This window comes from Paralichthys olivaceus, chromosome 8 (genome assembly GCF_024713975.1).
Source record: "Paralichthys olivaceus isolate ysfri-2021 chromosome 8, ASM2471397v2, whole genome shotgun sequence".
NCBI classification, from domain to species: domain Eukaryota; kingdom Metazoa; phylum Chordata; class Actinopteri; order Pleuronectiformes; family Paralichthyidae; genus Paralichthys; species Paralichthys olivaceus.
The window spans coordinates 22,373,571-22,427,487 of NC_091100.1; the positions used below are offsets into that span (position 1 = coordinate 22,373,571).

The following is a 53,917-nucleotide window of genomic DNA, read 5'->3' on the forward strand; positions in this document are numbered from 1 at the left end:
CTGACACAGAAGTCCCATCAGCCCTCAGCAGGAGTATTATCCTACACCTCATACATCATGCTGTACGTGCAGCGATGTGTGCTAAGTCTGTGTGTTAGTACGCGCACTGCACAAGCGCCATATGGTGAATGTAATAAACAATGGGAAACACTATAAAGTGCAGAGGATTGAGGCCGAGCGTACATCAGAACAGATGAGATCAGAGAGAGAGAGAGAGAGAGAGAGGGAGGCAGGAAATTAATAGAGGATTAATGGAGATGTCACATACATGGACAGAAAATAGTGTCAAGCTCAAAAAGAGACAGTGTGTGTGCAGAACTATCATTATTTTCCAAACTTGACTTGACTTTTCAGCAAATGAAAGATTTTTCAATGGGAAATGCACACATACATACACACACACACACACACACACATTTGTTTCTCCATAACTTCAGAGGACAACACATTGACTTATATTGATTTCCTGGAGATTTAACCCTAACACCTAAAATTTAATGATTGACATTATGGGGAGTTGCTTTTGGTTCCCATAAGGAAGACAAGTCCCCATACTGTGACTGTGAGAACAGATTTAGGTCACCACAACATGGCTAAGCTAGAAAACACGCACACACACACATTAAGTGACATATGAAAACCAAGATTTTACAAAGACAGACTTAAGATCAATATTTCTCAGCAATGTGCCTAAATATCTGTGTCTGTGTGAATTCACATCGGTGTCCCAGTTGTGTCTACATAGAGAGAAGAGACGGCAACAATCCGGCAGATGAAAAAAGTGAATGATGGATACAGATGCAGGAGGAGGGATGAAAGAGACAGAGTCAGATGTGAGAAGGAGGAGCAACAACAGTGGGAGATATGCCTCAGATTATCAACCAGTGTCACATATTCTAGGGACAGATAAAGAGGACGAGTGGACCAGAGTGTGACAGGAGGGAGAGAGAGAGAGAGAGAGAGAGAGTGACAGAGAGAGAGAGAGGACCTGTATGCAAGCTGGGCTGCAAAGATGACTGATGCGAAAAGCGTATCGTCCGTGGAGGTGCAAGATGGGAAGTTAATGAAGAAGGTCAGTAGATGTGTACACCAAAAGTGAACTGAAATGTGTTCAATCCTGCCATGGTTCCAGTTACACACTCAACATGACGTTGTGTAGTAACACAAGGTTTGTCATCTGAGGCCTGAGTGGTATGGACATACTTTCAAAACAAATTGTTGTGTAAATTTGTATTCATTTTAACACTGTGTCAATTTTAGAGGATTCGTATAGATATTCATGTTTTCATTCAACATTTACCATCAGTTAAAATCTTTTTCTGTGACTGTCAACTTGCTCTGTGTCCAACATGCAGGATCCTGTCAGAGTTCTTACATTATGATAGTTAGATGAAATGTTAAATTCTGCTTGTGACAATTTTGAACAGCTAGTTGCTATTTGAACAGAAGACGTCTTTATCTTACCTGTGTGGCAGCAGCTTCTTTAACTTAACTGTCTTTCCAATACCTTGCTTTCAAAGACTTGCGTTGCATTCAATATTGGAGTAAAATACATTTCAGTTCATCGTGAAACCTGCTGCATCAATAATTATCTGTCACCAAGTTGCTGTTCTTTCATTATTTTGTCCATCCATCATTTTGTGTGAAATTATTTTTCTTCACCTGCAATTCAACTTCTGCTGTATCGTCATCCTGCCTGTTCCAGGGCTCCATCAAGAAGAAGATCGAGTCGTTCAGGCGATGGAGTTCAGCCAGTATAAAGAGGCCTCCAAAGCAAAAGGCCAAGACCTTGAGTCTGTCCTCTCCGGTGGAAAATCCTGACGACCTCTGGCTGCAAGAGGGAGACAGGAGGAAGCTGCGACCCATCGTGGACTCTGTCTTTGGGCAGGTAGGATACTGAGCAGGGCATCACTGCCCAGGTTTGTTTGTGTAAGTGCACTTTTTAAAATGACATGTATGCCATTGTTGGTATGTGCTTGGCTGACACACACACACTCAGTAAATTGAAGATGGCATAAACCTTTTGAACACTGTCTGACAAATATACTTTCAGCAATCTCATCCACACTCAAGTGCTTTTGAAGGAATGCAGGAATGAGAGAGTCTCACTGTGACACTGAGTTTATCAGAACACGAGACTGCAGTGAACAAAAATTTCACTCTTGCTTGATTTAATGTGGAGTTGTTGACAACTACTAGCGATATGGAGTTTTGTTGAGTGCTCTGCTTTGTCTGTATTTCAAATCAATGAGTCCTGCTCTCAAACTTAAAGCCCACACTCATACATAGTTCCCAACATTGTGGGAAAGGAAAGGGGGAATCGCTTGAACTCTATTATTATTATTAGTTAATTAATGTGATAAAAATTATGTAAGATCTATTAAAAACACTTTAACTTGTGGTTTGTTTCTCCATATTTGGCAAAATTATTAGAACAGCCTTTATATTACACACCTCTCTCTGTTCATTGCATGGCTCAGTCTTGCGTAGATACATTATATTGTGTTGCTTGCTTTCCAGTACATTTGACGGGTCATCAAATGGGTTCTCTATTCTTTCATAGGGCCAACATTTCTAGCAGCACCCCTGTCTGGACCTTTGTCATCATGGTTACTGTAATAAATATGCAGATGGTGTTGTGAATTAAAGAAATAACATTGATTATCGGTTTTATGTGTGTAATGAATAAGTAATGTTGAGTGAGAAAAAGGAGTGTCTGTTAAGAAGAAATCTTCACAGGGCACCTTTAAACATGACAAAAATATTTTTTTCCTATGTCATCTTAAGAAATACGCTTACGTGAGACAACTAAATATGAGAATATGAAACCTTTGACTATAATAACATTAAAAAGAACAAAATAAAATATGAAGTAAACAGGGGTAACCAAGCAAGCAAGCATCGTGACAATATTCCTGTTCCCATGTTTCCAATCATGTGATAATTCAAGTCAAGATCACATGAAAAACAAAGAGATGAACTCCTCATTCAATTTGAATTTACTGACAAACACCAACCTTTCTCTGAGGTACCTGAGACACCCCAGACCAGAGCACATGTAGACTACAAGTTACAGTGTGGTCCAAAAGCCTGAGACCGCCTACCGCCTGAGACTGAAAGAGCAGAATGGGTGAAACATGCATACAGAATAATCACTCTGTGAGTAGATCATCAGAGCTGCAGCCTCTCAAACTGATCTATGACCTTCTATATGACATGTAAGCTTTTACCCAGCACAGTCTGTCTTTGTCTGTATAGGAACATGTTGTGTGTGCTCAAAGTGCAAATCAGAGCAAACAGAGTGGTAGGATGCTGTTTTTTTCTCCTTCAAAGAATATAAGTTTGGATGAAAAGTTATTATTATCTCTAGTATAAGTGGATTTGAATCAGTATTGTGTGGCCGACTGAATGCCCACTTTTAGAACGGCCCTGGTTCTGGGAGTAAATTTATTTTCTCTATTGATGAAAATCCTTATAAAAAGAGTTTTAAGCCAGGAACTAGGCTTACATGCTGCGAGAATCGTGACCATTAAACATTAGATTTGTAGCAAAACAATATTGGACAGAAAAAAAGTCTGTGTAGAGAATTATTTTAAGGGGGAAGGAACTATGCATTCCAAAAACCCTCACGAATGATCCCTTTCTAATGACTGCCAGCGCTTCTTCTTGAATTTACACTTGTTGTATTGAATTTCACCTCTTTGGATTCTTTTCCTCATCTCTGAAAAGTGAAGCATGTTAGAAAGTGAAATAATGTTTGCTCTGTGGCAAACGTAATGTAACACTTAGTTATCTGATCGTAGCCCACAAGGTTTTCGCTGTCATAGAAAATATTTCATTAATAAAAGCAAGCTCCACCAATCACAGCTGTCGCAGGATAGTGGCTAGTGTAGTACTCCTCCTTGACATCACCAATAAAACATGTTTTTCTTAAAACATGGTTGATAGCATACAGATATTGTGGCTTCCACAGGAGAATATAAAACATTTTCACAATCTTGTAGTCTGTGTTATGTCTACCTTGGATGGTTAAAAGATTATGTTTGATGATCAAAATCTCTATTCAAAAAATGGGATTTTTTCTGTTGAGCTGTATAGCCAGGCACTGTGTGGAAGTGTATGGGTGAGTAAGTATCAACTAGTGTGAAAGTTTTTAATGAGTCTCTTGTATGGTATCTGTCAGAACTTGATCTGTAGTCCCATTTAGCTCCTCCAGAACCTTAACCTTTATGTTGCCCAGAAATTTCCAGTCTCACTGTTTCTCAACTTGTTTTAATTATATAAAAGTTTCCCAACAGCAACTGTCCCTGACTCATCCCAAAGGTGCCTGTATTACTGTGTGGCCTCAAGCTGTTCCCTGTCAGGTTTCACACACACACATATTGCCATAGAAGAAACATAGTTCCCAGCATTGCAGGAAAGGAAGGGGGAATTGCATAACTCTATTATTATTAGTTAGTTAATGTAATTAAAATTATGTAAAATCTATTAAAAACACTTTAACTTGTGGTTTGTTTCTCCATATTTGGCAAAATTATTAGAACAGCCTTTATATTACACACCTCTCTCTGTTCATTGCATGGCTCAGTCTTGCGTAGATACATTATATTGTGTTGCTTGCTTTCCAGTAAGTGTGCTATGTAGAACTGATAGATTTGACATATCATCACTGAAGACCTCGGGATATCAAAAATGAAAAACAAGGCAACAGAAAGCTGAGAGGGAGAAAGGCGGAAACTTAGTCACACATTTTTTCCCAAAGAAAGAGATAATATGTTCACACAAACATTCCTTTGGTGCCCATTAACACATTATGCTAAGGCCGGGCTACACTGGCCACAGAAGCCTCAGTGTTCTTCTAGAGATTCAAGGGCTTGTCTGTGTGTGGTTAGAGACAGTGAAATTATCTTTCACCACAGTTTGTATGTTTACCTGTTGAATATATGTCACAAACATAAATGTTTACTTTCGGAACCATACTGTTGAGCTGTATAGCCAGGCACTGTGTGGAAGTGTATGGGTGAGGAAGTATCAAGTAGTGTGAAAGTTTTTAATGAGTCTGTTGTATGGTCTCTTTCAGAACTTGATCTGTAGTCCCAGTTGGTATGTAGCAGCTCCCCAGAACCTGAACCTTTCTGTTGCACAGAAATTTCCAGTCTCACTGTTTCTCAATTTAATTTAGTCATATAAAAGTTTCCCGACAGCAAATGTCCCTGATTCATCCCAAAGGTGTTTGTATTCCTATGTGGCCTCAGGCTGTTCCCTGTCAGGTTTTGTTATGATTGATAATATCTAGATCATATCATTCATATATTCTAGTAATATAATTACCTTATTATAACAGAGCTAAGGTTAGATGAAAATGAAAAAATCTTACATTGATCTTTTATTGTCTCTTATCAAACTTACAACATTCTCATTCTGAAACTCAGGTGGAAACATACAAAAGTCAGCACAGGGACGCCACTTTCAACCAATGCATGGGTCATTGTTCTTTAATACCCACAGATGTTCTGTAATGCACATTACTGAGCCAAGGCATAGAGGGACCTGTACCCTCACGTGTGTGTATGTTCCTATACTTATATTTGTGAGGACCATTTTAAGCATAGACTCTCAGAGTGAAGACATTTTGGCCTGTCCTCACCTTTTAAATGGGCTGTTTGATGGTTAAGACTTGGTTTTAGGGTGAGGGTTAGAATTAGGTTTAGTCATTTAGTTTGAATGGTCAGGATGAGGGTAAGGGGCTATGGAATGTTTTATGTCAATGAGTGCCCACCTAAGATATGAGTACAAACATGTGTGTGTATGTGTGTGTTTATGAGAGAAAGGGATAGAGAGGTGCACAAATCACACTCAATTGCACATACAAGTTATTTATAGGGAAGTTGATATGCTGCTGTTTCGACCCGACCTGATCATCAGCAACAGTGTTCTATGCAAAGACTACTCCATTAAATTTTGTGGGGGGAGTGCAGCAGTAGGTGGGAGGTTGTTTTTTTTAAATTTCTTTAACATTGCAGTTTGGTGCAGCTCCAAATAAAAATGTGGATCCAGTGAATGTTAAATGTGGTTTCATAAGGGGACAGTGTGGCCTTGGTGAAGGTATGAACTCTACTGAGTGCCTCTCTCGTTATAAACTGCAATATGTGCCATACACAAATAAAAAGCAGGACAAGGATAGCAAATAGTATATAAGGGAGCAAGGTTACAATAACAATCAATTCATGACATGACATGTTTTATAATCTCAAAGTTTGTCCACAGTTACACTTGATTCATACAGTTTCCACTGAAAGAAAAAGAGGCCCCCCTCTGTTATCTTTTTTACATCCTCCAGTGGTTATTGCCCAGATGAGTCATCCATGCACTGAGCAGCAGATGGAGAGAATGATGAGAAACTGGAGGAGGGAGGGCAGGGATGAGGGCAGCGTAGCAGTGGATGGCTGGATATCATCAAGAAATAGAGAAGAGATTGATTGCGGTGTAAGAGGAGATTAGAGCTCAAACGAGTAAGAGGACAAAACTCATCATTTGTCCTGCAGAAGAAACTTGAGGGACAAATTAAAATGCTGTCAAATCTTAACTGTGAAAAGCATACATTTTGTTTCGAAATTTAAAAAACAGCAGCACACTGTTAATGAATGAGTCAGTGTCAGTGAGAGATTTATTCTGTTTTAAAGTCAAGACTCATGCAGCACAGTGACCTGCAGGCTAATCCATGATTTATACGCCTGTAATTACTCTGATCTATGTGTTACTTTTAAATACAAAACATGGCTTAGTAGTAAGTTTATTCACAGCTACAAACCTGTTGCTATTAAGTGGGTAAATTAAACATTGTGAACAAAATAAATTTTTATTGCAAACATGAGTCACATAGGTTGTTCTTTTTTGTCATTTTAGATCCTATCATGTTGTAGCTGTAAAATCTGTGTGACCAGTCAGCACATACATGCTGCTTCGTATTTGTCCATTACAGTTATAATTATATAAAAGATTTAAACCATTGATACTGCAGCTAACAACTATTTTCAATTTAAATAAAGCTAGCTGAGTAATGCTGTCTTGATAATGAAGTCACGCTCTCTTTGTGTCTGTCAAAGTCTGAGCTTATCTATTCTTTCCTTTTGTAGCTGATGTGTTGCATGTGCATGTGAGCCCCTCCCTGTGAGACTTTTGGCCTCCAGCACGTTATTAGTGCTGAATAAACTGGCAATGATACATTTCTTCTAGCCATCACACATGTCCAAATAAAGGCATGCTGCATGTGCTCATATTGCAAGCACAGCCCCTAAAAAACTGAGACTATCTCCAAAACCAGGGGCTGGGTCCTCTGAGGTTCATGTTTCTCCATGCCAAACTAGATCCTACTTGTACCAATGTGGTTGTAGCAGTGTATAATACATATGCTGGAGCATTCTTTGTGATAAATAAGATTAAGAATTGGTGACATGGAAATGCTGTATCATGTTGGACACAAGGGCCTGCAGTGGTGGGTGTGTAAAGAAAATGAATATGTTTAAACAAATGTATATGATAGTTCCATACATCTCTGCAAAGGTTGATGAATCTTTTGTTGTGCTAATAGTGTGGTAAACAGTTGTGGTTGTGCAGAAATTTTATTGCACTGCGTTTTTTTAACAGTGACAAAAGTGTCTGTTGGTCTCATTCATCAGTGTAACACAGACAGATTGATATTTAAAAAAAAATCCCAACATATTTCATAAGCAATTATTGTGAAATCTTTCGCAAACAGTAAGATGTCGTAATCAAAATTTATGGGGAACTGTGTATAGACTTGTTTATCAGCGTTAGTCAGAACACTATTAATTTGAAAACAACCAATCCGAACTGAATATTATTAATAAGTCTAACTATCTAGTATATGTAAAATATTTCATTTCAATTCTTTGAGCCTGGGATGGCACTGGCATCACAGCAAACAGTATAAATGTCACAAAACACAATTGTTTGAATACCTTAGCTCATGCATGTACAAAAGAGATTCAAAACATGACATGACCTCACTTGTCTGTGGTGCTTCCTCCTCTTCCTCAGGAGGCTGGAAGACAAACTCTTTGCTGTTTATGGTGTAGAACCCAACATACTTGCACATTTTACTTCTCCGATACTCTGGTATCATGCTCGGGGCAGCTTTGCGCGTGGACATGTGTATATTTTTTAACATAAATTCTATCTTTGCACATGTTCACTTTTGACATGCAATGTTTTTGTAATTTTGAGTAATCTTTCATGGCTAGTAGCTCTTGTATGCCCACAAAACAAAGTGACTCTATAAAGAGGAGCCAAAACCAAGAGTACCACAATCTGACAGCTGATCTTTCCTGCTAAATGAAATCAGGAATGCCCACTACACCCTACAAGGGGAATTTCCAACTTGTGTCCAGTCCATTGTACTGAGAATATTGGCTGACTAACCACAGCCCCTGTAACACTCAAAGGCAGGAAATAATATATTATTGTGAACTAAACCCTGTCAGCAGCAGGATGTTTTGGCAATCCCAGTGACATTTTAGGCAAAGAGATGCTTGTGTATTCCTTTGCACTTTTCTATCTTTTCATTAATTTGGAAAGTCGGGCCAGGGCCCCCCCGGAGCAGCGGGAAAAGAACCTATATGTGTGGGAGTAGATAAACCACAGGGCTCCGGTCAACAAAGTCCCAAGCACAAAGGCTGCAAAGAAACGGCACATTCATATTTTGAATCTTTCAAATACAAATTCTATGGGGTCATATACTTTTTATTTTTCAATTAACAGACAAATTGTGTACCATTGAGAAATGTGATACTGGGATATCAAATATGATTACAGAATATGAAATAAAAGTTGACTTTATTTTGATATAAAAGCTTCTCTGATGAGACTTTTTGGGGATTTTCTCTTTCACTTTTTAATTGTTCCTTTATATACTTTGGCCTGTTATTCATATAATGAATTATTTTATTATGTCATATTTATGGATCAAATATTAAACAGTAGAGATCTATAACATTCACATACATGGACATGCATAAAAGTACAATATAAAAGAGAATAAGACAACTTACTATCAATAGGAGGTTCATGTGAGCTCTGAGGTTCTTTGGATGTAGGAACAACTGTAAAATGATTCATTGCAATTGGTCAAGCTGACAGTGAACGCCCACTGCTGGATCACAAGGCAAACTACTTCAGATGGCCATGCATTCTAGGCTGTATACTTCAAATTTGAAAATGTCACCATAGTTTGAATATGACCCCAAACATCCACACACCCACACATTGGAGTGAATGTTTGAATTTCGAAGTGACAGCCCTGTGACACAGCCTATAGATGGATAACCAGTCTATCTAAGGATCGTTTATAATACGTTTTTTGGTTTTGTTGTCGTAATTTAATCTCTGTCATTATCTTTCATTCAAGCTTAGATCAGTCAATTTAAAATTAAACTACATTTCCATGTTACATTTTATCTAAACATATGCATAAGAGTGAGAACAGTCCCCCATATTGTACCTTTACTTTTTACTTTAAAAACATGTTTATATATTCAAAAAACATTTTGAGCAATGATCTCTTTTTATTGCAGTCATGAGAAACTTACATTGCATTGAGCGGAATTATTATTGTTAATCGTCAGTGTTTGGAGACAATGCACATGGAGCAACATAATAAAAACAGGAGCAGATTTAGTGGACAGATTAAAAAGTGGGTTAGTTGATGGACCATTACCACTGGGGCAGTCTGAGCACCAACAGTTGTGTCCTATACCCATGCATGGACATAGAGAACACACAGTTCCAACCTTTCTGTGACTTTCTATCCCTTCATCCTACTTATGACAGAGAATCTCTAATCCACAGGACCTCCTGGACCTCAGAGGAAACTCAAATCTAACTTTTAGGTCACATGAACAAAACAAAATCTGGACAGGTGCAAAAGGCATTATCCTCCTTTTGGGAATGGGTAAGTGGACGAGAATGAGAGCAGGAAATGTGGGACAGTCCAGACGGCCATATGTGGTCACGTGTTCAACGATTTCACATTAAACTGACTGTGTCAGTTCGTATTCCTTATCTTAACTCTTGACCAATACAGTTAGACTGGGACTCGAATCATAGTTCAGCTCTGATCCAGGTTTCATGAAATAATAGCACATATGTTTTCTGAAATGATGCTAAATAGAAATAAATAAAATCCGCCTCTCAAATACAAACTGCATCTGATTTAGTTCTTTACTGATGTTGAATTAAGATCAGCCTCTGTTTTTAAAAGCAAATGTGCCTCTTTAGCTACTGAATGCATTCCTACTACCAGCTGGAGTCTGTGAGTTTATAGAGTGTATTCACTGAACATAGCTACTTGGAGTTTCTGCAAACAAGATTGATAGGGGACAAATAAAGGATCAGAAAAAGTGCAGGCTATGAAAGGCAAAAGCAATGATTTGACAGATACTTTGACAGAAAATATTGATTGATTATTACCTCCCATAGCTTATTATAAAGAACAGCTGCTTATAACACAATACGGATCAATATCAGAGTTGACTTGGAGCTGATCAGCTGATATTTTCGTATGTATCAATGTGATATCTCCAGAACCTTACATACAGGATGATAATGATTTTTGTCAGATTAAGATCAAATAAATGTTTGTGCTTGTATAAATTCTAATGTAGGAAATAGGAAAGGAATAGGAAAAAGCTGACATTGAGAATGGAGCGTATGGTTGTTTTTTATTTATTTTCAGTCATTGTAAGTGAGGGTGGCCTGGTGGTGCGGTGGCTTCCATTGGTGCCAGCTCCTCCCGTGACCTTCAAGCTGATAAGCGGTACAGATAATAGACGGATGGCACCATCAGTGACCTTGGATGAAAGTGTTTTGACAAATATGTGTGGATCTGGCAGATGATTTCAGCTGCCCCCCAGGCTGTGTTCCAGTCACAGCTCATCTCAGCTGGGTTCGGCTTGATTAACCTCGACTTGACTTCCCCATAATGGATCTTACAGATATTTCTTGTTCTATAAGTTCCAGAGATCAGCTCACATTTAAGGTCAGAAGGCATTGTTCCACACTGCATCGCTCAATGAAGGGCTGAGTATGTTATATTTCTGTGTGACGTCAGATAGGCTTCATATACTACTCATAAGAGTTTTATTACAGATTTAATGCACTGGGATTATGGTACCAACATTACCCACAGTCTGATGACACTGATACTCTGCAGATCACTGGTGTGTAGTCACAGTATAAGATTGTAGATGCAGAACATGCTCCCAGTTTTTAGAAAGGAATGTCTGCATACTTTAATTTCTAGGTCATCCTATTTACCTCATAAGAACTGATTTAAAGCTTCTGCAATAAATGTGTGTTTGTATGTCAGCGTGTGCATGTGAGCATGAGAGTACACATGTATACACCCCCGCCTCATCCCAAATATTTGACATGACCTGACAGAGTTAGTGTAGTGTGGCACGCAAAAATCCAGATTTTTGGACCGAGTCCATCGGGTTGTTTACTGGCACTGGATTTTCAGTTGGCCTGTCCTCCATCTTTGTCTTTCAGGCATCTGGTGTGCTTGTTGTTGTCGAGGGACGGAGCATGAATTCTCGCCCCAATGTTTTAAGGTTTTATAGCCGCAAAGCTTTGAGCTTTTTTTTCTCTTTTTTTTTTTTTTTTGCTTTTTTGCTTCGTGTGCATTTGCTTTTTTATGAAAGTGCAGGTGTTGACTTTTTTATGAGTAACTATGTATTTGTGCAGGATGTCTCCAGTCAATACCACCTGAAGCCATCTGTAGTATCATGTGTATGTGCATGATATATATCATTGATAGAGAGAAAAAAAAGAAAATCCAGGGCAGAGGCTTCCATTCGCTAATCTGTAGGTGTCCAGCTGGAATAGTGGGATAAGGCACATACCATTATATAACTGAGACACTGTGAATTCAAATCCTTTGTCACAAGTCATCTAATCACTCTCTATCCTCTCTACTTAACAGATTCTCCATGGAACTTCTTTTATTTTTTAATTTTCAAGTCCGTATAGTGGTCAATCTGCAGAGTCAGGTGGAGAGTCGTGTCTTAAAATCAGGTTTTTCCCCTTTAACATCATCACACTAGATGTTACTCATCTTTTATCTTTTCTGCTTCACTTGATGTCTAAAAACAAACAAATTTTTAAAATGCACCATGAAACTAAAATAATGGGCCAGTGTCTGTAACACTTAAGCATTAGGATGACATCTGTTGGTTGATCTTGGCTATTACAGCTAAGCACAGGTAGTGATTTTTACCAGCAACAATCTGAATTTTGCTGGCCTCTGCTGGTGATGTAGTCACAGAGTAAAGTGCAGGGGAGCTCAGTATTCATTCCTGTGAATGTACCACATGAATGAAATATTGTATAAAGGTTTGTGTGCTCTCATTCCCCACATGTGGCATGTTGGTGAGTAACAGCCCAGCCCTTTATGAAACCAGAAGACAGGAATCAGAATAAGAGCAGCAATATGGAAAGATCTGCAATACATATGTGGTTGTATAACTGGAAAAACTGAGAAATACTAATATGCATGAAACAGTAAAAGCAGAGAACCTTGTTGAAACAGATAAAGTGAATGTTGACATGCACAGATATGAAGAAATGAAAAACACTGACTGTGGTGGATTAGGGCTGCAGGCGCTCAGAGCACCGGCCTTACACATACTGCGCTAATCTCTGGCACACACACACATGCTGTTCCACATGATACAACAGGCAGCACACACAGACAGTATACAGCATAGGTGTGATGTGTTTAGAAGTGTATTAATAGTGCAGGCAGCTGTGGAAATTAGAGCTAAAGCACAACAGCGGATAGCTCTGTCAATCATAAAGTATGTGATCAAAGAATTATCCAATCAATATCTAAAGACTACTACTGGAATCTTGTTTTTTGTACCACAAAAAAAGTAGCTCAACAAAAAAGAAAACATTTTCCTTGATTAGTTCTATACTTTCTATAATACAAATATTAGTAGGAAATAATAGAAAGTAAATATACTATATGAGTGAAATATTAAATAGTCTTAATATATACAGTGTAAAAGGGTATATACAACATAAACTGGATGGCACATGGACATAAGTGCACAACGAAAGACTGAATGACTTATTGAAATTGGACAAATAGAGTGAGTTTATGAAATTACACTTGAGTGAATTTGTTGTACATTTGCTTGTCAGACTTGTGGTCCACTGAGAGCAGTGCAATGCAAAAGACAGAAGTTTATCAGACAAAGAGACAAGTTTTTAAATCTCTTAAAATTCAGTCTATTGATGAAGTGGATCAAAGTGGGAGGCTGAGTTTCACTGGCCTGAGATCTTGTCTGGATATCATTGGTTTTAAAGTTAAGAAGACAAGTAATACTGAAGCAGCTTTTTTTGGAGTTATTTATAAACTAGAGTGGTACTCAGTAGAGTGAATACTACTGCCAGGGTAACAGTCTCCTTATGAAACCACATTTAAATTACGTTCTTTGTTGGATCTGCATGGAATGGTAGATATCAGTTCCCTGAACATTTCAGATTTGACAAAATGTTAAAAAAAAAAAAGACATGTCAAAAGTTTACAATGTTACAGAAAAAATAATAATATAATTTCTGTATCTGCAACTTTGTCCAGATTCCAAAATAAAATGGGTTCTTACTTGCAGGAGAAATCCTCCCATCAAGATTTGTGTAAATCTCTTTAGCAGTTTTGCTTAATCCTGCTGACAAACATAAAAACAAACAACACAACAGATGCATTGGAAACATAGCCTCATTGGCAGAAGTAACGGATATAATGCAGCTCCCTTAATGTGGCAAGTGAGGACCAGCCTTCAGTTTATTCAATGTAGACACTGTGGTGGACAGAAATGCTAATGTGGACCCATCACAAACAACATTTTCTGCTAACATAGAGGGACATGTCTATATATAGATGCTCTCGTCATTCAGTTACATTCTGTGCTGAATTTGACCAGATACCTTACATTATATTATTACACACAAATAACACAGTTTTTGAAGGATGAGTCAAAAAATAAAGTAAGATTATTTCTTCAAGGAGATGAGATCAATATTATAATTACAGGATATATGACTGAATCGTTGAATAACTAAAGAAAATTAATTTGATATGCGATTTTTCTTAAATTGAAATAAATAAATAAACATCAAAGTTAGATGCTCGTGAGATTCATATGAAATGTAAATGCTTTACAAAAAATATAAAATGAAAGAGATCTTGTATTTCTGGAATAACATACCTTGCACCCTACAATACTGTAGAGATATAATAATATATGAATAAACAGATTGTTAAATGCAATAAATATATTTAAATACAAATATTACAGAGTTTGGTTTATAGGGATACTGAAAATACTTTCTTTGAAATTGATTCGAATTTATGCTGTTAGTATTTCTGAAACCATGTCCTGTTGCTGGCATTAAACACACATATATATATATATAATATAATACTGTATTTAAAGTTGAGTACCCTCCTTTCTTATATACTTTAATGTGATCTAATTGAAATGTCCTTTGTCTACTTCTCCTGCTTCAAGCACACTCCCATGGCCTGTCAACATAACTCTCTCTAATCTGAAATGCCAGGGATTAAACAGGCAGCCAACTCTCCATCCATAAATCTACCATCCCCTACTCCTCTCTCTCTCTCTCTCTCACACGCACACACACACATATTTTCTGTTTATGTTACCCCCCTCTCACCACGAGTGATCTCTTGAAACTGGACCAACTTAATCTAATCCATCCCACCTACCATCTCCTCTCCGCCTCTCTGCTTAAGGTCTCCAAATGACTGGCCTGGCAGAACTGCGTGTGTTTGTGTTTGGACTTGTGCTTCCAGCTATGTGAGGACCAGCTTGACTATTTGAACTTACAGATTGAGGACAGTTTGGCAAAGGGAGGACATTTTGGCCAGTTGTCACTTTCCGACATGACTTCAAATGGACTGTTTCCACTGGAGACACAACTGTTTGTGTGTGTGTGTGTGTGCGTGCGTGTGTGTAGTATGTGTTTTGCATGAGTGAGAGAGAGAGGCAGAGGGAGAGAAAAGGGGAGAGAAAAAATGGTTGAGTCATGCAATCAGATTCTGGCAGCAGCAGGTTGTTTCAGTGCAGATATGAACCGACTCTCCCACCCCACCCCGCCCCGCCAATCCCCTGCACCCTGCCGCTGTTTTCCCTAATATCCCACTACAAGTCTCAAAGCTCATCATGACAGCCTCCGGCGATCCATAGGAGTTCAGGATTGGATGCAAAATCATATGCGCATACCTTGCCTCTCACTGGACCAATAGGATCTTGGATTGTAGCACATGCACTGAGAGGAGACGGTTTCCGTAGTAGTGGTGTCAAGTGGAGTCGTTTGCCTCTGCCTCACTGGGTGTGAAAGGCTGATGAGGTGCAAAGGTAGAGTGAAGATTGGACTTTCATGTGAGATTTGAACGTGAAGGGAAGTGTGGGGACAAACAAGGAGCAAAGGGAGGGGGGGAGACAGTGAGAGAGACGGGGCAGGGTGATGGGAAACATCAACAAATCGTCTAAAAAGAACAGTAAAATGAAAAAGGTAAGACATTATTCAACTGATTTTAGCTGCAGAAATAGTTCAAGTTTGTTTGAATTGATTAAGATATTGAAGTTGTGTCCTATTGATGTCATTACCTCAGCTCTGAACATTTGATATGAAAGTTAGTCATGTGGACACAGCAGCCTGTCGAATGGATTGTGTTTCTAATGTAGATTATACAGTTAATAACTCTATACTTTAATCTGGCTGCAGAGCTTGAGGTGTGAATTATACATTTAACTGCAGTCAGTGGACTAAGTAGTAACTTTATGTGGTTCCCCTCCTCTAAGGGGGTGTCACCCATGGAAAGAAGTGGCTCCCCATTGGCTGCCGCCATGCTGGGGGACCTGGGTGGTGCCGATGAGGTGGACACAGAGGACGAGGATGAAGGAGGGAGCGAGCGGGAGTTTAATGAGCCCCTGTGCGCTCTGGTTAAGAACTGCAACGTGCTGCACAACATAGTGGGGCCTGCTTGTATCTTCCTCAGACAGGGCTTCGCACAGAGCCAGCTTGTATGTATGACAAACACACACACCCACACACACACACACACACACACCCCACAGAGTCTTCCTGGCAAAAATCTCCCATAGATCTGTTTTTATTCATCCATTTTAATCACGCCCTGATTGTCCTAAGGAAGGTCAAGTTCAGGTCATCCATCAGTTCAATAGGAGGTGATCATTCTTCCCTTCCCATCTCCACCAATCAGTGTTTCTCTGTGAATACATCCACCTCTGCCCTCCACCCCTGTCATTCCAGCACATCACCATATTTAACATCCATAACGGCAGTACACGATCATAGTTGTAAAATCATTTTTGAAAGAAAGAAGGAAAGAAAGAAAACAAAGAAGAAGAGAGAAAGAAAGAAGGATCACCTTCTCATAACATTTCTCCATGAGTCCTGAGCTGTACTGAAAATAGTTGGTGATATAAAAGATTTCTCTCTAATGACTGAGTGACTGACCTCACAGTTTGTATAGATTGTAATAAAGATCATAAATCCAACCTAACAGCAGTGCTGGAGATATCACGTGTGCCTCTTATTCCACATTAATGAGTCATGCAGAGAAGTCAGAGAGCGATAACAGAGTGATTTCCTGACTGAGCTGCTCACAGGGCTAATTGAAGATAGCCATTAAGATGGTGGTGTAGTCACTGATCACAGGTCGTTTACTGAGCTAGTTTAAGAAGTCCTTGAGCTGAGTCCAGAGGAGAAATGAACATGAATTTATGACATATCTACAATTGACCATTGTTAAATGAATAAAAAAAAACATTTAATGAAGCAGTCTATTGGTCTTGGTCAGTGTGTTTTTTTTTTGCTGATGCTATTTTTAGGGAAATTGTTTCTTGCAGAGAGAATTCATGTCTGTGTGATAAATATGACGACCAGAGGTAGGTTAGCTTAACTTTCAGAATTTCAGAATTCTGTCGAGAAAGTCTGATGGATATTTTTTCCAAATACAATTTTCACATGGTCCTAATCCTTTTCCATAGTGTAAGCAAACAAGATATAATTATAAATGAGATTTAGAAGTACTGGTAAAATTGGCTTTTTCTATAAACCATTCTTAATATCTGTCGCAGGGATGGATTACCCACAAAGTCAGAGCAACGATTTACAGCAGTCAGGGTATTATCTCAGGTGGGATGTTCCATTTGCCCACAAGAGGAGAGGGAAGAGTAGATTTCAAGCAAACACGTTGTCAGAACACGGTCATGTGTTTTGGGGGCGTAGCTTTGATGGGAGGGCTGATGGGAGGGGGCAGGATCTATCGTTTGTAATTTGTGTATTGTAAGTGTAACCTGCTCTTGCTAGCTTTCCCAGTATTACCAAGCCTAGCTTTAAGAAGCTTGCTAGAGACACTATGCATTCATGGATTGTTTTCACTTTACTGGCAATTATAAATGTTAGCATATGTGACATCCAGCAAAATAATGGTCCATGTGTGTTTGTTGCATGTTCAGCCTGTGCAGGTGTGCTAATGTTAGTTTCAACAAGTGCACGTCAGACTGTTTGTGGTTGCAGATGTAGATGAAAAAAAGTCAGCAGTAGATAGGGAAATGAAATAGTGATGAGCCTCAGTGAATTATAATACAATTTGCCACTGTAATCTCCCTGCCACTGTTCTCTCCCTCACATCCTTTAATCCAGGCCTGTATTATTCCTGATGCTGATGTCACAGCATTGCAGAACATGCCGTGAACATACTTATCCTGGTTTCACCTTTTGTTGATGCCAACACATTGTGAAGCCAATTCAACTTCAACCAGGGGTTTTGGCTGAAAGTGTTTTCTCTTTTAACTCCCTCTGTACAATTTGATTTTATGAATATACTGATGTTGGTATCTCAAATTTGCCACCATATAAATCATCGTCAGCTTTGTTTCCGTGCATGTGTGTGTGTGTGTGTGCCTTATTTCTGTGTTTGAAAAGCAGAGAAAAAGGCTAAAAGGAGCCTCTCTGTATTGTCATCACCCATCTGCAAGATTTTGCGTTACACACATCGTATGCTCAGCAGACTCTCAAAGCTTCTCCAGAATGAGATTGGACACGAGACTGTGTAACAGGTCTAGAATGATATTAGGGTCAGTCAGATCAAAAACCATATAATCCTGTAATAGAATCTCTGCTTGGGCAGATGAACACGGAACAACAAATGCTTCACAGAAAAGGAGTGAAGGAAACACTTTAAACTGATCTAAAAATGTTTCCATCATGATTTGTGATTGTGGCTGAGTGTATGAAATATTTATTGTGAGATCAAACTGTTTGTGTGTAACCTGCCTGACAGGTTGTGCGTTTCTCTCCATGTATGTTGTGTCTCTCCTCACCATCGCAGGACAGAGATCTGCGACCAGAGGAAATGGAAGGTACAGAAAAATCTAAATCTTAATCCAAATCCTCATTTCATCATCTCTCCACTGTTTTCTTCCTGAACTGCTTTTCTCCCAACCCTTGTGTTTGCCTGTGACAAATTGTTTAGCTGCATATGGCAGAAAATAATCTTTATTTATCCTCTCTCTGAATGTCAGTGTAAACCAAGTTATTTTCTTTCTCACTTGAATTTACTAAAATCAAAGTGAAGGATTATTTTTTCAGAGCACAAAACTGAATAAATGGCCACTATCATTTGTCATTTTCACTCCTCTAAAAGTAGGTTTGAACTCTTTTCCAAAAGCTATTCTTAAAGAGAGAGTTCACCCGAAAATGAAAATTCACTCATTATCTGCTCCCCACTATGCAGATGGATGGGTGGGTGAAACAAATGCACATGCTGTCTGGACCAAGGTCTATTGTTTACCAATGATTCATAGATTTGGGGTTGCCCTATTGGATTAGTAGATTAACAAATGTACTTTAAAAGTCATCCAACAATGTAGCATTACTGGAAGTTTAAAGTAAATTTCATTAAATCACAATCATCCACACCCACAGATGTTACCTTCCCTCTCTAGTTTCTGTTTTTCAACTACCTGACATGATCATGCAAAGGACTGGCAATTTTTCGAGATAGACAGAATAAAGCGTAAGAATATATTAAAATTGTCTCTTTAATCCATGAAGTTAGTAATAGCTGAGTAGGTAGCAGGTGAAGAGCTGTTGAAAAACAGATTGACACTGCATCAGTCACAGACATGCTTCAGAGACATGTGCAGAAACATCGTGCTTTGTGTTGTCTTTTTTGAATGCATCTTCCACCTGTTTGCATAAAATGTTACATAGACGGGCAAAGTTTTAAGGTCAGGAAATTACCAAACTGTCGGAGCATTGCTTAGGCTCATTGTGGCAGACCTCTATTCCCCCTCCACACTCACACTCATGGATCCAGAGCACTAAATTGAACACATAGATAAGACCCATTTTCATCAGGACTGCATGTCTCATGTTCATACAAAAACTTAATTTGAAGGATGCTATATTCACATAAAAAGTCTACACTAGGGGTTAGTTGTATAAGATGTGTACAGTTTACATTTAGACCATCAAACTGCCCTTGTTTTCTCACTTATTCACTCTTATTTACACATCCACAGAGCTGCGTGAGGCCTTCAGGGAGTTTGACAAAGACAAGGATGGCTTCATCAGCTGTAAGGACCTTGGGGAGTGCATGAGGACTATGGGATACATGCCGACAGAGATGGAACTGATCGAACTCAGCCAGCAGATCTGTAAGTCCTTCATGAACACGCACATGCGCATAAACAGAGATATCGATTGTTTACAAGTTTTAATTGAGTTGTTCATACAGGGCCCACAATATCTGGATGCCCCAGTACATGCTGTAATATTTACATTATTAGCAATAGTAATACTATTAATAGGATAACTACTATTGATTTTACTTATGTGTATATATATGGCTATGTAGAGATTTTAAGAATGCTGTTACACCCTGCATTTTGTATAAAAACATATATTCAAAAATGGGAGCTGTACACCATGCCTTGCTGATGGGCACCTTGTTGGTAGTCTCAGACGGATGAGAAAGTAACTCACTGATAAATGACTGAATATATAAATGAATATATAAACGACTGAATACATAATGTATATATAATTCAGTAAAAAGCAACTGGTAAAACACATTTTTATTAGATAAATCTATTCAACAGAATCCTAAAGAATTGATTAAATAAACCTTTAGAGAATCTATCACTTTAACAACTTTTTATTACAGTGAAATGTTACCAGGTACCATTGGTCTCATCAGAATATGGTATAAAAAATTTCAAATGTTGCTCAACATGAAATCGTTGATTAAGAATCTGAAGTAATTTAATAAATAATGTCACCAAGTTTCATCTAAAAATGTGGCTGTCAACAGGCAGTAACTAGGAGGTTAACCTTGTTTGTGCAGTACAGCCTGGTGGTACTTACCTGGTGCTGAGGCTCACACTATTCCCATAATGCAGAGTTCGTAGAGCTCTGTGTATCATCAAGGCCACACTATAACCCCCATTGACTCACTGTATGTTACAAATAAGTGTCATGCATCATTTTAGTTCCGAAGATGTCTTTATGTCATTGCCCTGCAGGTGGTGGCAGAGTGGACTTTGAGGACTTTGTGGAACTGATGGGTCCAAAGATGCTGGCAGAGACTGCAGACATGATTGGAGTCAAGGAGCTGAGGGATGCCTTCAAAGAGGTCTGCATTATTACTCTGTTATACAATGCATCACACTTGGATATCCTCCACTTTCCCCTTCAATGCATTTCTTTTTTTTTTGCATTTCATTCCCTCAGTTTGACTCCGATGGCGATGGACAGATCAGCCTTGGGGAGCTCAGAGAAGCCATGAAGAAGCTGATGGGGGAGCAGCTCAACCACAGAGAGATTGACGAGATCCTGCGAGATGTGGACCTCAATGGGGACGGACAGGTGGACTTCGAAGGTGAGTTATCGAGACTTTGGGAAAGAAAGCAACAGGAAGAAAAAGATAGAGGGATATAAAGCAAAGGAATGAGGGAAAATGTCTGCAAAGACAGGAACCAGAAATTGATTTAAGGTCAAATTTAAATACAGAGGTGGTAGATAACAGAGATATTAAAAGGATGCTCAGGCAAGGCAAAGGAAGAAGAGTGAAAGAACAAATACAGGTTAAGGTGAAATCTTCCTTCCATTTTCCTTCTCCAAAGACAGCAAGATATGTTTTTCTCCCACAGAGTTTGTGCGGATGATGTCTCGCTGACTCTTCACCTCTGCTGCACTGAAGTCAACATGGACCAGTCTGCACACTTTATGTTCTTGTAATTCTTGATGTACAAACTACTTGATGTCTGTATTTTTTTCAGTTACCTCCATCATCTCTCAAATATAAGAGAATCCCTTCAATGTGTTAACTGTTGTATGATAGTGATGTGTATTTTAATATGTAATAAGAGATTATAGAGTGGTGAGTCAGCAAGGAGATGGTTTAACCAAAGCTGTGGGGTTCATTTAAATTTGAATATACTGTATTTCAACTGAGAATCCCATGCAGCAACACTATGACTATATATAATATATTATTTAAAGGACATTACATAAGGAACTTACTGCATCAGTCTCATGTACCCCAACTTGCTGCTGTAGTTGGACCCATACCCTATCCCTAGTTTGAGCTTTAGTTGCCATGTCTGAGATTTCTGTCTCCACTGTTGTAGACAGATGGAATTTAGTTTGTTGTATTTATAACATAGAAAAATATCTAACCTTAAAAACCCAGTCAAATAAAACAAATAATATGTATAACTAGATTATCTATTTATTTATTTTTGTAATTTGGGTGAGTTGACCCTTTGAATATGCAATCGATGACACTTGGATCTGAAATAACATGTAAGAATGTGGAGTTATCATCAGAATTTGAATAATACCACGTTTAAAGTCTTCAATTCAAACTTGAATCTAACTGTTTGACTGTGACTACATACATATATATCCAATAACCACATACACTCAGAACATATCATTGACTTTCAGCATTATATTCAACTGTGATATCTGGTATAATTAAACTGATGGAGACACAAGATTACGCTAACAGAATAATTTCTGGTGTCTGCTACACATTTGTACACATCAGGTTCATGTCCTGCTTCCTTATTCAGGTGGGAATAAATTGACAGAGGCTGTCTTGAAATACACGTTACTTTATGCAAACACATGTACATTTAATATTTAATTTATACAGTGTTCTATAGGTCAGATCTCTAAAATGCACTGTAAATAAAAAAGGCAAATAACTGTGGCAATAAATTACTTTTTATTGACTAGATACCTTGTCTTTATTTCTTTTTTTTACATTAACTGGATTCCATTTTGTTTATGAAGCAGATTCTATAAAAGTGTTCACATTAATTTGTCTTACATTTCTTTCAACTGGGTCAGATCTCCTCTGTCTTTGCACTTTGTGAGGTTTGCCATCAGTTGCTTTTTCAAAGCACACACAGTCTCACCGTAGTCAACACTAATAGGAGCCATGGATGGTGTTCTGTTCCAAACCTGAGGAATGTACCAGCTGCAAGAGTCTGGATCCAACTCCATTACATCGGAGATCTTAGCGATGTTGGCAGTCTTCAAACAAGATTCTTCCCGGATTATTTCATTGAGCTGTTTTCCCAACTCTTTTGCTCTCTTCTTCCCACACTCTCGAGAAAAGTGCTCCAGGTGTAAAGAATAAACAGAAATTTGCTTGTCAATCTCGGCAACTTTCTGTTTCTTGGGGAGATTTTTGAAGGTTTGTATCAAGAGATGACAGTTGGGGGTGCAACAGATTGCCTACTTCTTTTTCCAACCATTTGAGGAAGTAGTAGAGCTGCACCTCTGAGGTGACAACACCATGGAGTAAGCTCAGCACTGCAGGTGTCATCTCAAATTTTAGCTGCTTCTTTTTGAGCTTTTTGTCTTGCTTTTAAAAACCTGAGGTAGATTTCAATGTTGCTGAATGATTGCTCAGTTTCTGCATTCTCCAGCTCTCTGTTTTCCTGCAAAGGCAGTTGTTTGTCTTTTAATTTAAAGGTGTGATGTTTTTGGTGACTTTGTTCACATTCTCCCACGCACTTTGGCATCCATCACCATCTTCATCTACCAGGATCCCACAGCAGCAAGCTGTGTCAGCCTGATGTGCGACTGTCACTTTGTTTTGGCAGTTTTTAAACATCTTACAGATTGATCAGCCTTTTTCTTTTTGCTTACTTTTGTTTTCTTTAAAAAATGGTGCCTTTGTCTTTCCCAGCACACTGCTAATCAAATGACATCTGAATTCAGATCTTTTTCCTCCAGACACTTGAAATAGTGAGTTTCTGATTCATCAAAGAAGATGTAAACAGCAGTAGATGTCTGACAGGGGAATGAAAATTGCTTTTCAAAGGCCCTGATGTCTCCGCTGAGGTTTGCGACAGTCAGCAGCTCAGTGAATTTGTCAATGCTCCTGTTCCCACATGGGAGATATCAGCTGATTTCAACAAGCCCACCTGAAATCTTCCTGGGGACATCACCATGCTACGATATTAAAATCTGTTGTGGTACTGCTCAGCGTTACTGAGGAGTTTGTTCAACATCTTAGACTGGGACAGGACTGTCCTCCCCAGTCTGACGAATAACACCAGAGGGATATCAGTGTGCACAAGTCTTTCCTCGCAGTTTACCTTTTGGACTGCATCCTTGGAAGAAAATACGTTTGGTAAATACGTTTTTTGTAATTTTTTTGTGAGGGGCCTATATAGCTGTTTTCAGCCAAGCATGAACTCCAGAGATTATCAGCACCTTCTCTGGAGGAGGTACATGTGTGAACACAAATGTCCGAGTGATACCTCTGGATTATCTTCACCTGTTCACCTAGTACAAAGTCAGTAGAAATTCAGGAGAAGTCGATGTGAGAACACAGCAGGGGATCCCCACTGGATTCAAGTGGGGGGTTAGGGTTATGGGGGGTGGATGACGCTTGTCACACGCGACAGACACAAAAAAGAATCGCAGGTTATGTCTGAAAATGGCTCAGGTTTCAACTTTTCCAAGTACTAATCTCTCTACCTCTCTACTGGATTCACTTATACATACTTTCTTACAAGTCTCTGAACATGTACATTGATATTAAAAGTAACAGTTATGTTTCTTCAACATTTAGTTTGCCTGTTATAAAGTGAGAGACAAGCATACTGCACCTTTGAGACCTTGTAGCAGTCCTTGGTGTTTATTACTAACCGTTCTTTCCCTGGACTTGTAACAGTGACAAGAAATGGAGTTGGAATTGTCTCAGTGTTGTTTCCTTTGGTCCATTAAAAGGACAGAGCTGTGACCTCTGAATGTCCTTTTGTTAAGTGTTGAGGGGGCGGCATGCCTGCAAGACAGCAATCATTTGAAATAGATGTGAAAACACTGCAGTGAACAGAATATGAAATGTCTTGGCATGTCTCATATTACAGATTAAAACAGATGCAGTGATTCATTCACTTAAATCGCCCTTCTCCTCCTCTGTGGCCACACTGAAGAAATACATTTGTCCAAATTGAAGGGTGTTTATTTCAATTTTATGAAAAATCTTTGATGACCGAGCAACCTTCACACAGGAGCTCCAATTCAGCTGGAAGCTCTCAGGCCTCTCCAGTCCTTTTGGACAACCCCAGCTCAGGACCAGTTTGGATTTACTGACAGGAACTCAATCTCACCAGGGGGGGGCATCACTGGCAAACGTAAGACATCAGAAAAAATCCTTCATGCCACTCGAGTATTCAGTTTAGACCCAATAATCAAACATAGTCAAGGTAAGAAACACATGTCTTTATTGTGTGAATTCTTGTGTCTCTGGCTCTACTGCTCTCCCCATGAAGACAGCAATTTTCCAAACATCGGTGTGGGTAATTCCACATTTGAATTCAGTTCATTTCTTTGAATTATATTTGTATATGCATGTATCAATGATTCACTTTAAAACAGTTTTGTTTGTTTAGTGAATCTGTGTCCAGTAAAACTACAGTCTTAAGCAATTGCTGGTTCAAGTCTGTAAATGTTAGAGAACAAAGCATAAATAGTGATATAATAATAGTGGTATTACAATATTTTAACACTTTATATTTTAGTAATTATGAAGAGACAGGATTTCTAAAATAGTTCTAATGTCTTCAATACTATAACGCAAAAATGTTGTGTGTAAATTTTCATGCCGACCTTGAAATGCAAATAAATCTTTTATTCGTTTTCTAATGAGATCAGGAACTCTGATAAAAGAAATAAAGATGAGTCATATTAAGTCAAAACTGAAGCGAAGAGGGCTGTCCTTCGAAGACAAGTCCGTCTCGTAGGCAGGATAGTCACAGTCCCATCTGAAAGAATCATAATAGCAACTGATCTTTCATTAAGGCTTCAACTAGCCACAGCATACATGTCAAGCTTAGACTCACTGCTGTTGTTTGCTATATTAGTTTAAATTTAAATTTAAAGAAGCAATATTCTACTTTTTTCTAACCTTAGATTCATCAAAACATCATAACAACATAATGTATGGATTTAAGTTGGTTTTACCTGCTCTAATGTAAGGCGCAACCATTTGCACGTCTAAAGACCAGAGGTATTTCGATCGACTGCTCGGACCTTGTGCTCAAATATTCACACAGGGTGTCTTCAGTCTAAATTGATTAATTTAGCAGTTTTTAATAACAACAATTATCCCAGTAATTGATATATGCATTTTGTCACATAATAACAACATTTAGACCATTGGTTCAGCACTTAATACAAGTTGATCGATATCTATTAGCAGGTCCTCTGCAAAAGAATCTTTCATTTATAATATAAAAATGTAAAATGTAGAGACAATTCTTAATCGGGTTAATGGTAAGCAAACTTGCTTTACTCTGGAAGGCCTTGAAGATGGTCTTAGATCTCTTGGGACACTTCAAGGGCCAATTAGATTTCAGCAGGGATGAGTGCCTCACTGGCACTCTTGTATAAGAATGAATGGGTCAATATCTCAATGCAGAGGAGATTTATTTGCATGGGAATCACACTGAGGAAAAAAGTCAACCCCAGTCAACTCAGGATTCAATCTGAGAACCTTCTGAGGTAAGACAGCTGATCACTGTACCACCTAGCTGCCCAACCTTAAAAACAACTGCCATACAAACCCTCTAAAGATTGTATATTGTATAATATATATATATACAATAGCTTCATGTGCAATTTCCAGAGTTCTTCAACATACTGTTGAACTCTGAGAGTGACTTATTTCACAAATTGTACAAAGTCGGTTATTTAATGAGCAATCAGTTGATTGTATGTTTGAAAATGTAAAATGTTTATTTAGAATATGTTTTACAAAAGGAATTGAATTGTAAGCACAGCACAGTCTTTTTCCACATGTACATTTCAATAGTGAAAGCACCAATTAAATGGATATTAATGATGCAGTGGAAATAGAGTAGTCTATGTTTATGGCTGAATCAGTGTATGCCAATTGTGCAGTATGTGCTAGCAACAACAACTGTCAGTAAAGTAACAATTTAAGACTACAGCACATGGGTTATGCATTCATTAGTCATAGAGTCAAGTGATTACAATAAGTGCAGTATGTCAGTCAAATCAACTTGAGTTATTCTGAAAGTGTATTTTTCCATACATGGTTATCTGTTAACTATATATCAATCATCATGGATTGAATTATTTAAGTAAATATCAAATCATCACAGACAAATTACTTATAATTACAAGTTACACTGCATTACCATTAAACAGTTTCCACAGTGTCTACAAATATCTGTGGAAACCTCAGTCACCCTTTAACCAAACAACTGGCGTCAACCTGTGTCTGCTCCACTTTTATCAGCTGGGTCTTCTGCTAAATCCAATTTAATGTTGCATTACTCACTGCGCAACAGTCCATTTGAAGATTTAGCTGTGAGCAACAGCTAAATTGCTGTGTAAAATGGTCATATGATATCGATTTCTAAGCAAACACTGACTACATTTACATGGGCACCAATATTCTGACATTAACTTGATTAAGACAGCAGTCTTAATCAAACAATGCCATTAATAGCATTTTCTGATTGCATAATAAGATAATACAAATGGGCATAGCATTAATCTAATTAAGAGTGTATTCCAACCTTGGTCACATCATGTAGACATACAGGAATTCTCAGAAATTGACATTCGACAGTTACCAGCTGTTTGAAGACGACAGGGTGGCTGAGACTACGAAGAAGGAGAGAAAAAAGTAGTATGCTATGCATTTTAAGAGAAATGGATATTATGAAGTGTTTGCATATTTTCAAAAAGGTTGTGGGAAAGTCCGATGTATGGCGTAACGGACATAATGTCAATGTCAAAGTTAAAGTCAAAATCACAATAAGCTCTGTAACACCTAAACATGAATATAAATGAAATATTATTAACTCAACTCATCTAAACATTATAATCAAATAGTTGTCGTATTCTGAATGAGGTCAATAGTTGGAATATTGGTGTCCATGTAACCTAGTCACTGTGTCTAATATTGCCATTATTTAAAATGTAATGAAAGCAGTCTCTAATGTTTATTCTCTCTACACTACACTGATAGTGATTATCAAGATTACATTTATTACAGTCTGGCATGTAGCCAACATTAACCAATGCATTGCCCATACAGGAAAAACACTACATTTCACAGATCCAGTTTTGTTCCAAAGCACAGTTCTCGTCATTCCATTCGCCTTTCCCTGACGCACGGTGCCAGAACTCCACACAGTCCTGGTCCCCACCTTTAAAGCTGTTGGGCTGGCCTGCACCCCAGAACCTGTAGGACAAGGAGAGACAGCCACAAAAAGAATGAATGCTTCCCTGGCACTGGCTACAAGAAATCAATATAACCTAGATTTAGTTTTATATATTAAGAGATGTGTGTCGACTTTCTTACGCTAAGGTCATTGGTGTCCCGTCCACCCATTTCCAGTCGTCCTCTACTCCTTCATCAGTCAATCCAATCCAGACTTCTTTGTCACTTCCAAACAAGCCATTGATGAAGGTCTATGTGGGAAGCATTGTGCATCAAAAAGTTATTGAGGTTGTTATGTTCTCCACAAATGAAGAAATGAAAAAAACCCTGACTGTTTTACTAACATGTCAGTCATACAGTTATACAGAGCAGCCAAGAACCAGATATGCCCTCAACTGAGACATAAAACAAATGTTATCTTATTCCATTGCTATCAGCTGATCAAATACAATGTATGAAGGCAGTAAGTAAACAATTTATTTTCTATCAAATACAAAGCTGAGCTAATATTGTACTCTTATTTGGTCAATAGTTCAGTGTCAAATAAAATTTATAAGTATTACAGAATTTATCAAATGTACTGAGAACCACAAGTGAAGTATTCACATTTAGTGAACTGATATCCATAAGTGTGTGAAATGTGGTGCAACTCTGCTGAATTTAAGGGGACTGTAGGCTGAGATACAGTATGTGCTCTGGTTATTTGTGGATTCATCCTATGAGCAAACCCTTTCACATACTCGTATGGTCCATTGATCCTATATGAATTATTATAATTAGTGGAGCTGTAACGATGTAAAATACCCTCACATGAATATGGGGACATTTTAGCATATGGCAGTGCAGATGATCCACATCATGGATAAAGATAACAACTAGATTGCTTAGAAAATACAATATGCCTATATTACTATCAATGGAATATGACTATCCCTCCATCATTACACTTGTCATTACTGTTCCCTTCATTTCTGTGAGATATTTTCTTTTGTGGAAAAGAAAGATGTTTTTTTTTTCCTGTTGAAAGGGTAGTTTTTGGTAGTTCCTCCTAACTTGTTGAGAGTTAAAGGTCCAGTGTTTAAGGTAAAAGGGATTTTAATCCTGTTGAGGTTTTCACTAGTGTGTTTCATCTTAACTGTATGAATTGTTGTTTCCTTTACTCTAGATGGATCCTTTATATTTAAATACTTTATATTATCATCAGGTATACATGTTTTTACAGTCATCCAAACTAGAGAAACAAGAAAGCTTTTGAGTTTGTATGACAACTGAAGGCTACCACAGGTGAGGATGAGGTGAGGGGTATTCAGCCGCAATATGCAACTTCACCACTAGCTATCACTGAATTCTATACACTGAACCTTTAAGGGCAGATGATGTTGCATCTTGTTAAATCCTATGAGACAAACTGATTTGTGAATATGGACTATACAAATTAAATTTGATTGGTTGATTGATTAATGATACTCATGTACAAACGCACCATTTCACTTTTGCTTTTGATGATTGCCAGGTCTGCTCCTTTGCTTTGACAGTAGTCTCTGCTTTTCTTCCAGCTTTTCTTGCTAGAAGAAGTGTAATAGCAGCTGTTCTCGAACTTCTGCCAGCCAGTGAGACACTTCTTATCTGTTCATGTGAAGCATTGATTCAACAATTATCAAGCAGTGAGACAAAAGTGTACATACGCTGAGATGAACGACATTGTTAAAGTGATTGTTGGTGGTTCGATTTCTTTTTCATCAGATGTTCTGGAGCTTTCATATGTTTCCAATGTAACATGAAGGCCTTGTGCATTATTCCAGGTAAGAAATGATCTTGTTAAATGACACATCACAGTCCTTTCCACGTACCTTGCATCGTCTTGTTCAGTTTGTCAGCTAGGACCTGAAGATCATCTCTCTCGGCCGTCAGGTTGCTGATTTTCACCATCAGCAGTTCTCTCTCTGCAGTCACATTATCACAGCTGCTTTCAAGCTCTTTTTTTTCCTGAGCCAACAACACATAATTAGCCCGCAATATGTCTGTTGCTTTTTTAAGAGAGTTGAAATTTTTCTGTATAGTGTCTATTTCTGCGGTTAGGTTTTGGTGATTGTTTTCTAGCTTGTCCTTTTCACTGGTAGATGTGTTGTATCTGTCCTGTAAATATTCTATGTCTTTAATCAAGTCATTGTAACTCATCTGCAGTTTCTCTTTAGCTCTGGTAACATTATTGAATTTGTTGTGAAAATTGTCCCTCTCCCTGGTCAATGAGTCATGACCGCTCTGTAACTCATCTTTACGTTTGACAACTGTGTCATATTGTTTCTGTAACAAGTCTTTGGCTGCAAGCAAGACATTGTTATTGGTATGCATTCGGCTTTTATTGGCCCTCAGCTGTTCGATGTATTTGTTCAAATTATTGTTTGTGGCCTGTAGCTGGCTTTGGCTGAGCTTTAGTTTGTTCAGTTCTTCACTAAGCATATTGTTATTTGTTTGTATTTGCTCTTTCCTTTGAGATAATACATTGTTATCTTGCTCTAACTGGTTTCGTTTGACTTCAAGATCCCTTTTGTCTTTCTGCACTGACTCTAGGCTGTCCTGCAGGTTCTCTTTCTCTTTGTCCATGGCTTTTACATTGTCTTGATGTTCTTGTTTTACTTTTTGACCTGCCAGAGAGGAGAGATTGTATGTTGTTAATCAATAAATTCACCAACACATTTTGGCAACTTTTTAAAACATAAGAAATAGGTGGACTCACTGTGGATACTCTGACCTATGATACCCGCCAACAGGAGAACACAGAGGAGCCCGAGGCAAACCGTGGCAACCCTGTAAGGCTGGTTCCTCCACACAAACGCTGAGTGAGAGAAGCAACCAGAACAGAAACTTGAATTTCATGAAGTGATCTAGGGAACTTGTGGTTTTGCTTAATCTGGATTAAATCTGACTGGGATTGCAAAATACTGTGCAGAAGATGAATTTCCTGCAAAATTTGTCAACAAAAACTGTTGTAAGTAAAATTCTATTTTAGAAATAGACATTATTATTATTGTTAATTGAACTATAAACAACATATTACATCCGTCAAGACAATAACAAATATACCTTGAGTTGGGTGATTTAATCATTTCTCATGGCAAATAGTGTTATATTATTTAGATTTTTTTATGCCCAATGATTTGGAAGTTGCAAGTAGAATAATTTATGAGTAAATAAGTAAAGAGGAGTGGTGAATTGTAAAAGTTTAATATCTGAAACATCAAGTCACTTAATTCCATAAATATAACTATTCTATAAATGCTGCTCCTATTTCAACAAAATATATAACATAAAATAAAAGTTATATATTAATGTTACATAACGATCCCTCAACGTGTGTGTTATATATACAGTATATATATATATATATATATATATATACATATATATAGCACACACACAGGATGAAGTGTCCTGATTTTTCTGATACCTAACTATGCAAATTCCATTTTTCACATTACAATGTGCTGCTTACCAGTGACCCCTGAGGGAAATACTTCTTAAGATGTAAAAAGCTCTGTATTAACTTTTTATTATGATCCCAAATGAATGCTGATGTTGCAAATTTAGCACAGGTTTGAAAATATTTTCAAATTGCAAAAAAATGACTGCAAAATATTGGTGAGGTTTATTCTCTTATGGTAGACATCATCATCTTGATAATAAAAAAGCTCTTATTTCATTACCTGAATTGTGCTGGCTGCTGTCATCCCTAAATAACTGCTTATAGCCAATTTTACTTTCTTCAATGTCCATGTTTCTCATAGTAGAAGCATGGTACTCGACAGTCATCTTTGCAATGGAGTCTTACCAGAAAAAAGAAACAAAATCATTAGTTTCTGAAATAGCTCAGTCTTTGGTATAATTCCTATAAAAGCAATGTCCCTTCATTAAATTGTCCCCTATTATTTATTTAAGTTTACATTTCCATGTCTTGATTCTAGAAAAAGTGCAAAAGTGGATAATATTAAATTCCATGAATGTAAGAGAAGCAAATAAACCTTACCTGTGTTTGGAGAGATGGTAACACAGTCAACGAATTGTAAAGTGGAGAAGAAAATTTTGGGCAGTGTCAGAAACTAAAACCAAACCTACTGTCTTAATGTTACTTCACCCTGCACTCAGTAAATCTGCATGTGGCCCCCTCTACACTTAAAGGGCTTGTCAAAGGGCGGAGCAAGAGCCTCACAACTTATTAATTAATGTTGACTGTGAGATATCGGATTTCTCTGTTTGATTAATTCTAATGAAACTACTGTTGGAATAAACACTTGACATCTTTTAGGCCACAGTGGCACTTACAGGTACAGTGTGTAGAATTTTGTGATATCTAGTGTCGAAATTTCAGGTAGTAGCTGAACACCCCTCACCTCACCCTTTCCTTCCGAACATGAAAAAGAACTGTGGTAGCCTTTAATGTTTAGTTTGTCCAGTCTGGACAAATGTAAAAAACATGGCGGCCTCGGTAGAGAGGACCCCCTCAATGTAAATAGAAAGTATTTGAATATAAAGGGCCTTTTCTGGGGTAAAGAAAACTCATACAATTTAGATGAAACGATATAGTGAAAACATCATGAGGATTATTCTACATTAAATTTTTGCCAATAGTTCCCTTTCACCTAAATCTTACACACTGGACCTTTAAGTAAATGGGCAACACTTTCTTTGAGATCATGGGAAATAAAGGAATGACACACACTTGTAATGAAAGCTCGACGCAGAGCAGCAGCAGTACCTTTTTTCCAATTTCCCAACATGAAGCCCTTAAAAAAGTTTTGAGGAAGAACAGATTGCTGTCAAACAAATATGCTGAATGTGCAGTTTCGTCACATTTATTTCTCTTAGTTTCGCTACAGCAACAATTTCCTGTTGTCAGTGACACATAATAGTTCCAAGTAGAGTTTCTTTTAATTTCTTTTAGTAGGTTAGTTGTAGCCGCCTCACAATGCAAACATTCCTGTCTTGTTGTGTATATTGGGTAACCCATAATTATTTTTTAATGTAAAAACAAACACGTAAATCAGCTGTTTCATTAAAAAGTCAAAAAAGGAAACTATTTTTAAAATGATTAAATTTTTTATTTTATCAAACAGAAAATTTTAATCAAACTATATTTTAAATGTTGCTATTACTATTACTGGGTACATATGTGTGACCATACTTGAGAGCTGCACACTAATCATTCATCATCAGCTGCGGTTTTCTGTCTGTCTGTCATGGTTTGTGTGGCTGTTGCCTGTGGTTTTGCCAGTAGGTCACTCTGCACAGTTTTGGACACAAGAGACTTGAAATGGTTTGAAGCTGTATATTGACCCATAGCTCATCATTTCCCATTTTAATTGATATGATATTGTGCACTGTGAATCGAAATAAAGTGACTGCTTTTTAGGCTACATCAGTACTACCTATATACTACATTTCTTTAAAGGTACAGTGTGTAGAATTTTGTGATATCTAGTGTTGAAATTGCATGTTGCAGCTGAACACCCCTCACCTCACCCTCTCCTTCTAAACATGAAAAGAAACTGTGGTAGCCTTTAATTGTCATAAAAAGTGTTTAGTTTGTCCAGTAAAAAACATGGCGGCCACCGTAGAGAGGGTCCCCATGATGCAAATATAAAGTATTTGAATATAAAGGGCCTTTTCTGGAGTAAAGAAAACTACAATTCATACAATTTAGATGAAACGAACTAGTGAAAACCATGTGTGAAAATCAGGAGAATTATTCTACATTAAATTTCTGCCAATAGATCCCTTTCACCTAAATCTTACACACTGGACCTTTAAATGCATCAACTCTGCTATGGATTACCTGGTGTCCACACTGCTGTAGAGTTTTAGAGCCATTAAAATGGAGAAGTCTGGAAAAGCTGCTGGCCCCGTTTTAGTTTGCAAACTCCAGGGCTCGGTTTTAGTCTGGAAACTGCGATGTTCGGAAACAATGACGTAAACAGTTACACCTCATTGCTGATCTTTTTGGTCATGACGTAGCCTTCGCTGATTATGACCCTCTTTCAGAAGAAAACAATTGGGATCTGTCTCAGCTACTAGTGTAGAACGCAACATGGAAAACCTGTGTTGCTAACGCCTGTTGTCACATGATATGTATTTTCAAATATGTCCTTAGAGATACAGATATAGAGCAAAAAAAACTCATTTTAGAAAAGTCTTCACTCTATAAGTGTCAAGCCACATAAACTTGCACGTGCTTTGGCTTCTCTAGTCCCCTGTGAGTACAATGTTGTATGTAGATCTATGCAGGTCAACATACACAATAACATACAAGTTTTCATGACCCTGATAGCTCCTCCATTTCACCTTCATACAGCTGAACTGAAACATAAATTGTTATAGTTGACTAACTCATAGCTGTAGGGACACTTTGTTTAATATCATGGTGCATTATCTGCGTTAATAATCATCTTAAATCATAAAATACAACCTACAGTGCAAAAAGACAGAGGATGACACTCCTACTGCTGACAGCAACAAGTCTTAGTTTCCACTGAGTGAGTCACAGGAAGTGAGGAGTCCTGACAGAGCTGCTCAACATTGTCACTTTTTTCTTATCTCATCCGAGCACTTGTCAGTTCAGATCTGAAAAAGAGCGACACAGACGACTGTTTACACCCCATTACATAAGCTGCACTGTTGTTTGCCCAGACATTTTTAAAAGAGAACATTATTTGGTTCATTTAAATGTTTCAAAAACAGCAGAAAGACCTACAGGGCTTTCTGAACATGAGCAAAACTATGGTTAGATTATTTTTCAAATTATTTCCCTCTTTGAAGGGATACTGTTTTACACCAGATCGGATTTGTAGAGTTGAAAACTTTTTTCACAGAAACAGGGTTACTGTGCAACCATGAGGTGTAGGGTTTAAAGAATGTGAGCATTTAGGAGGAAGGGGAGTCTAATGAAAGTTAGGAGATACAGGATCTAGCATTTTGGAGTTAAGCTAGAATATTTTAGTCTGTGCTGCTTTGGCTTTTTTCTGTCTCTGGGGAGTTTCTCCTCCTTATATAAATATAATCATAGTTACATATAGTTCATTTCATTAGTTATATCATTGAGCTCAAATCTGATTATGTACAAATGCACATACAACAGACAATATACAGTGCATTCATATACAATTTATTTATTATTAATGCGTAAATGGTTATATAAAGGGATAGTAATTCATAATCACAAAAGGTACATTTCATTATATGTACTGTATACATTGCACATGTGTCAGCACAAATTCCCAATTCCCACAAATCATCAAATTTAAACAACAAAATAAATGTTTGTCACTGATAGACACTCTTAGCTCTGAATTAGTCACCCAAAACAAAAGACAGCATAAGTTGACGTGAGCTTCTTTTAATCCTACTAGGGCCTGATCTACTAAAGGTTTGCATGTGTAAAAACATGTGCAAACTTGATTTCACCCGATAAAAAATATGCAAGCTAACTATCCAAACCTGTTATAATGCACAAAAATGTAGCACTGTTTATCTGGGATCTTAGTAGATCAGGCACCTAGAGTACAAATTTACATGTGGCTGAAATTGTAGCAAATGACAGGAAGGAGAGAGAACATTTTTAAATCTTGATATCTTATAGGTGAAAATGAGTAGATAAGAGTGAAATAAAATGTAAGTGAAGACAAGGAATAGACTTTGGCTCTTAAACCCCAGCAGGAAGTAGAACGCCATGGAAGCAGTTATATGAATTAGGTATTCTGGGTATGAAGGACTGGTCAAAACCAAAGACAGACCATATTATCTGCTTTTCTATATTTTATTTTTCTTCTTGCTCCCCCTCCTGATAGGATTTCATAAAACCATCCTGCCCTCTTCTGTTTGTATGTTCCATCATTTTTGAGGACATGGTCATTTTGGTTGATGAACCTTTATTGGTGCGGTCGAAGAACAAAGCTATGCAGGGGTTCAGTTGATTGATCTGCAGTGTGAGCACAAAAGCCTCTGACTTTGCAGATAGCTGATGACATGTGATTAAAACTTGAAAATGGACATTATGTGTTTAGCTGACAACACACAACTCATTGTGCCTGAGAGAGGACAGGCAGTTTTTGTTGATCAAAAAAGTACATAGACGTAAACATAGACATAGACCAAGTGTTTGAAAAGACGAGCAATGCTGTTGTTTCCCTGGATATTCTTTCTGTACTGTCACTGAGCTCAGTGTTGACTCAACTTGTTATTTTGCACATCCAGGCTGTAGGAGTGATGGCGGACTTTGTAGAAAAGTCTTTCCATTAAAGACATTCCCGCTCCAGGTGTGGCATACCCATTTGTGACCCCCACACAGCAGTAACCCAGACTCTGGTAGAGGCGGTGGGGAGCTGGAGTGTACGCAATGGTTCCCAGCACAACAGTAGAGTAACCATGAGCAGCAGCAAAGTCCTGAACTTTCAGACCCAGCTCAAACGCAACCCCATACCGCCGATACCTCCGGTCAACAGACATCCTCTGCAGCTCAACAGCACGTCTTGGTCTCTGCTGGCCCACTGCTGCTACTAGACCCACCACTTTGCCTTCCAGCACTGCAACCCACAGGCAGGAGTCTGAGGTGGAGAGCAAGGACACAATGTGCAACATGATGAATACAGAATGTGAAAATAACCAGGAAAGGACAAATCATCTGTTTTAGAACACTATTCATATCTGTCTGTTTTCAGCCAGTCAAAGAACTTTCACAATTAAGTTGAAACATTATGAGGACATTCATAATTAGCCTATGTGTCATGTTAAAGGGGGGATATCAGAAGATCAGCCTGTCGTTTCTGTTAAAATGAGTGGAGCATCTTCCTATGTTATACTTTAGTATAAGCTTCACAAATAATGTAATATTTAATCTTCTGGTTTATCAGCTCCACACTATCATAAGTTATCAGGACTTTGAATCGATTGTGCAACAAATTGGGTCTATTCTGTAGAAGGAATCACACAGACTTGGAGGAAATTGCCTCTTTTGTGGAGGAGTAAATGTTTGATAGTGATCTGCATGGTTAACATCATACCTGCTATTCAAATGGGTTTCATGGTTTCTCAAGAAACAATGAGATTGGTTCAAGATTTTGAATTTAGCATGAATAAAACTACTTGCTGGATACTCGAGGGTTAGGGCCGGAGTATAATTTCTCTTTCTTATTCAAATCAAAACCTTATTCTGGTAATATAATTAATTTTTCTCATCAAATCACAACTTTATACTCAAAATATTTTTACCAGGCAATGTCTTTTACCTGATAAATTGGCATCAAAATGAAAAACGAGAGTGGCCTGGGTGTTACATTTGATCTGTCATTTTAAACTGCAGAAGCTGAGACCAGGGCTTTACCTAATGAAGGGTTACAGTAGAAGCGATAATGATTTCTCTGAAATGCAGGGCTGATTATTTGACTCAGCTTACAACAGACCTGTGATCTGGACTAACTGTAAATGAGGTGAGCATATGACAGGTGGTCCACTTGAGACCAGAGTAGAACTGAACAAGAGATGAGAGGAGAAGCAGATGGCAGGTCCTGTCCAGTCCATTTTTCTTTACCAGTCCTCAAGGGCTCACTGGTGGAAACAACTTAGGGAGCTAGGGGAACATGGAATGTCGACAATGTTGCACAATGCGGGTGTGATAACATTAAGTGTTTTGGACATGTTTGAACATTTTATTGGAAATGTACCAACACTGACTTACACTGAAAGTCTGATGTAATAGAAGATGGCATTTTTTCGTTACATACTGCACTTAAAACTTACATGAAATGATGAAGTAAGTAATTATACCTGGTGATTTACTGTAGAACCGCTCAATGTCACCCATGTCCTTGCTCATGACCTGTTCCAGGTAACCATGGAACACACGCCTGCTGTAGAAGTAGCGACAACCCAGCACAATAGCTGGGAGGAGCGCTATCACCCACCAACACATGGTGATGACAAAACATAGAACTGTAAAAGAGAGATACTGTGTGAACGTTAAAACAATCAACTGAAACAGGCACAAAGCTGAGGCCAACAACACATTTCAACTAGTGAATGAGATGAAATCTGTGATACTGCAAACATCTTTCACAATTGACTTTTAAGATGTGTCTTAAAAAGGAAAACACAGGCAGCTGATCTCTGCTTGGTCTTTCATATAGTTGCTATTTTAATACCAGATGGCCACGAGTAGGCTACACAGAGCAATTGTATTTTAATGTACAATACTGACTCACGCAATTTTAGAGTTATTTTCAAAATTCAAATTTCAGAGAGAATTGTCATCTTTCCTTATTTTAAGGTCTAATTTTGCTCCCTTGAAGCAAAAAAGAAGAGTGGTTATTGACCTATTTTTGCATTTACTGGGCTTAACTTGAGTACTTTAAACCCATGCTGTTGATGTTATTTCAAGATTTCTGGGCTAAAATGACACTGGGACAGACTGAACTTTGAAAACATCTTAACAAGTGAAATTCATTTAATGCACTGGCTGTCAAATTTGCTTGTTTTGAGTAAAACTTGCTTATATCTGGGAAGTTGACAGGGCATTTGTGCAGTTCAATGGTAAATGCTCTATATTTACATAGCTGCTTTTATAGTCTTGATGACCACTCAAAGCTTTAAGCCTAGTTTATGCTTCTGTGCCTCCCAAAAATCCTAACTACGCGTCGTGTCGTCGGGGACCGTAAGCTCTGTGATTGGTCCGTTCAGAACGTAAGTACCGGCAGTTGCTTTTCCGGTCTTTCTTCCTCGTCCACCTCCGGAAACGTTTTCTTTGTAGCTTGCGCTTCAACATTTGCAATATAAGCATTTGTTCTTCAATATTGATGAGCTCCAACAACAAATACAGCTGCTCCACCTCGGTCGCCATTGTTTACTGTGGTTTACTTTACGGAAGAAAAAGCGAGGATTACAGTTCAGTTTTCTCATTCAGCCATTCACAATCACATTCATACAGTACATTTATGTGCAACACTTCCTCTATCACACATCACTTACACACTACAAGCCACAGCTGCCGCTTTTACCACCAAGCTACAGGAGCAATCACAGAAACATGTAAACAAAGATACCTGTCATAGCAGCATAGAGTAGGAGTCTCTCAGGGTGATGTCTCAAGCCTCTGAATGCAGTGTCTGGTATCATCTCCATGAAACCCTCACAATAGATCCGCTGCACCTCCTCTTTGTCCACTGGCCTAAACTCACGCACAACTAAGCTTTGAAGTCCATTCTGATGTACTTTTCTACATATGTTCTTCTTAATTTTAGATACTTGTTGTTCCATGTCAAACAAAAGAATGGTGGGATGAGACTTGCTGAATAAAAAGGTAGACAGCTAGTGTGACAACTTGTCAACTTTGTTGAGTAATAATCTGGGAGTGTTTGCCTACTCTGGCCAATGAGCATTCTACAGATAATTACTTGTGCAGGTTTCCCGCACCCACTTGTCTGACAACACCCACTTAACACCCAAAATATGTATGTTCCTCACAGTGGAAGGGAGCCATAGCATGTTGGAGTCAGTGTTCCGAGGCCAATCTACCGATACAATCAAAGTATATTTCCAGTTCTACACATATGAAACAAAGTTTTATAAAGTCTGGTGTGACTTCAGGGGGAGGCATCAAGTAACCCCTTCAGTCAATGTTGACTGGGCCTCATAGACTATTAGTTGAAAACACGTTGAACCGGTTGCCAATGTCTGGGACATTCACATGACTCATCCCAGTAACGTTGACACTTCGCAGGGTTGTATAGATATCTTGACATGGGAGCTGGGGTAAATTGTTAGCGTCTCCTAAAAGTGTACTTGAACGTAACAACATGTTTTGTGTCTTTCTGTTGAGAGTTGGAGGGAGCTTCACTGTGAGGACAGGTTATCTGGAAAGAGGTTGGTTATTGTAAAGCTAGGTGTTCATGGTCAGTACTGCCAAACTAAAGAACGGCTGCTTTGTCTTTACATTTCTACATGTGTCACAGCTTTGATGTACCTGGTCTGAGTGATGAAAGTAAATGGTGGTGATGAGGAGTGAAACAGTATGTGGTTCAGGGAAATTCTTAATCTACCACTAATCTGCAAATTGCAGGGAAACAGGAAAATGACAGAAGCAAGATTTGAATGGATACAATAAGAAAGATAAACGAACACCAACTGTTTCTGTGTTGGCTTAAGATCCATGAGCGCTACAAAGGGGATTTAACTGTTATACTGTGATTTTATCATAATTTCCACGGTATGAAAAATAGACTAGGACGATGACGGCAGAAGGCAAGGGGCTTGGAGGAGGCAGGGAAACTGGCGGAGAGTGACTCATTTCTAGTCCACAAAGTCTCTAAGGGTCTGTTGAGATCAATCCGTACATCAGACAAGACCGAACACGCCAAATGGGGCATGAGGTTGGATTCTATATATAACCGCGATGACGTCTTTTGATTGTCAACAAGAGACAAAAAATGCAAAGGATCTAAAAATATCTGAACAGAGGAGTTCATTCATTCAGTCTGAAAACATGTACACTTCACAAAAATGTTGAATAGCAATACAGTCTGCTCAGAGACACTTTGTCAGGGTCTCTGTAGAAAGACTTCAGGTGAAGCAGAAATATAATCTGCTAATATAAAAAGTTGATAATGCTAATGTCAGTCATGTCAATCTGTCAATCAAAAAAACCCAATTTATGACCGCCCATCTTGAGTTCTGCCAATTAAAGAGGGAGGTTTTTTTTCTCCACAGTCCCCAATGTCTTGGGGGTTTTTGACCTTACTAAGTCAGGTGCCTTGGGATAATATATGTTATGATATAGTGCTACACTAATAAAATAGAATTTAAATAAAATAGAATTTATGTTTGAGGACAGATCACACAAATACAAAAAAAGCTTTGACGGAATCTGCCTGAACGCAGTTTTTTATGATTTGCTAAAATAAACAAACGCTTTACCTCCGCATTGAACATACAGTAGAATTGATTTTGTCTACTGAACAACATTAGACTTCTAAACTTTGGTAGTCCAGCGTATTCTCATGTGTTTGGCTGAAAGTGTGAAAGTTAAACAATACAATTGGAGCATTACAGAAATGTATAGTGACTGTCTGATCAAACTTCAAAATAATAATCTAAACAGAGGCATTCATCCCCAGGTGATCCGGGAGGTAGTGATCTCTGTAGCTGTTTAAAACTTCAGTCATTTATGCTAATGTCTCTGCTCTCGCTGGAAAGAAGAAAGAACTGGACCAGAGCCAGGAAAACAACTATTCTCTCACTCACACTGCCAGGAAACAACTGGTTTTGTTATGTTTGTTAGCAAGCGCTGCATTGAGTCAAAACCCTGGGAGACTAAGGCTGTTCCGTTTGTGCTGAGTGGGCTACAGTGTGACGGCCTCTGTCCGCCAGTTCCCTGTTCCCCCACCATGCCTCTGGTCAAGATGTGTTTGCTGCAATGTGTCTGTACTGCAACCAGATAGTAAAGAACAGTTGCAATCCAGAGCAAAGGATAAGAAAAAAAAAAGAAAGGATCAAACAGGTGAAAGAGCGTACCCTAACCGTGACAAATGTTAACACCCATGAAAATGATAAGACACTTTTTGAACATGGGCTTTCACTCTAAGGGCAAAGTAGTACAAACAGGTTGTTTTTTTTTGATAGTTAAACAGATGAGTAAATTCGGCCATCCAATGATTTACCCTCAGCCGAGCTGATCAAGTATTTCACTTTCTGATCAGTTAACAATACACTCCAAAAGTTAACTTTATTGTCAGGACATAGATGAAATTGAAATGCAATTTCTCTCTGATCCCCAGTGTAAACATAAGCAGACAGAACATATAAGTACGGAACTTATACTCAAACATAGTACACAGTAAAACACAGTATGCAGTCATAAGGTACATGGTGGATAGGATGGGAGTAGTGCAAACCGGAATAGTGCAAAAATGGATTGACAGCAGCAATGAGCTACAGGCTCCAAGCTAAATGGAAGCCTACAGCCATTTTCAGCAGGAGAATCTCCGCTCAGTTCTTTCGTAACAACACAGAAATATGCAGAGCATTCAGGTGAGGGGTGGTGCAGCACATTGTTTGCAGCACATTGAAACTGCTGTTGGCCCTTATCACCATTTGCTCTCTTGACTCCCACATGTATGACTCTTCTTTTTCATCCTGAGATATGTATTCTTTTTGTTTGTATTTTTAATGGGAAAAATACAATCCTACATGGGTGACCAGCAACAAAGCCAATTGTCATAATCCCAAGACCTCTTCATTTCCACATACTCATCACAGGGTATCCAAAGCTGAAGCTAACATCAATCTCTGATCCACATGCAACAAACCTGCATGTCTCCAGCACAAACAATAGACCATTAGCCAAAGAAGCCTCCTCAGCCCGGTAAGTGACAAAACATACATTTCTGCCTGTAAGGTCATCAGCTACAAACAAGCCAACAACAAATAGTTAGGCAGACTTACTGCCAGCACTCATATCAAGACAGAAACTAAAAAGTTCCTGAAACTGAAAAGTGATAATGGCTGCAATATCTACTCAACTGTCTATGACTAAGAACCAAGTGGCTGTTCATGTTTGATGTAGACTTTATGGTTCGCAATGAAAAAAACTGAAGACAACCATGTGATAAGGGTCACTGCTGATGTCGATGTCCTGAAATCTAAAACATGATTTCCACAGCAGAATGAGTTATTTCCTTCCTCTTGCATGCTCTTCCTCTTATTTGTTCTGGACAATTTCCTGTAGTTGTATACATGTCAAAGTTCAAGTGGAGGGTGACGTGAGAAGGGGAGGACCAAAACGCAGAAACTAAATAAGGTTTAACAATTTTATTTTTATTTAACAGGGGGGTAAATGTAACACAAGAATTCTTCAGGAAAACAAAAGTCGCACTCAAAAAGAGGAGTGGAACACAGAAAGGGCAGGATACAAACTTACGGGGAGAGCTGACGGGACACATGAACAGAACCAGAATTGACGATGACGAACCAACAACCACATGGGGGAACACAAAGACTTATATACACACTGGAACTATTTAGTAACTGGGGACAGGTGGCACAAGACAAACAGGTGAACCTGATGAGGGCAGGAAGTCAAAGGGTGAAAACACACAGGGAGCAAGGACTACAAAATAAAACAGGAAGCACTGAACAAACTTATCAACGAGAACAAAATACAATAACCAAGACAGGGATGAACACAGGAGAGGCACAGGGTGAAACATAGCGAGGGACAAGGAGGGGAACACAGGAGAGGGACAGAGAACAACACAGGAGAGGGACACAGAGAACACAGGAGAATCACAGGGTGGAACATAGCGAGGGACAAGGAGGAGAACACAAGAGAGGGACAGAGAACAACACAGGAGGATCAGAGGGTGGAGCACAGAGGAAGGCAGAAGGAACATGAGAGGAACACTGAAAATACATGACCGTGACAATACACACCTCACTTTGACAATCATTGGACTGTATACTGAATATGAGAACTGCAAACTGTGGATGATCAGAGATTGTTTGATCCCTAGATGGACGCTAATAGTTTTAAAGCACTTCTAGTCATTTTCCAGTCATACACACGATCAATCAAGAATAACCAAAAAGTGAAGAGACATGATGAGGAAACAACAGTTCAACAGAAAGATGAGTACAACTCACACTTGAGTGACATGGACAGTCATCACCGCTAGAACAGAACAGAACAGGACGTGCATAAGGATGCCAGAGAGGGAGAAGAAAAGAGGAGGGGTCAGAGAGAGAGAGGGAGACAAAGAGGTGGGAGGATGGTGGGATAAACTCAAAGTTTTGTTCTGTGCTGCAGGATACAAGTGAGTGAGGTGATTAAGAGAAAACAGGTGGTGAGACTCCACGTGAGTCTGAAAAACATGGACCGGAAGACAGAAAGAAAGACGAGGGCAGTGATCTGGGGGCGGGCTTCATGGAGAGGTTCTAGTTTAAGCTTGTGATGTATAGCTAGTGAGTGTTCATTCATTGCTGCTGCATGATTATATGAGATAGAGAGATCAGACATGCCCACCCCCCCAGTTTCCAGAAATATTTTCTTGGCCTCTGGCAGTTATAGTAACATTAGCCAAAATAATTTACTGACAAACAACTGCTGCCTCCAGATCATTAAATACACATATATGCAGAGTTCATTTCCAAACTACAGCTAATCCACTTTGGTCGGAGTATTGAATTATTTATCCTCCAGAATTTCTTAATTCAACTTGTTTGTCCATGTCATGTATCATATGAGAAGCAGTATTCTTGTTGTTTTGCAGCTCCTAAAAGTTGTCCTGGTTTATCCTGAGAAAACTGTCTTTTCTCATTAATGTTGTAATATTGTTATGTTGTGCTCTGTTACACATGGCATCTATTGCACCTCTGTCTATCCTTGGAGAGAAATCCCTCACATGTGACTCTGACGTTTCTATGTTATTTCGCCCAAAAAATTGATTTATTGATAGTTTATCCTCACTTCAGTTGAGGGTTAGGGGCAGAGGGGGCAAATTGTGATTTTGTTAATATATGCTATACAAATATAATTCGATTGACTTCCCCCTTTTCGCTTCAGCATGTTTACATGCTGCTTCAGCTCTTCCAGCAGAAGCGCTGTCAGCGGTGCTTCTTGTCAACATCACTCAGGTGAGAAAATGCTTTCGTGGAGGGTTAAAAAAATCAAACATGCTAACATGCTGTCAGGAAGCCAAGCTTTTAAAAAAAAAGCTCTGATCTGCACAACTACAACTATTATAGGAACAATCTTACATTTAACAATGACATCCGGTTTTTGATTCACTCACCTCATGACCTCACTAAGGGGAGTTAGATAAGGTTACGTAAAAGCAGAGAGATAATTCAGTGAGGTGTGAAGAGAGGAGCAACAGATTGTAACCACCTCTCGTAAAAAACATCATTTATCAGCACACTGACCTTTAACTACATCTGGGTGTTTTACTAATGTGTTTGAATTTATATAACGCCTTTCAAGAGACCCAAGGACGTTTTGCATATGTCCATGGAGACAACAGAGAAAAGAAAAGAAAGTAACTTGCACAAACCAGGATAGAAATAAACAGCACTAATGGCAGGGTGGAGCATGAACCCTTAGTGATGCAGGTAGTGTTTTGAAGCTGTCCAGAGTTGTAGCATTGTGGATTTTAGCAGGGAGAGAGTTCCCGAGGGTGGGGGCTGCGACAGAAGGCTCCGTCTCCAAAGATTTGCAGTTTGGTGTCGGGGATGGAGAGAAATCCTGAGTTTGAGGGCTGCAGCCATCTGAGCAGAGTGTAGGGGTGGAGGAGGTCAGTTAACCTGGGGCTAGGGCGTGGAGGGTGACAAGGAGGAGTTTTCCTTCTCTCTTCTTTTTTGTTTTTGCTGCCAGTCTTTCACACTCCTTCCCAACCTCTTAGTCTTGGCCCTCTCTCATCCCATTTTTTTCCATTTCTCTGCTTTTATATCATTTCATTAAGATTGTTTTCTTCGTCCAGCCCTCCTCCTCTTCTCTCTTTATCATCACACTTTAAATGACAGGTGGAGAGATGATGTCAGAATCCACCTGAGACATCTACGTGAGTGTGTCCATCTGTTTGCCAGGCAATTATGCTGGTATGTTTTTGCATATTTGTGTGTTTCGTGTGCTCAGCTGTGTGTATGTGTGTGTTTTTGTGTGTGTTTTTCTTCTCTATTACATAAGGATTTCTGTAAAAGGGTGTTGTTGTTCTAAAAAAACCCGATGTCTATACATGACATATTTCACAGCTGAGTTCATGACGCATTCATCACCTCAGAAAAGCTAACATGCAAATGCTTATGTCTGAAAACCTGCAGATTATTTAGCAACCCTAATTAAGAAAATGTGTCTGTGTCACTTATGTATGTTTATGTAGGTATGTGTGCGTGCAGGTGTGTGTGTGCTCGCACGTGCGTGTGTGTGTGCTCACACGTGCATGTGTGTGGCTGTTTAGGAATACATAATGTGCGTGCATCCCACTTGTGTGATGCTATGAGGAACGTCTGTCCCCCAGTGGGCCTCTCTCAAGGCGTACAAGCACCAGCAACAGCAAACACTGCCAATGAGAGTGTGATTGCACGTGTTTGCGTGTACACTTAAGCCCTCCGAATGTTCATGGCTGCAAACAGATCCAAGTACATGACTCAACCATCACACTTCTTTCTGTCTCTCTCTTTCACACAAATTCTTCATTTCATTCGGTCGACAGCGAGTGTTGTTTTCAGTCCCGTATTGGCGTCAGTGGCTTTTCACCTTTTCCAGTCTTTTTTCTTGTACTCTCAAACACCCACAGTCACCAACTATTTGCACTGTGGATCTCTTCTATAGTGTCTGACATGAGCATGCATGTAACATCACACACATCCAGCCCTTATATATGTGTCTATATGCTTTTGAATAAATATTCTTTCATCTACATGTTCATGTAATTCTTAGCATATTATAGCTTTTCAGCCTTGCATGTATGTCTTACAAACACATCAAACCAAGAACAGCATCTCACGGCTACGCACTGGATCAAAGGTCTCTCCGTCCTCAGCCTGTTTCTCCTCTCATCTCTTTGAAATGGAAAATGTGCTGCAAATAGACAAATTGACAAAAATGAAAAAAACATGTGCACAGAGGGCATATATTAAATATATGAATCAAAGGTGTAATTAAGAAGGGAAACATTTTTGAAAACAAAACAAAATCTGGGTTTAGAGACAAGTCAGTCCCAAACCAGTGAAAGAAAAGAAGTGATACATTTCTTCTCGACTTTATGAATGAGTGAGAGAAAATTCATGAATCAGAGGAGCCTGTCACAGGAGAAAAGAGGGAATGTGTGAAAAGCGAGCAGGCAGAGACCTGGTGACAAGAAGTGATAGAGATGTTATATTGGAGTCTGAGAAGTTGCACGGAACTCAGCTCCTGAACACATGAAAAGGTGAACAACATGCAAATGCATGAGAATGTGAGAAGTGAGTTTGTGTGAGTAGGAGAGAAAGAGAGAGAGTGATGGCCGCCCAGCAGGGGGAGACAAGTTGTGACAAAGTAGTGACGCACTTGCTCTCCAACCTCCTCCCCATCTCTGCCTTGCCCCCTCTTATGAATCAACTGGGAGTCATTATTATTCATCTATTCAACATGCTCTACAGCTTCCGCAGATATGCTCATGCCCCACCTCCCCACCTTTCTCGCATTGATACCCATTGTGTCTGATGGTTGAGTGACATGGATGTCGTCCAATCGATCCCACGTGATTCAGAAGTACTCTGCGAAGAAGGTGCGTCATGGAATTTTTCTGCCCCACAATAGCTTGGAGACCAATAGTGAAGGATGAGCTGTGTGATGCACTTGTTTCATCCTTATATAGACAAGACAAGCTGTGATCCCACAGAGTGAGCTCCGTGCCAGAGTGGGATCTCCATCTCTGTTTGTGTGTGTGTGTGTGTGTGTGTGTGCGTGTGCGTGTGCGTGTGTGTGTCTGTGTGTGTTGCATGTAATTGCTCTCACTTTGTTTTCTATTTGCACAGAATGAAGTCTAGTATAGCCATTGCTGGAAAATAGTTAAACAATGTATTGCATTATTTAATGTATAAATGTCCCTTTACCCAGCAAATGACGAGTTTGTATATTTCCCTGATCTTATATGCAAGATGCAGAGGTCCCATAACAAAAGAGTCAAACATGTCTTATTAACAGTGATACATGAACTAAACGTAAACATCTATTGAAGTTTTTGTATGATAACATTTTATATTATTATTATTAATTTCATTTGTATACTATATGTAATAATGCCCTTTCATAATGACAGAATTTTTACCATATAATGGCCACTGCTTGGTCAATGTGAATAATGGATTGTCTCTCTTTTTAGTGTCTAAAAAATAATGCTCACACTCCATGACATTGATGTCATTCCTACCTTATAAGTTATTTCTCAATCTATACACTTCAAGTCGTGTCTATAGTCGTACATTATGGAGAGGCGCTGGTTTTTCTTTCATCTCCACATCGATCTGTGGAGCTCAGCCAAAGTCACCTCCAGGTTCTTGGTCACCTCTTTGAGTAAAGCTACATCCACATTATTACGTAATACTTTAAAAACACATCAGCTCTGCTACAGTTCTGCACTAGAGCTTTTAGTGTCACTAAAATGAGGACGTTTGGAAATGCTGCTGGTCCTGTTTTAGTTTTAAACAATGTTTTGAAACATAGACACTCACAACTGCTTACTGATTGGGTCTTTTTCGGTCACATTGTAGCCTTTGCTTGTTAGTCAGGCTCCTACCCAGCTTCTCCTCCCCCAGCTCATATTTCACGACTGAGGTGGTTGTGGACGACTGGGATTGCTTCTTCTGGATAAAAGCACAAGCCTCTGCTCCTTTCTCCCTGATTGTTTGGCTTGATTGCTCCAATTGTTCACTGAGATATTTTTGCTCTTGGCAACCTTGAATGCAGCAGAATTCTTTATTCCCTCCCCAGATGTGTGCCTCGACACAAGTATCTGGGATCTGGAGGCAGCTCCTTCAACCTCATTGTAAATCAGCTGTGAGGCTTTATAGAGACAGATGTTTGCCTTTTCTTAATCATGGCCAATCAATTCAATTTACCACAAGTGGACCCCAGTCAAGACGGAAAAACATCTCAAACATCACCATGAATCAGAGGCAGCTGAGCCAGTTTTCAGTAAAGGGTCTGTATTCTTATGTCAATGTGATATTTCAGTTTTCTTTTTCAAACCTTTTGCTTATAAAGTTATTGCTTTAGCCGGGGTTCTGAATATTTTCTCAGTACTTTACTGAGACTGACATGGAAAATGTGAACCTGTCCTTTAAATCAGTATAATATCTAGTTTTCTCTTTACTTTAAGGAACACATAATCTCACGTCCACAACATTTTGGGCTTCACGTGTCTGAATAGAATTTAAAAAACTGCTCATGTGCAGCACCACTCTATTAGCACTTTATTCTTGCTTTCTTCCTTTATTACTGTAAGACAAACATCATTATTATTTTATTACTGTTGTTTCTACTTGTTTAATGATGATCTGTTGACACATTGCAAGAGAAGGTGTTGTTTGCAGATGCTTGAAATGCTGATGAATAGTGATGAGAGTTAAACTGCTCATGTTCTGTTTCCATCTTTCTGTCCTCCATGTCTCCCAGCAGTTTACAGTTAAAGAAGCTGGACAACTGCCTGGAGGACTTACACAATGGTGACTGTGTCCACATGTATGTGTGGGCAGGTGTGTGTGTGTGTGTGTGTGCTTGCTTTGGGTGTTTAACCGGACAGGAGCCAAGACATAGAATGAGACGCCCACTCACACAAAAACTGTTTTTGTTAAAACAAGTATGAATTTATTTTTTCTTTATGCTGCATCTTTGAAGAGCTTCATCTTCTACAGTAAAAATAAATAACAAATAAGCCAATCTATCATATATAATCAATATTTCTTTCTATTATACAAAACACTGAACATGCATGGTGACAGACTTAACAAGGAATCTGAGGGGAAATGGTATAACTGGCACTTTGGTCATCTGACAGTGACCTGACTGTCATGGCCACTGAAGAGCACCCAGGCTCAGTTTGACCTCCTCCACAACACTGTGCAAAGACACTGAACAGCGGAATGACACCGAATATTTCCCAGAGTCATTAGTTTTTAATCAAGAGAAAAAAAGAAATCTCAATAAGGCTGTTGTTTCAGTAGCAAGGAAAAAATCATCTTATCTCATTAATCTCAAAGCTGCATGGATTTGCAATAGGATCTGTCTGTGTGTGTGTGTGTGTGTGTGTGTGTGTGCGCGTGCATCACTCAAATCCCTCCCACTCTTTCACTCCTACTATATCTCGGTCTTGCCCTTGTAACCTCTACTAAAGCTACAGCGACTCTCTCCCTCCATCATTTCTGTCCTTGAGAGATGGATAAAGCTTTAGAATCATTGAGATAAAAAAAGAAAGTTGTTAGGAGACGCAATTCATTTTGCTTCATACAAGGCGGTGTGGAAACATGTTTTGCAGACAGAGGGACAAATAAACACTTGTGAAGAAGGACCAACGGATGCCTATATTTGGTTACATCCTCCTTCTCCCTCCGCTGCTCGCTCTGAACACTTCTCCTTCCTCCTGCAGCCTCAGCACTAACATTTCCCTGCAGCTTTGACTTAAAAGTCCACATCAGTTCATATCATCTCAGTGTCAGTCCTCCTGCTCTCTCCAGCTCCAGACTCCTTCATTGCTCTCTTGGTGTATTTACAAATCAGCCAATTTACACCTCGTCTGTCCATCTGGCTTCTCCGAGCAATGAGTCAAGCTTACTGACGTATTTGCCTTTTGCAGTGTTGCCAGCTTGAGAACCCATTCATTCTCATTATCCGCGTGCACACACACACAGATGCCCATCACAGCCAGAGCCAATCTGAGTGGCCCTGTCTGTGACTTAAGGGTCCATGTGGTCAGTCCTTACACTTCTTTTACTCACTGATTATTCACCCAGCGGCAATCTGTTCCTTTTCGTTGGATTTCTTTTTCTACTCATCTTGTCTCACTTTTGTTTTCAGCTTTTGATTTCAGTAAAGAAAATGACCAGAAGATATATATATATGTATATATCTGTGATACATTGCCCCAAAGAAAACCATAAAAGACAGCGTGATTCAGGAAATATTCAGTAAATCATTTTATCTCTTCATCTGCATCAGTTCAAACAATCTTTTACACATCATATCAATATGTCACAAAAAGACATTCAAAAACCTAAATCTTCAGCTTCCTGATAGGAAGCATTTTTGTTCCCTGTGGTAGTTGCGACACCATATTTACAGAAGATGATGGAATGTGTGATGGATGGATTTAACAACTATGAGGGGATTTATTACTTTTCTCCTGCAGGTTGCTGCTTCTACTGCCAGCACTGTCCTCCTTAGTGTCTCGCTGTGTCTTCCCTTATTGCTCTTGCTCTTTTTCTTCTTCCTCTCGCTGCCGTTTCCCTTGTGTCTTTGCCTTCTGCAAAATATCTGCATCCCTTGCTCTCTCTCTCTCACGCTCTCTTTTCCCTCCCCCCAGTATATATTTTCCCTTGTCTCTACTCTCTGGCGCACTGCACGTCGTGCTCTGTCCTGTAGGAGCGCAAGCCTTCACAGTTTTCATGGGTAAAGATGAAAAGGGATAATGCTGGACCACAGATCAAAACACTCACAGGATACATATCTATGTACATGACACTTTAAGTGGTTACAGTATTTTACTGTGCACTGACTCTATCAGTAATTGTAGTAATTATCAGCAGCCAGGAAATTGGATGCATCAATAGCTAAACTAAATTGAGGTGACAAAATCCACAACATCATTCACAACTGCCTATAAATCATGTTGATATTAGAGCAGGAGTCAGCCCTCGTAGCCCTGATTGCAGGGAATCATGACATCATACAGGTGAGACACAGAAAGTCACACCTGTAGAGTATTGTATATATATATAACCTTAGCTCAAGAACTCTTAGCAGCCCTGAAATGTGTTAAGCCCTGTAGGTGGTAGATTCAGAATCTAACCGTCCTCCTATCTCCCTCGCTGTGCCTTGAAAATTGGCTCACAGCATATCGGGCAAAGGGGGTGTTGAAAGTCTAACAGGGGTCCTCGCAGCCTTTAAAACAGGCTGGAATGGACGGAGAGAGTGGTACCAAGAGTCTCATTCAACCAAATAGCAGGTGGAGGTTGAGGCAGAGGCTGAAAACAGAAAGGGCTAGTAAAGAGAAGAGCGAGGGCGTGGAGGCTGAGGGAGAGGAGGAAGATGGAGGCAGCTCAAACTCAGGTGGACATTCGAGCTCGAAGCACCGCAGAGTGACACCTGAGTCCTCGTTGCCGTAGTTTGCCCAGTACTCTTCTGGGTCAAGTTTGGGCAGCGCCAGCTCTTCCTCCCCCAGCTCATACTTGACTACTGAGGTTGTTGTGGATGGGCCTTTCCCATACAAACCAGCCTTGACGGTCTCTGAGGCTTTTTCAAAGACGCCTTTTGTGGATGACTGGGGCTTGTTTTTGTGGAACCACCAGCGGGTCTTGGTGCTGAAGGTGGTGGTGGTGGAGCCAGCGATGGAGCCTGGATCGGGCAGGGGGCAGAGGGCGAAGTCCATCTCACGGAGGAAGCGGAGGTCCTGGCCACGGCGGTTGGAAGGGGAGGCGCAGATCACCTCGGATGAAGAGACACGGGCCTCACGGAACCACTCCCACAGGGCACGGGCCTCACAGCCGCAGGACCAGGGATTGGCATTGAGGCGGAGGAACTCGATGCCCTGGGTGTCCCTCAGGGTCTGGCTGGGCAGCTCTGCCATGGTGTTGTTGAAGAGGAAGAGCATGGTCAGGCGGCCGAGGTCACGGAAGGCGCGGCGGTTCACCTGCCTGATGCGGTTGTCATGGAGGAGAAGGCGGTCGAGGTTGACCAGGCCACGAAACACGTTCTCGGAGAGGGTACGGATGCGGTTGCCATGCAGGAAAAGCTGACTCAGGTTGATGAGGTCAGAGAAGATGTCGTCCTGCAGGAAGTGGAGATTATTCTCCTGAAGAGGAACAGTAAGAAAAAGAGAGATGGTTTAACGGAAGCAGAACAGACACTGGGATTTGTAATATGTGTAACATGTGTGATGCTGTTTGTATGTATGTGTGTGGGTGGCTGCATAAGTGTGTGAGCATCCAACTCTGTGCAAGTGTTGTGCATTCATTTATATGTCACCCTGCTGCCCCTACCTGCAGATAGAGGAAGTGCAGGCTGTAAAGCTTGTGGAAGATGTCATGGGGCAGGGCAGTGAGCCGGCAGCGGTGCATGTGGAGGCTCTGGAGCTTCTCTAGTCCGCGGAAGGCTCCCCCCTCCAGCCTGTGGAGATTAGGGTTGTCCCCCAGGTCCAACTCCTCCAAGTCCCGCAGCTCACTGAAGGCCCCTGCCTCGATCCATGTGATGTTGTTAGAAAACAGCCACAGAACCTGACGCAGAAAACACAAAGGTGATTATTAAATATATGCAAAAAAAACAACTTTTCTATGTGTAAAAATTAAGAGACAATTTCAATCTTCTCCGCCCCTTGCTGCAAATGTGCACACTCCTTCATACCTGAGTTCCGAAGCCAAAAGAGCCAACTCTAAGCTCCGTGATCCGGTTGTTCTGGAGGAACACGCGCTGCGACTCGTAGGGCACTCCGACCGGGACGGCGGTGAAGTTCTGCGCCTGGCAGCTCACAGTCATAGGCGTCGGGTAGCACACGCACAGGTGCGGGCACGCCGATGCCGGACTTGGCTTGCCGAGGACCAGCCACACCACCAACCAGAGGGCGAGACCGCCTGGGGGAGAGCGGGGAGAAAGAGATGGACAGAGGTGAGCGGCGCTGAAATCATCCAATACCAACATCATCCAGGGTGCAAAGCGCTCATTTAACAGTTAGTTTACATTTTTACTGTATCCATACACTGCTGGTTTAGTTGTATTTGCATCTAGAATGAGGAGCATCTTACGGCCCCCCTCGTCTTTCTACGTCAATTTGCGTCATGCGCTCCAGCACCACTTGCACCGAGCATTACGCACAGCATCATTTCAAATGTATTAAGTCAAAACACAGGAATTACTTTTGTAAAGTTCTAATTATATTCAGTTTCACATTCTGCACATGTAGTTTAAATATTACAAATCATTAAATAAAAAAAATATCTGGCTAAACTTCCATAAATTAACATTTCCTTCCTAATGCATCCATTACATTCATTATTCCAAAGTACCTCAGGAGTTCTCAGATTAAAAACAGACTTGTTGTCTGACATTGTTGCACTTGTTATATTAGAAAGCAGAATAAGCTCTATGACTGCAGTGTCCTTCATCAGTTTCCAAAACCAATGAAGACAGAAAATAAACTTACTTTTGCAGTTGCGCACGATGGAGCATCGTCGGCTCCGAGACATCGAAGAGGTTTCCATCCTGAACCAAAGCCCAAAGCGAGTTAGCCTAAGAGGACAAAATAAAGCCTGCTATCTCCGCTGATGCTCTGG

General features: G+C 39.5%; 4 protein-coding genes across 6 annotated transcripts in view; 1 reads left to right on the forward strand and 3 right to left on the reverse strand.

Moving 5' to 3' along the window:
- Nucleotides 1-895: 895 nt before the first annotated feature.
- cabp2a (calcium binding protein 2a) lies at nucleotides 896-22,387 on the forward strand. 3 transcript variants are annotated; one of them, XM_069530723.1, is made up of 8 exons: nucleotides 896-1,072; nucleotides 1,706-1,888; nucleotides 15,912-16,133; nucleotides 18,470-18,500; nucleotides 19,665-19,799; nucleotides 20,667-20,776; nucleotides 20,875-21,022; nucleotides 21,294-22,387. In XM_069530723.1, the coding sequence occupies exons 1-8, from the start codon at nucleotides 1,013-1,015 to the stop codon at nucleotides 21,317-21,319; spliced, it is 915 nt and encodes a 304-aa protein (XP_069386824.1). In that variant the 5' UTR covers nucleotides 896-1,012; the 3' UTR covers nucleotides 21,320-22,387. The 3 variants fall into 3 exon arrangements, with proteins under 3 accessions (XP_069386824.1, XP_069386825.1, XP_019939556.1); XM_069530724.1 differs by lacking the exon at nucleotides 15,912-16,133 and having other exon boundaries at nucleotides 903-1,072; XM_020083997.2 differs by lacking the exons at nucleotides 896-1,072; nucleotides 1,706-1,888 and adding an exon at nucleotides 14,658-15,621.
- A 3,993-nt stretch (nucleotides 22,388-26,380) lies between these two features.
- Nucleotides 26,381-32,075, reverse strand: LOC109627318 (CD209 antigen-like). The gene is made up of 7 exons (XM_069530549.1): nucleotides 31,890-32,075; nucleotides 31,570-31,689; nucleotides 30,603-30,701; nucleotides 29,716-30,510; nucleotides 29,349-29,491; nucleotides 28,007-28,116; nucleotides 26,381-27,886 (listed from the first exon to the last, which is right to left on the reverse strand). The coding sequence occupies exons 2-7, from the start codon at nucleotides 31,673-31,675 to the stop codon at nucleotides 27,748-27,750; spliced, it is 1,392 nt and encodes a 463-aa protein (XP_069386650.1). The 5' UTR covers nucleotides 31,676-31,689; nucleotides 31,890-32,075; the 3' UTR covers nucleotides 26,381-27,747.
- Nucleotides 32,076-35,190: 3,115 nt separating this feature from the next.
- Nucleotides 35,191-39,226, reverse strand: LOC109627415 (N-acetylaspartate synthetase-like). The gene is made up of 3 exons (XM_020083927.2): nucleotides 38,950-39,226; nucleotides 37,679-37,843; nucleotides 35,191-36,459 (listed from the first exon to the last, which is right to left on the reverse strand). The coding sequence occupies exons 1-3, from the start codon at nucleotides 39,161-39,163 to the stop codon at nucleotides 36,074-36,076; spliced, it is 765 nt and encodes a 254-aa protein (XP_019939486.2). The 5' UTR covers nucleotides 39,164-39,226; the 3' UTR covers nucleotides 35,191-36,073.
- An 11,319-nt stretch (nucleotides 39,227-50,545) lies between these two features.
- rtn4rl2a (reticulon 4 receptor-like 2 a) overlaps nucleotides 50,546-53,917 on the reverse strand; it is a 3,409-nt gene continuing 37 nt past the window's right edge. The window contains exons 1-4 of the mRNA XM_020083755.2: nucleotides 53,788-53,917; nucleotides 52,992-53,218; nucleotides 52,631-52,864; nucleotides 50,546-52,443 (exon numbers count right to left, since the gene is read on the reverse strand). The exon at nucleotides 53,788-53,917 is cut by the window's right edge and continues 37 nt beyond it. Of these exons, the coding sequence (XP_019939314.1) occupies nucleotides 51,583-52,443; nucleotides 52,631-52,864; nucleotides 52,992-53,218; nucleotides 53,788-53,845 (1,380 nt within the window). The 5' untranslated portion in view covers nucleotides 53,846-53,917 and the 3' untranslated portion in view covers nucleotides 50,546-51,582. The remainder of the gene's footprint in view (nucleotides 52,444-52,630; nucleotides 52,865-52,991; nucleotides 53,219-53,787) is intronic.

Excerpts from the sequence above, each read along its gene's own strand:
- cabp2a (XM_069530723.1), top strand. The coding sequence starts at position 1,013 with ATGACTGATGCGAAAAGCGTATCGTCCGTGGAGGTGCAAGATGGGAAG. Across the intron at positions 1,889-15,911 it reads TGGACTCTGTCTTTGGGCAG|GGGGTGTCACCCATGGAAAG; the intron begins GTAGGATACTGA and ends CCCTCCTCTAAG. Across the intron at positions 16,134-18,469 it reads GCTTCGCACAGAGCCAGCTT|GACAGAGATCTGCGACCAGA; the intron begins GTATGTATGACA and ends TCACCATCGCAG.
- LOC109627318 (XM_069530549.1), bottom strand. The coding sequence starts at position 31,675 with ATGACTGTCGAGTACCATGCTTCTACTATGAGAAACATGGACATTGAA. Across the intron at positions 30,702-31,569 it reads CAGCAGCCAGCACAATTCAG|CGTTTGTGTGGAGGAACCAG; the intron begins GTAATGAAATAA and ends TCTCTCACTCAG. Across the intron at positions 28,117-29,348 it reads TCAAAAGCAAAAGTGAAATG|ACCTTCATCAATGGCTTGTT; the intron begins GTGCGTTTGTAC and ends CTTCCCACATAG.
- LOC109627415 (XM_020083927.2), bottom strand. The coding sequence starts at position 39,163 with ATGGAACAACAAGTATCTAAAATTAAGAAGAACATATGTAGAAAAGTA. Across the intron at positions 37,844-38,949 it reads ACTCTATGCTGCTATGACAG|TTCTATGTTTTGTCATCACC; the intron begins GTATCTTTGTTT and ends TCTCTTTTACAG. Across the intron at positions 36,460-37,678 it reads GTTCTACAGTAAATCACCAG|ACTCCTGCCTGTGGGTTGCA; the intron begins GTATAATTACTT and ends TCTCCACCTCAG.